Consider the following 72,089-nt stretch of genomic DNA (forward strand, 5'->3'; position numbering starts at 1 on the left):
GAAGATGTTCATGTCGGTTTCTTGCGTTAACAAAAACTAGGTGTAAAATACGTCCGCAAGCAAACATAAGACGAAACTTAAAAAAATACTAAAAGTTGCAGGACATCAAAACAGTTGTAGGAAAAGCTGTGTAAGAATCGCATGCAACATGAAAAATATATCACGCACTGCTGTGTCTGTCAAGCTGAAAATCGATTCTTTTTAAATTTTTGTTATTTATAAATATTCTTCGCATATTTTCTACTCCTGACTGCCTTCGTGTAATTAAGCGAAGTATTGTACTTAAATTTGCAAGGCTAATACATTGTTTATGTCCCTCAGAGAACAACAACTTTACAGGAAGGCTCTGAAATGCCATCGTAGTCAGATCCGGCGGCAAGGCCTTGTTTAGGGCACCCGTGTGCAATTTGTATCAAACACAACTCATCAGCAGCAAAAATGTGCTTGAAGTTTGTGTCAAGCACCTTTTTTGTAGTTGTGAAGTTTTTGTTAATGATTCAGGTCTTTCGGTACAAGTCTAGGACTGATACGATCTATAGCGAAAATATTAACCCATTTCTGTCAATTCGATTCATAAGAGATGCTGAGACCCTCCGCTATCTTGCTGTTATTTGGAAATCAACAAACAGTGTTTCTATTTCGAATTCATTGTCAATAACAATGGTGTAAGGACAGCTAGCATGAGGCAGACTTTTCATGACTTCACGAATTTCTCTGAATGCTTTGTAAAAACCATTTCGCTGGCGACATTAAAAGCATTTAATAGCCTTGACAGACGTCAGCGTTAATCCGGATTAACTGCGCACTTAATCAGATCCAAATTTGTAGGTGACAGACGGCAGCTATGCGAGTTTGAAACTCTCATAAACAGCTCATTGTCCTTTTTATAATATTTTCAATGAAAATTGATAGAAGATCAACATTACGGTTGTTAGCCGACCAATTTTTACCAAACCATTTTTTATTACAAAAGCATATCAACACATTATTTTTAAAACTGCATCATAACATAGAAGTTTTATTGATATTATATTGAGAATTTGATAAACAGCCGTCAGGGTTGCTTGTATTTCATTCACAATAGATGAAAATTGGCCATTTTTAACAATGTTGCCAACGAAAATCTCACAATCTTCCTAAAATTTTGAGAGTAATTTTTGGATTCAGCAACGGAGTTTTAACTCCTGAATTAAACGAAATATGCAATTAATCTGGTTTAACGCTGCCGTCTGTCAATGCTATAAGGTCGAGATGACAAGAAAATCCTTAGAAAGTTTTACTGCTCACGAGGTTTTCAATAAAATCAAGAAAATACCTTTGCTCCTTTAATTGTCCTCTCCAACTTTGTTTACATTATGAAGCATTAAATAATATATTCTTTAAGTATCAAAGTATTTAAAATGGTTATTAAGCATTTCACCCACATACACAACCCTCACATACCAACTCGTGTGCATAGCAGTTCCGCTCGTGAATTAAATGTAATTACATGATAAAAGTCAGCGTTAGCGCTTGCCTGAGAAACATAGTTCCACCGACTTCACTCGTCGCTACTGGTCATGTTCGTAGCATTCCGCTGGCATTCGCCAACACAATGGTGCATCCTAGTTGAATTCGATGTACTCCATGTCCGACTTGAACGCAGAAAAACACGCAAAGGCAATTAAAATTATTTAATTGACATGTGTGCACTAGCAACATCAACAACCACAAAGCGTGCAAAAATAATGGAAAAAAACAATTAAAATAAAAGAAATCGCATTTAGGAACATACAGACCGAGTGAAGCCGGATTTGCGCTGAGATTATATCGATGCATGCAAGTGGCTGTAAAGTGAAGAAGTGCAACCGCTATGCTGAGCGTACAGACTGTGGTGTAATGGGTTACAACGACGCGGCAACTGTCTAAGACCAACATCGTTGCCTTGGGCAGTGCGAGGGGAACTGATATGTGAGGGCGGATTGTATGCGAGTTTTGTATTATCCATTAATTTATATATGTCTGTAAGCAGCAAGTGCGTCTGGGTAGAATTGTTCATAGTTAACTTATAGGCGGATTTGTTCAAGGAAAAATGCTCTAGACCTATTTTTAATAAATCTTTTTTTTTTTTAATAAAGCTCTGTTCTTTTGTTAAGAAATTTTTATACATAAACTAATCTACATCTACATTAGAAAGTATAATAAGCGCTATTTATATGCTCTAACAACTTTTTTAACCTCAAAATTATTAATTTGATGAAAAACTCCGCTTTTCTTTTAATCGGAAAATTCTTTCTTTTTGCACATCGCGCAAACGCCCAGCATTCCACTCATACCACCGCATAGTTCAAAAGTATTTGATGTAAATATTTCAGTTTATTGACGCAAATTATCGACTTTATAGCCATTTAGGAAGCCATTAGTGCTATTGCATGTGCCCGCTTTTAATGGCTTTTCTTGCTTTAATCTTGCGAAATAATATGTTGTTTGTGTTCTTGCCCACCAGCGATGGGTTGTAGTGACTGCGACGCTAAGCTATAATTTAGTCAAATACTCGCACATATAGCCACAATTTCTAAATCTCTGGTGGAATCTGTAAATGCTAAAACTCCGTAAATATACATTCAAATATACTTTTTGTTTTTCTACCACTGGTAGTATACTTCCACCACACATCTATAAAATATTGCCATATTGTATTTGAAGAGACTTTAATTTGCGAACAAAAACACACATACATATGAACATACCGCTATACTAAATTTTTAACTTAAGGGGTTAAATACCAGTCTGTCAGCGATGAATAAAACTATAAAATTTGCGTAATATACGTCTGATTGCTTTTGCCTGGATGTCCATTACCTGAGTGAATGCTACGGAGTTGAATTGATCCATAAGAAATGTTTCACAATAATGTCCAAAATACAAGGTGAAGGATTATTGAGATTTGAATTACTAAATTAACCAATTTCTTCCGAAGTGACAGTTCTAAATTATCTATTCCTACTATATTTAAGAAACAAAGAGTAGAAGACCTTCCAAAATATATATTAATAACTGAAATTATTTCTTTGCTTTGTGTTTCAAATACAAACACATATTTAAGCAGGTGATTATTTATAAGAAAAATGCATCCAAGTTTTATTTTCGTACAGATTTTTACTAAATATAATTACTTAACGAAACTCTCACTTCCTCATTTCGCACTAAATATGCAACTCTGGACTATCAAATACATTGGCTTGCTGTAATGTACGGCAGTACTTTTTATCTTACAACATTGTTACGTGTCTCAACTACATTCACAGCTGCTGACCACCCATTTTCGCTTACCACCTGGCAGCCCGGACATGTTTATACAAACCTGAGACAAAACAAAAACTCATTTGGATATTAATGTCTATGCAAATGAACGCAAGCGCACTACTCGCAACCGAGATCACAGCAAAATATACGACAGTACAAGGACTTCAACAAACATAACAACAGTAGTGAAATTAACATTATGCAAGAGAGCAGAGAGAAACCAAGCGTCCATCAGAAATCACGAAAACTCTCGGTAGCCACGCCATCGCTGACGGAAATTTGTAATTGCAAGATATTTTACACTTAATATGTTTAATTTTTCGGCTGGCGATACGCCCAGAACATGGTAGAAGACGCGTAAAATCGATGGCGATCAGCAATGAATACCAGCTGGGCATGTATATATGTGCGCGTGTGTGAAGGTCGCTTATCAGCAAACAGAGCTTCATCATAAGCAAAATATGCAAATGCATTGTTGCTACGATCGTTTTCAGACTATGTTTCTTCGCGATAAGTGCACTTACACATATTCGCATAATTCGTTAGATCGAAATGCTTGGAGATTAGGCAGAATACATATCTGATGGTGGTTTGCACAATCATGGGAAACCATGGTAAATAATCATAAAATTCGTAGTAAGAGATAAATAACATTTAACTCGAAATTGTAACAGTATATTATGATAGATAATATTAATATTTAACAGTTGGTTGCAAATTATACAAAAGAAAAACGGATATTAATTCATAATCTTGAAAAATCATTTTTCAATTTCTTCTTAAATCGGTTTTCGACAATTTTATAATGGTTGCGAACACCTGAGACAACAAATAGGCAAATCAGCCAACAACAATTACTCCTGCAAAGTCACTGAAATATTAGCCACGCATTGCTACTAATATATGCATATATTACGCTGTACATTTGTATCTGTGTACAGTGAATCTTTGCTCACCAACTGCGCAGAACTGTAAAATGCACTTGAACAAAAAAGCAAGTCAAAGCTGACAGGTGTGGCTTACGACCACTTTTGCGGCGACCAACTGCAAGGTAGGAACCATTTGGCCGTTACTCGAACGACGCATTAACTGTTTTGAGCTACAAAAAGAACATTAAAGGCATGAGTGTTAAGCTATGCTTTCTAGTATTTAGTACTTGCAGTGGGTTGTAGTTTGTTCTTAAGCCTCTGCTGACTTAGCTTTAGTGTTGTTGTAAAGTTAAAAATATATGACCCAACTTTCCTATGAATCGCGGATGTCTCCAATGCTGCCTTAGGCGTTCTTCCTGCAGCCAAAGCTCGTTTTCAAGTTTATTCTTTAGAGTTTTATGCTTTTGATGACTATCTTTAGAGATTACTTAATTTTCAAAGTTGCGTTGTTTGTCATAGAACTAATTTAAAGTTGAAAAATGGTAGAAATGTCTTCCATAATTTTATAGTAGAGGTAAAGAAGAAAAATTTTAATTTATACTACTTTTTACTACTAAAGATTTTAATATAGAAATTTTCTTTTCATCTTAAAATTTTTTTTTAAAGCTATTAGTAATCTCAGCCGCTCTCTAAGAGCCGAATAATAAAGTGTTTATTATAAAGTGAAAGAAGAAATTAATAAATATTATATTTTTGGTTCTTAAGTAAATTTGTATTTACTATTTATTTTTTACTTTTTACAAGTTCATATTTTGTAGCACATAGCAACTCTCTAGTTCGATACCCTCGATTTTTTTAAAGTTCTTTCTACTACCTCTGTTGAAATTTCAAAACAACTTTTAAGTTACTTATAAAACTCAAACTTACAGCAAGTGACAACTCTACACAACTTTTTTATATGACACGTTGCTATTTATATAATGATGTAGTAAATACAGCATAGTGTTTTGGATAGTATTGACTTTCGTTCAAATACACCCCACCCAAAACCTGTTTGATCCCCGCATTACAGTAACAAACAAATCATTGACAGCGGTCTCGAATATTATTATTTATTGGGTTTACTTGCGACCAGAAAATTTTCAAAAGTGTATTTGTGGTACCGCCAAACAAAAGCTTAAACAAAGGACTTAAGCGACAAACTCGTTATCCCATATCTATTTTTAAACACCAGATATACAAAGCTCTCTTATACATTTGTATTTTACATTTTTACAAACAATTGTCAAGGCAGTGATTTCCAACCTTTTTTGTATTTACGACTATCGAATCTTCCTGATACTTTGCACACAATTCAAAAGCGTAAAAGGCGCACACCACATTGAGAAATAGACTAAGTGGGGAGGGAGCACAATGGACAGCCGACGGCCTGCTAAACGTCATATGCGTGCAATGCGTCACGCATAATAAAATCAAGTAAATGTGTGCGGATGTACGTGTGTGGTTTTTACTCTTTATAATTTTCTGCATAACTTTTTCCTCGCCATAAACTTGCTTCCAACTTGCATTGATCTGCGGCGTCGATAAACTTGATACGCTCTGTCGCTACGCGTGCAAACTGGCTTCCTGTTGTTATTCGCAGATATTTGGAAATCTGCATATGTGTATAAATACTTTGAGATAATTAGAAATCAAGTTTGAAATAGCTGTAATAATTATTGACAAAAATAATCACGAAGAGCTTAAAATACTCCACAAATTATTACAATTAAAAAATATTGGAAATAAATTTTTAACATAAAGCCTTTGGTTAAGAACGAGTCCAACTAGTACGACTATATATGAAGTAGTAAGCTCACATTTTATTAAGAATATTACAGTTTACTAGAAAGGTTTGGATTCACACTACTATACGTACCATTTGCATTAGGTGGTGATGCTGATACAAGGAAACACGGAATTTTATGATTTCCGGTGAAGAGATGTATCTGATAGTAGGTTTGTGAATTAACTGTGCTCAACCTTAATTACAGGTTTTTGGCATCGTGAGGTGTTTCTGGAGTAGAATAATTTATTTAGGTGAAATATGTGAATCAGATCAGAGTTTACCTTTCTTAAGACAGACATATTTAAATATTTTATGAAGTGTAATAACATCAACGGTGAGTGAAAAGAAATAATCGCGTCCATAATAATTGATGGGGTATTTAATCCGACGTACAGTTAATTAATAAAAATTAATTATTATTTTCAAAGGAAAATTATTTTTGTAAGAAAGATGTAATTTTAGGAACATGTGAGAGAAAGCGAGCTCGCTCAGCAAGTAAGAAATAAGCCGCAGGAAGAACATCGCGAATGATACTCTCCCATCCGAATTTCGGTAACAAGCCCTCCTAGCCACAGCCTCAAAAGGGGAGCAAGCGTTGAAGTCACAGAGGAACTAGACTGTCATTACTATAGCCATATCGTTTACCAGAAAGGTTTGTCGATCCTATAAGAACCGGTATAAGTGAGACCAGAGTTAATTGAGATGAATGCAAGGAAACAGATTTTATGTAAGTTTTTTTATTTCGATGAAATTTATTTTCATTAATTTTGCAATGTACCTTGAACGTTTTAAAACTAAAATAAGAAGAAAATTTAAGACGTTTTTTTATATTTCTAAACCTTCTTGTTCTTGTCTGCATTTAAATGAAATATCTAGAAGTGATCTATATTGTAAGATCTATATAGCTCACTTTTAGATATTCTATACGGACACGAACAGCCAAACATTTGCAAAGTCAGATGGCTTAACTGCTACCATTGATATTATTTATGTTCTTTGCCGCTAGTGTAATATTTTCAGCACATTAAGTCTACGAACCAAAATATCTGCATCTGACATACAATAAGATATCTAATACCACTTACATTTGTGGCTTAAACAGCAGTTACATATTGATTGCATGAGTTATGAATATTTGTGACCTGGTTCTTCGGTACCGTTATATTTTGAGCAACAATTTACCGCATGAGTAGTCACAGCAGCCGCTACGTGTCAGCGCAACAATAACTACAAAAATATATTGAATTGATAATTCAACTTGAACCGAAACGAGCGTACGTGCAACATATGCAGTTGATTGCGGCATTCATTCCTATGCAACCTACGCATTTTTGCACATATTTCACACTTCTAATGCATGTAAAGCAACAAAAATAAGCAAAGAAGCCAGGCTCAAGTACAAAAGCACAACAAAGTGGACAAAAAGAAAAAATGAAATGAAAGAGGACAAAAAACAAAGTTCTACTAATCCACACACGACATCCTTGTGAATGTGTATGTGTGTTACTGTGTGGTTAGGGATGGCATCATGTCGAGTATTTGGCGCTTATTGGAACCTGCCATTAACCGTTGCTTTAAACTTATAAGCTTACCGTATACATATGAATATTCATAAGCTTGTGCCTGCATGCACCTAGCTGTGCTTGTATGTGTGTGTTGTAATGGCGGCAACAAGTGTGAACATAAATCGTTTGGACATGAGCCGCTTACAGCCGTGCAGTTGAAGTTCACATAACGCGTACCCCGACCCCTTCTATCTATGCGCATATCTGTCTGCAAGCTGACTCGTAGTGTGTACCGTTGTTCATACGAAGACCTGTATGCAATGTTAATATTTTCATATTCAAAAGAGGTTTTTAAACGCTGGCAATAATTTAAACGCTATGAGTAATGTTTTGGGGATTCATATTAGTTGGCGAAAACGCATATTTAACAATGTTTAACCATAAATTTTACAGAAAACGACATTATTGATGAGATTGTTATTGTTAATATAGATAATACATAATACACGCTATGCCTAAAATTATTGTCTTGAAATTTCTAATACATTTTTGCGAATATTTTAAGTGCAAACGAAAAATTTAAACGTTTTGTATGAAACCTTAAGTTTAAATCAGGGACGGTAGCAGTTATGAGGAAATTAACCAACAAATCAAGCTTAATAATTATTTTCCAATTTCCATTTTTGTCCTCCTAAATTAATAGTTTAGTTCCGATTTTTATTATTCTGTGAGAAGTTATGAAATAACTTGTTTTTTTCTAAGCGAAAAATAAAAATCAAAATATACCATATAACGCATATACATATATTCTTTCTTGCGTACTTTAGTTTATATAATAATTTGTTTATTATGTAAGCTTTAATAAAATAAAATAAATATTCTTTATCGTTGCGTATACGCATCTTCTTCTTTTCAAAAATTGTATTTGCCCTGCCCAGTTTTACAGCTATTGTTCAGAAATTGAAGATGGAATTGCAGTTGCTAATGTCATGATCGAACTTTAACTTGCATATTAAACTAACCAAATTGAAAGTCAGGTTGTTGTCTACTAAAGATAAAATCATTCGCTGTTAACAATCATATGTTTTTATATTTGTTCTTATGGAAAAGTAGAGGTTGTAAGCATATAAATGACATGTGGTGAGAAAAGTTTAAGCCCACAAGGCTTTTGAAAATTATAAATAAACATTTATAGACCTGAATATCATAATTCAGCGCTTAAACTATTGATCCATAGCGCACCATAAATAATTTTACCTTAACACTTTTCCGACTACATCCATTGCTGAAGCAAGGCAATTACTTGTACCATTTGTGCGATAATTTGCCGCAATTTTATTGACCACATCGGTAGTGTCTTTCTTTGAAAGGCAATAATTTCTATGTAATAAACATCAATTGAATTGTCATTAAAGCATGCTTTCGGTGAGCATATCAAATTCGCCGAAGGAAAAATCTATCTGCCAAATTGTTAATGGAATTGCCAATGCGTTGCACCAGCTGCACACTAACAACAACAAGAAATATTCAGTGTGTACACACACCCACAACTATATTGTATATCCAACCACGCGCCCGATCGCTGAGCCGAATACCATAAAAGGATATTTACGTTGTGTCTGTTGTACTTTGTGGCTCACTTTAGCTATTTGCCACAGCTGATAGTCGCAGATGAATTGCTGCTCGATCGCCAAATTTGCCGACTGTATATTTTTACAACGTCATAATACAGGCGTGCAGGCTTCGTAGCCGCAAAGTGCTTTGTTGTCAATAAATTTATGTGACAAAATCATTTTCAACAAGTGTGATTGGTGGTCTTACAGTGCTTGCAGTTAGCATCCTCGCCATGAGCGGTAGTTTTTATATGTAAGTGTGTGTGTGCTTGTGTCGATGGACTTAGTTGTTCCTATTTGCTGCAAGGTGATTATATTATGAGCAATTAGATTTTATGTTTACCCACAAGTGCGTCTCCGTATGCTGGTGGACGATGACATCAATGGGGGACACCGCTTACGCGATTATAGCCGAGTTAACAACAGCGCGCCAGTCGTTTCTTCTTTTCGCTACATGGCGCCAATTGGCTATTCCAAGCGTAGCCAGGTCCTTCTCTACCTGGTCCTTCCAACGGAGTGGAGGTCTTCCCCTTCCTCTGCTTCCCCGGCGGATACAGCGTCGAATACTTTCAGAGCTGGAGTGTTTTCGTCCATTCGGACAACATGACCTAGCCAGCGTAGCCGCTGTCTTTTAATTCGCTGAACTATGTCAATGTCGTCGTATATCTCGTACAGCTCATCGTTCCATCGAATGCGATATTCGCCGTGGCCAACGCGCAAAAGACCATAAATCTTTCGCAGAACTTTTCTCTCGAAAACTCGCAACGTCGACTCATCAGTTGTTGACATCGTCCAAGCCTCTGCACCATATAGCAGGACGGGAATTATGAGTGACTTATAGAGTTTGGTTTTTGTTTGTCGAGAGAGGACTTTGCTTCTCAATTGCCTACTCAGTCCGAAGTAGCACCTGTTGGCAAGAGTTATCCTGCGTTGGATTTCCAGACTGACATTGTTGGTGGTGTTAATACTGTTTCCTAAATAGAAGAAATTATCTACAACTTCAAAGTTATGACTGTCAACAGTGGCGTGAGAGCCAAGTCGCGAGTGCGACGATTGTTTGTTTGATGACAGGAGATATTTCGTCTTCTTCAATCTTTAAGTGGTGTAAAAGAGAAGAGGAAAAGAGAGAGATAAAAACGCAGTAAGAATTAAGTTAGTTTGCTCCAGTTGAAGCCTGAGAGTTACAGTATCTAAACTTATTGTTAAAGCAAAGAACGACACATTTGATAAGATACACACTAAAAATAAATGTCAAAAGTTATGTGATAAATAAATAACCACACTTCCTTCTTAACCACTGAAGTACATAGCATTTATGTCTCTTTTATTATATGTACTTGTATATAACATTCGGACCGACAGCAGCGCTCGCATAACCTCAAGTTAGTATTCTTAATAGCTAGTATAACAACTTTGACACACATTTGGAAAAAGTCAAACAACAACGTGAGTAATTACATGAAAAATTACGGAAATATTTTTACGATAATGCACAGTAATTGCATAATCCAATATTTTAAATTAAAGGTTTGCTTCTTTTATTTATATATAATGAACTGTAATTGTTTTATGGGTTATTATTTATATATAATACTTTTTGTAAACTCCATAACTGATAAATTTATAAAAAAATTATAATTTATAATTATTTAATCTATTAATTATTATAACACACTCTCATCATGCCACAAAATCGAGTTTATTAGTCATTTTTTGTGTTTTGCGTTAAAGATAGAATTTTCGGTAAGAAAAAAATTTAACCTTACCGTAAAATCGCAGGTAACATTAAAAGACAACTCTGTTTGTTGAATGCTTCATCAGTTTGAGAAGTTACAAAAATTCAATTAGAACACATAGTAAATTCTTGTAAGCAAAAATTTTTTAACTCGGGGTTATTTATTTCCATTTATAAGAGTTTCATCATTTTGTTACGCATTTCGTTTGAAACTTATTGTATTGTATATTGGTGGTGCATATTTGGCTTACCAAGCCAATTTCCTCCGTAATCTGCCGGCCTTGTGATGTTCGTAGCAGAAGTTAGGCAATTCGATTATATAAAGCAAATAATAATTTATGATATTGAGACTTATAATTTAATTGTTTCGTCGTTTCTTTAATGAGAAGATCCCATATTGGTTCTGGTGCAAAAGTGAATTGATACGCGATCATCCAATGATATTTTCAGGAGCTCATTTGGAATTTCGGAACTCAAATCGCAGCTTTTTTGGCCTTGTAATATCGGTTGGGTGTAAAGTGGACCTCTTCGGTAATAAAAATATTTAAATGAGTTATTAAAACTATTTTCGGTAACACAATTTCCAAGAAAACCGCTTAACGAAATATTTGGCTTCTTTTCTGTTTCTTTATTTCATCAGAATGCTTGAAATAGTTCTGTTCGATTTTCTTACATCAAAAAATGTTGCCAGAAGGCACGTATATTTAAATTAGGTTGCCACAGCTACTTTTTATCTTTATTAAAGAAAAAAAATAAATTTTTTTACCTCCTTGTTTTTATCAAGTAAATGAACCACCCCAAAGCACATAACTGCTAAGTTTCCTCGTTGACAGCACAAGTTGACTGCAACTTGTGTTGCATGTTTTACGATCATTTATATTTTTCTCACTCAACATAAATTGTAGAAAATATTAGAAATTATGTGATTTAAGTTGTTGCTGCAGACAATGGGTGTGGCGTAAGAAAGATGGGGCAGAAGATAGCTTAGTAAATTGGTGCGAGTGTGAATATTTGTAACATATGTGAGTATGAGCTCGTGAACATGCCTACAGTTCTGAGAAGTGTGGGGAAATTTAAGTGTGTGAGGTCAGATAGTTTTTGTTGTAATATAAAATATTCTCTGTGGTAGGTCCGTAGTTGAAAATAAGTACGTAAAAAGATAAAAATAAATATATACAGAATGCCGGTACACTTATTTTTGGAAAAAAAGATAGTTTTATAAGTTCTATACAATTTTAGAACTTTTGGTTTCACAGATAACTAATTGACTTTGGAATACTTTGTCTTATTGTCAATTAACGTTCCTAGTTCGAACGACGCCTTATGTAGACTTTATATGGATTACACTTGCTCAACTTTCCAGCACAGATGGCCTTTTCTTGCCGAAGCCAGCCTTAACAACTTTGATCATAAACAATTCTGTTTCTTAAAGGGGAAGGACTGGTCTATGTCTATAATTTCTACAAATTGAAAGGTAAGATTAAATATAAAATTATAAAATTTCGATGTGGCCACCTCTGAATGCTTTTTATATATATCCTAAAAATACTGCAAAAATGCTAAAATCTACGAAAAGCCACAGATAATGCTACAATAAGGTGATATGAATTTAATCAGAAACAACAAGGATTCCAAACAATTTTCTTCAATTGCAGTATTCACATTTTCAGAAATTAAAGCGTTTTTATATTTTGTACTCGTGTGGTCATTTCTGAAAATATTTTTTTTCGTCATGAGAAACTTGAATATCAAGTGATGTCAGACCTCGCCGTAAAATTACAGATAAAATTAATATTAATGAGTTGGGTAGAAATAAAGAATCTATAAATATGTATACTAATTAAATAAGCACAACTAATAAATAAATATCAGCACACAAACAACTTTTGAAAATCGCACCAAATTCAATGCAAGCCATATTTAATTCTGCGAGTTAATAAATACAACCATTATACTAATGTTCTTTTATATTATCACATATTTATGTGATTAACAATAATCTTTTCCCCGACTCAGTAGCAAATCACAATAGCTTATTGCTTATATTTTATAACCGGGGATTTAGTTTTCAGCAAACCATTGCCTGCAACCTAAGCAACAAACCAAAGACTTGAGCCACAAACTCAATTTCATGTGATTAATTCATTAAAATGTATATACGACTGCGTTGCCTTACAATGCAGTACGCAAAAATATTATGAAAAAACAACAAAAGCAAGTATCAGTAACTTTCATATGTAATTCAAACCGGTTTCGTTGGCCACTCGGATGTAATAACTCGAGCCCAGGCACTATCACTGACTGGCGTCACATTGTCTTCGGTGCCATCATAATCTTGTAAGCGTCTCGAACTGTTGCAAAAAGCCGCACAGACTCATGCAACTATAGTGCTTGAACCCAGTTATGACCCAACCGCCACTATGCGTGCATGTGTATGTCGCTTTGTGTACGTATTTTAAGTTATTATCTTGAGTCTCGCTTGCAATCGCGTCAAACGCATTGGCTTCATTTAAGCAAAGCAAACAAACACGTTTCAAATAAAGAGGGATTAATTACTTGTCATATGGCAACATACGCACAGAGTTCCGTTGATATTACATAAGCAAACATATGGACATACGTGCTATTATATCACATATTTAATAACCACATTGCGTATATAAAAATTAAGGAAATATACTATTTGAGTTTTATGATGAGTTCAAATGAGTAGATATAATCACCTCTCATTTAACTTTAGTTTGTGGTAAAGAGATATTATTATTTTCACAAACACAAATGGTAGATGGGAATAAAGCTTCTATAGAAGTTTATATTCTTTAAGCTCAAAGTATTTTATTACATATATGTAAGAAATACAAAGAATTTTTTGTGTTCGCCGTGCTCAGAAAGATAAAAATAAAAAAATTGAATACTTCTAAGTATAGTTAAAAAAAAGTACAAAGATCTTTGAAGTAAGTTTTGGCGACTCAAGTTTACAGTATTTTCTCAGATGGAATGCCAAGTGGTTCGTAGCCTTAGTTGGCATATTTATCTGGAGCGACTTCAGTGTGCATTATTGTGAGGAATTAGAGTCGAATTGGCCCAATATTTCTACTAAACCGTAGGTATTTGAATATACACCTACCTTACTTACCTCATAAATCTTAGAGCGCTATAGCCGTGACCATTCCGGTTAGTAAAACAGTCTCTCCGCCGAGTTAACCGATTAAAATTTACTGTGTCGGTTGATACTTGTTTCTTGGTGTATATCACTGGATCCAGTCTTTGTGGACGAACACAAAGGTCCGCAGTAACTCAGATGCATCCAAGCACCATCAAATACTGCTGTAAAGTCTTATTGCGGCACCGCTGATAACGTTTTTCTTGTTAAAACATTCTTGAACTAAGCGGTCTTTTAATATGCCTTCAGTCTCTTGTACGATCAGTCGGTAGTATGTAAATAGCATAGTCGTTTTCGAGACACGTTAAATACATTTTTGACGAACGCCACAGAAGCAAAAGAGTTCCCTTATGCAAAGACACAATCTCGAGACAAAAACAAAATTAGACCGCTTCGACAAACATAGAGAGATTGGGCTGTACAGAGCTCCTATTTGCAGCCTTTCCTTTTGGATAGCGTGCTTTATTAGTTAGTATAATCGCCCTTCTGAATACAATTTTTTTTCAAATTGAAAAGTGAATTTTTAATTTATACTTCGCGCGTTTTTCGAATAGGTAAATTTTTTTTTCTGTGGTATTTAGTTAGTGTCATCTAAACGCAAAATTTCACGTCAAAATATTCACTAGTATTTCATATACGCGTCGTTTTGTGAGGCTCAAAAAGTGAATTCTTCGATTTTTACTATGTCTGAATTTTTTGAACACAGAAGTGCGATAATGCACCAACTCATACTGAGCATATAAAAGCTGGATCAGAGAAGGCTCTGATGCCCACCACGATGGAGGATTCTTCCAAATGCTATGATGACTGGAAAATTCGTTGGCATAAGTGTATTGCAGCGGGAGGAGATTGCTTTTAAGGAGATTAAATGGACAAAATTCACTTTTCAATTTGATCACAGTGGTATATTATTATTTTACATTAATCTCAATTTTGAGCTCAGTTTATACGCACATAATATTTTATCAATGCACAATAATCGAAATCGACTTGACATACCCTAAATTAAATTTAAAGAGAATTTTTAGTAACGATTTAAGTTTTAACATTTTTCTATCTTGTTTACTAGTTTTGTGCAAATTAGCGATAAACACGTAATCGACCTTTTACATTGTATCTAAAGTCTACCAGCTCATGTTTTGTCCATATTATTTCGGTTCACCTGTCAACTACCCACGCATTTGCATATTTGCACAAAAATGCGCCCAAATTGAAAACAAACCGAAAACTGGGCACCGTGTGCAGCGTATATGACAGTGCAATAAGTGTGCAACCTCAAATGTTGTCACCTTTTCATTTTCATTACGGCGCTTTGTCGAGCTGTTTTTGTAAGTTTTAAACTGTTTACATTAACAATTCCGACGTTGCAGCCCCTCTGCTGTCTCTGAATACCTAGTGGTGCTGAATATTCGACGAACCGTTGTTTTTAAGAAATTTTCCAATTAAGCCAACCTGCACCTGCAGAAAAGATACTAAAATTACTGAAATAAACGAACTGCTAATGCCCAGCTATTAAATGTCCACAAATAAGTACTCGGGTGTGTAAGTCTTTGCAAACGAGGGCGGTTAGATAAGTGCATAGCGTTCAAACGAAAGTTTTGGAAAAAGGGTAATATTGTTTTCCGACTGAAAAATATGTTTTCAGTTGATCTTCAAAGTAAACCACCGTCGCAGTGATAGCATTCGGCTCAAATTTCAGACCGGCGGCTAATTTTTTCAAAGTTTTCATTGAGAAAAACTATGAATGGGCATGGCAGTAGTTCTTATCTTAATTCCAACTATCTTATAGAACCTCTCCCGTGTGTAGATACGTGTTGCGAAAAGCGACTAGGGATCAATTTTACTTGTACTTTGTATACGTTCACAGTTATATGCTTCAACGGGCCACTGACAGATAAAATCGTGGTGTGTGTGTTCCTCGTACAATCATATCGAGTATTTGTTAACCTGTGCTGCCCATTTGTAGCCATAAGGCTCAGACTACCTGTCATGGTGGCGCGCACGCGTGCAACTTGAGCGCTCGCTGCCGATGTTGATTAGATAAACAACACTCTAGCAAGTGCGCCGATAAAAACAACAACAGCTCGTACAGCAGATCACAAAAAACTCATTCAGACACACACACACACATTCGTATGCGTGCATTCATTCACAAATTACACAAACGTTTAACTCTTTATGGTGATTAAAAACAGAGCTGTGAATTGGTCGAAACTTGCCGACGTTGCAGCCGCGCTACTGAACTATGCTGAGCGGTGAACGGGAACGAGGTGAACACTGTGTTTGGCCCGTGGGGCCCGTGGGGATAGGTGACATGTCGCGGTTTCGGATTCCGCTATACGCGAAAAATTAATATGCTGGTGTAATATTTCCTGATGCCGCGGAATTCGACTGCATGTTTGTCTGTCGGTCCGACTAAATGCAAGTGGTTAGCGTTATTTTGGTATTTCTGCAGGTTGAGTGCATTGTTGTTGTTTTTGTGCTCGCAACGCTATTATTTTTTATTGGCGCACGCGGAAATACATTTGTGTCAGCAAATTTTGTCGCATTCACGCCATTTTGCCGCGAGCGTTGCAGCGAAACTAGGGCACGCAGAATAAAGTTGTTGTCATGTTGCAAGTATCAGTTGCACATTTTCACATGCACTGATGTATTATATGTATGTTGAGTTTGAAGAAGTGGCATGAATGGCTTTCGCTTTCATTTGGATTTTGAGAGTGTATTTATTGGCGTATCAATTGCATTTAAGTGCTGAGAAATTTGCTTTTATGCATTGTTTTAGCAACAAAAATGTACAAGACGTTGCAAGCAATATATGTTAGTGTAAATTTCGCTTTGATATATATGGTGTGAAATTTGGAGTCAAATGCAAATTTTAATTTCAGTGCACGGCCACCTTCGGGGAGACGGCTATTTACTATCATAGTTCATTTGATATCAATGCCTACAATTGATTACTTAACAAAGGTACCAACCTTAAAAGAGGCCTCAGTGTCAACTTGTACTTTTTTATTATATCTAGATTTATTTTCCTACCTTTTTTTAAGCCCTGAAAACGGAGAAAGAGTTTATGAGGATCGGATTCCAGGAACTCATTGAATGTGAAAGGAAGTCAAAGCAGAACTCAAGCAATTTTACCATTTTTTCATAGATTTGTGAAACGGTAGGTCGGCCCAATTCTTTTCGCAAAGGTTTTGCATACCCTTATTTTTATATCGATTTGTTAAACACATGCTTTTGATTTGTGACAGCTGTATCGATCAACTTCATTGTATGGTTATCCAAATCATTTTATGGCTCTAATCTCTTATATATACACACTTTAAGTTTGCTTTTATGGAATGATTTTACAGATATAATTATTATTTATTCCTATATTTACCGCCACCAGTAGACATTTCGATTTTTCACATACTGTCAACTTTTTCAGGTGGTGCCCATATTTTGGCAAGTCCTTCTGGTCCGAGGTAAACATAAATAAGTCTAGAAAGCGCCCCGTCTTCATTCGCCCTATTGACTTATAACACCTTAGATACCTTGGAAAGTAGGCCAAACTATAATACTATAATACATACCAATCAATGATCCAAGTGAATATCTCTTTTCCACGAAATACAGACGTCAATTCATGAATTCGGAATGAAACATTCAACCACCTCTACTACTTTCACCAAAGCTATTGCTCTAATAAAAATAAAAAAACACATGTTCAATCGTATAATCTTCAATAATTATATGAATTTTGAGTTAATTTTACACTAAATTAAATAAGTTTACGTAAATCATTTAGTAAATAATATATTAGCCATTCAGCACACCTCCAACAACTGGCAAACTTTGCGGAATATGACCTACAGGCGTCAGAACACTTTGCGCCACGCCGCCGACAACAGGCAAGCCCCCGGCGGCACCTGTCAAAGTGCCGGTTGCAGCGCCAAGCGGTAGACCCCCTGGAAGGGGTAATTGTGGTCTACAGTCGCCATGAACGAAAAGCACTAAAAAGGATACATTTACGAGGATAGTAATCAATTAAAAAAGTTTATAATATTATGTTATTATTGTTCAAACTTACTTGTTAGAAACAATACTGCAAAAGCTATACTGCTGATTCGGAACATGTTTCGCTATTGATAACTGCAACAAGAATAAGTTAACTAAATGGTTTTCATCATATTTATAGCAAAATTTTGTTGAAAAAGTTAGCAAAAAGTAATAATATGGCTAACTGCTAAAAAGTCATAACTAGAAAATATTTGGTTAAACATTTAGGCAAGTAAGTCATGTATGGAAATTAAAAAAATACATTAACAAAGCTTTGAAGTTATTTTAGTCTTCCGGTAAAGCAAGCATGCATTGCTTTCAAATACGCATTTAGGCACGTATATGTGTACCTACATACTCTTGTACATATGCAATTTGGAGCGTGAGAAAATTACTTTTTTCATTCATGCGCAAAAGTATTTGCTAAATAGCAATAAACACGTTCCAGCAATTCTACATTAAATGAAACCCATGTGAGTCGTAAACAAATATAGAGTTCCACCAACACACGTTTAAAATACATATTCTCAATTCAGCGAACTTTGGTTTTTTCGGTTTTGATCATTTTTTGAGTGCCATTTGATTTGATTGTTGGACAGCTTCGACGTCATATTCATAAGCTCACGTTTTGTTACCTGTTGTCATGTGTTTAATGAACGCGAGAACTCAGCTACGTTGTCAAGAATCTTTTTTCCGACTTCCACTCGACGACGTTTTGCAAAAGCTACCGACACGAGTCAATCATTGATACGTCCCATACCCAGAACATTAACCAAAATGTGTTTGAAATGTTGATATCTCACCAACTTTCGATTGTCAACACGAAAATTTTTAATTATCGTCATTCGAAGAGATGAACGGTACAATAACAGAGCCAAGTTTTTGATAAATTCCATAAATATGCATCATTTATTACCGGCTAAGAATCTGCTCTATAATTATGAGAAATATGGCTTTAGAGAACTCAACTAAATCTCATAAGAGAAGTTGAAGGCTAGAGTGAAAATGCTGACTTTCGTTTTTATGTAACCATTAAGAAAATAAAGCAATTTTATACTATAAAATACGTTAAAAAAGTAAAGAATTATTTGTTTTAAAAAGATACTATGGTCATTGGTCTTGTAGGCGAATCCAACAGTCAATTGTAAATTGAATTATTAATCAGGATTCAGAATCGGAAAACAGCTCAAAAACCACACAAAAGGAAATGAAGCGCTTAAAACAGAAAAAAAACAATTATCAGTGAAAAATTGAGACTAGGATCTCAGTGACTGTTGAAATGATACACACGAGTGTATATATGTATGCATAGCTAATTAACGACGTTTAATTGCATTTGATTGCAAGTTGCAGATAATCGAAAAAAATATATGCTATGCTAGTTGACGGTCCAATACATAAACACAAACACAAACAACACACACACACATAGATCCACATACCAGTACATGCATTTATAAAAATAGCCAGCAATACGAAAGCGTAGCGTCAACGCAAGTACAGGTGACTCCATCGCCGACTTTGAATTGATTATTTTCCACAAAGTTGCTGCGTGTAGGTGGCGCTGTGGTACACCATCCATGGTTTGTAAGATATTTCTTGAATTTTTCTATTTTTATGTTTTCTCAAATATTTATTTTGCGCTTTTGCGTATCTATCGCTACAACAATTTCACTTTGCTTCTTAAAGTTCAGTTTTGCCCTTCTCACTCTCAGTTGGCTGTCTAATTAATGCACAACATGTTGCGGTTGTGCTAAAATAAGGACGGAAAGATACTTAGTACCAACTCTACTATCAAGCCATAGCGCAATTTAGAGACAAACCATGACGTGCCTGTGTCGACTGATGACCAGCTTGAAACCTTGTCAGCGTCACTTTATTTTGAGAAAGTCCAAACAGCTAACAAGTTGCTACAGTTTAATGATTATACTTTGTATATATGAGTCTGATTCTGTAGATTCTTTGGTTTTTAATTTTTAATGTCTCGAAACTGATTTTTCACTGTCATGACTTTCGCGACGGCACAGAAGCCAAACATCGATTTGATTAACATGTTAAACAACTTCATCTCGCTGATGCGGAAAGTGCTTCAAAGCTTACTTACGTGTATATCTTGTTCTTGTTATTGTATGCAAAGCGCTCAGTCCGGTCCAATGACAGCGCCTAAATTAAATGAATATTCTTGTCAGTGGTGGACCAGCCCCAATGGTCGATGGTTAACTAGTTGCTGTTGATAAGATCATGCAGTGTGGTTGCCGTAAGAAATAGCGTAATTGAGACTGAGAAGGAAGAAGTAGCAGCAAGAGTCGTTTGATTTGATTCGTTTATTTTCGCTACAAATTAAAGTTTGTGATTTCCTATTTTCATAAAAAATTAAAAATGTATTCAAACCTCGTTGATTTCGATTCTATTTTTATGCTCACTCAAAACCTTATCCTATTTGGATTCTATAAAATTGTTTTAATCTACTCATATTACAATAAATGTTTTCTTCATCACTCAAACCACTTTTTTAAAACACGTTTCATATATATAGGGTCCACTTGAGTCTTATGTTAGCATTGCTTTTTACTCACCTTTTCTTAATTTTTCAATTTCATCCACAAAAAATCAAATAACAACAAAATGTATTTTTAAGTAGTTCTAAATGTTTTTTATTAAATTTGATTGAAATGTAATATCGACAGATTGTAGTAAATAAAAATGCTAAGCCATAGCAGTGAAACTCCTAAAAGATACTTACCTCGGGATCTTTGAAATGACGCAATTGAGTGTACTACCACTGGTAGGAGCAATCGACAAGCTCGTTGGCTATAGAAGAATGCCTAATAACACCAATGTATAATAATCAAGAGACTCCGGGGCCGTTGATGATGCGTTGAATGGTTGAGTTATGTGAATAGTATGCTTTGGGGTAGCGCTGGCGCTGGTAGGACCATCTACTACAACCAGGTCATCCATTGCTGACCGGCATCAGCCTCATAAAAAGGCCATTTGCGTTGCTTAGGGTTTCCGCTGTAAATGCATAAATAAAAAAAATTAACTTGGAAATTTGCTCTTCAAATATTTCAAGAAATAAATGGAGTAGAAAAAGTTTTAAAATAAAATCAGCGCCTGTGCTTTCCCTAATATTCTGCCATTAGTAGAGTTTCAATCCTTTTCAGTTTCATTAAGTTAAATCCGAATGGTGCCAATAACACAATACTTGAGTAAACATTTAAATTTATGACTGAAGGTGTTATTTATTTTACAAAGAAAACTCACTTAGGCAAATAGTAATTTAGCTGTAAACAGAATTTCAAGAAAACAAAAATACATTTATGTGTAAAAAGTGAAAATTTACAAAAGGCAAACCATAGAACAAATTCTATGAAAAATCATTTCACACTTATAATAACAACATATGTATGTGTGTGTGTATTTCATCTGCGCGAGCATTTCACACAATTGAAAGCCAGCCAATACGCAGTTGTCAGCATTTCCTTAATGATGCTTCCACGCTCAATTGTGGCTGTCACTATATGTGGCTCTGAAGCTTAGACAGGCCGCTTCATTATAAAGGAGCTTGTGGGTAATAGACAGGTGGCAGATGTGACATTTATTGATTTATAGCTTTATATATTTGTATGTATGTTTATATAATTTTATTTATTTATATATACTCGAGTGCTGTTCTCATGTTTGCATTGTATTGTTTTAATTTTTGAAATTTTTTATCTCATTTAATGCCTTTTCTGTAAGACTATTTCTGCATGACATATGTTCGCTTGTGTATTGTTGCTTTCTTTGTTCACTGCCATACAAGTTTGTGTCTTAAGTCCTTAGAGTTTTGCGCTTGACTTGTTTAATGGACACGCGAAACGAGTAGTTTTGGTGTTATTATAATAAGAATTGTTTATTAAATATTTTTAATATAATTTTATAACGGTTTAAGAACTGATCAAGTTTTTCGATTTTTTCTATGTAGATCGCAACAATGGACTGAAGCTGGAGCATTAAACAAGTTAAGTAGATGGTTAAGTGTGGAACTTGTGTTGCCATTTCTGCAGTTTTGTTCGGTTCTAATATTAAGTAACATTTTGCATTAGTTGCATGAGTTTTTAATGAAAATGAGTATCAATTTATGCGTTTGCTGATTGCAACAAATTTCTCCAAATTTCTGACTCAAATTTTTTTATTATTTTGCCAAAAGACAAAAATACATAGCAGATTAACTGTACAAATTTTTTTAGGTTCCAATTATAACATAGATTTTTTAATATTTTAAAGAAAATTTGACCTATTAATTTTCGGTTCTTGAAAATGCCCTTGACAATCTTGGGCTCAAGTTGAAAATTTAAAATCGAAAAATGTTGCTTTACTGCTCTAAACTGCATAAAAATTATAGAATCATAATGAATAAAGATAAACATTATTTATTGATTTTCATAATAAAAAATCAGCAAAAAATCAGACAAAAAATATTTTGTTTTTTATATTTTAATATTCATATCAAAATTCAGTTCATCTATTATTGTTAAAAAATAAATGTGAATGAAAATTACAGTAATTTGACTGAAAATTTTAAATTTTTGTTAAATTGTAAAAATTTTATTAATAAAGTAATGTTTAAAACGTCACCTAAAATGCAAAACAACGTATCATCAAAAAAATCGGAACTGAGTTTTTTATTACTTACAATTCACTTTATCATATTATATTTGTAATATCGTAAAATTTCGAGCTTCCGCATTCAGATATAAACAATATATAACCATTTTATAACCAAAAGTCATATTTTAATACTCAAATATAACCATTGCATAACTAAAACTCAAATTATAATACCCAAATTGTTAACCATTTTATAACCAAAACTTAAAGTTATATATGAGTGGTTTCTACTATTTCACTTTTTCTTCGCCTTTAATCGTATGAAAAGCGATATTGCGTTATTTTGCACTTTAGGTGACGAAATACCCTTCTGTCAACATTCTGAATATAAGATTTAAGTTTTTACGATTATTTGTCAAAATGTTATATATAATGCTATAACATTTTTTTTTTAACATTTTAAATATAATATTGAAATGCTGTTAATATTTTTTAAATTTGACAAAATATTTTCAACAAACTTTTTAAAAACCAAAATTTTATATTTGTGTGCATAAAATTTCGGTTAATTTAATCATAATAAAAATTATATTTTATTACGTTTAAAATCTCCAATAATATGAAAATAAAACAAAGTACAGCATAATTTTTTTTTTTGTGCTGAATTATTTGTGAAAATTCTGTAACCTGAGATGATCGCAAAAACAAAAAAAAAATATTTAAAATATTTCGTACTAAATTTATTAAAAAAAAAATTACATTTACTTTGCTCTGAATTATTGTTCTGAGGGTAAAATAGCTTAAATATTTTTAAAACTAAAAAAGTCGAAATATTTTTTTTGCATATCCAATAATAATTACAAAACCATAAATTCCAAATAAAATTATTTTACTTAATATAATAAAATTAACTACTCCTTAGCATTGCAAAATATAAGTTATTAAAATAAAGCAAAATTAATTTAACAATTTGTTTTAATTGATGTCAATAAAAGCAGTAATTGCCTTTGTAAGCGATTTAAGAAACATACGTTAACGCCATAAATATATTTTAAGTGCAAAGTAATTGCTTTGAGTAGAAGTCAGCCAAATCGGTTCTTTAATTAACGCACCACAAATGCCACAAGTGTTAACTATGGACACCCACGACTTAGTTGTTGGCTGAATTGCAACATAAAAATAACAAAGAAAAACAGATTTTTTATATCCTTTGATTTTTCGTTTACCTACTTCATGCGCACGACGCGTTTGCGTTTCTAACTAACACGCAAAATCCGCCTACCCAAAAACAACAACGCGCACATGCCATCAACACGCCAACGCTCGCGTTACAGCAACAATAAATACACAGTTACGCGCGAAAAAATTTTTTACATCAGAAATAATAAGAAAAGTTGTGATTTCAATTTGGAGGGCAGGCAGGCGGCTGCTAAATATTTTTGCCAGATAAATTTGCATTTTTTCAACAGGTGTTGCGGAAAATTATTCATTTCGCATGCCACACGTGGTAAGCGCACGAAAATATTTACCGCCTATTCGCATGCCATTTAAGGCAGATTTCTTAATTTTGCGATGGAGATATGAGCACAATGTGCATAAATTACATACACATGTACATATATATGTTTATATTTTATTTTTTGTCTGTAAAATCTGGTCGTCCCACTATCTCGGAAGTGGGTGTGCATAAATAACGCCAGATGCTTTTGCCAATAGTCACGTTTTTGTAGTTGTTGTTTGTTGTTGCATTTTATCGCTGCCTGACAGCGATTGCATGCTGCGGCAACACTTGGTGGCGATTTCGCAATTAAAATTCTTTGTAAATATTTTTTTGTTGTTGTTGTAAATTTTCTGGTAAAACGGGTTAAATAATTGCGATTTTTTGTATTAATAAAAATATGTTTGTAAAATGTTTTTGTAATGCCATAAAAAGCAAAGCTAATGACTTCAGAAGCTGCAATTATCGCAGCGAGCAGTGAAATAGTTTGTTGCTGGAGCATGAATTAGGGTGCTTCAAAAAAAATTTTGATTTTTTTTCAACTCTTACCATCTCAAATGTTAGTGATTGACAAAACAAAAATCCTCCTTCAAGCCAGGCGCTGTGGCGTAACTGTAAGGGGTTGCTATTTTTTTAGGTTCCCATTCATTTAACATAGGAATTTTCGTTTTTTCATGCTAATTAAAATTTCACCAATTAGGTTTCTCAAAAATAACCATCACATATTCGGTAAGTTGACATTTCAAAGTTTAAAAACTTCTGAGACAAGAGTTGAAAAAAAATAATTTTTTTTTAAGCACCCTAGTATGCATATTGCCAAATGCTTAAAAAAATATGTAAATGTTGCACAGCAGTAGTATTTATAGGTATGCATGCTGGTTAGTACATATGTTTATAGGTACCTACTAATATTCTAAGCAAATTGAAAAATTATCCCATTAGATTAACGCTTCAATGACCACCATATTTAGGTTATGAGTATAATAAATTATACATGGCCCTTATTGTGCTGTAGATGTACATATACATATATTTGTGTGATGACGTTCTTAGAAGCCTTAATGTAAGCATTTTGTACAAAATACTCTTCAAAAAAGTATGTTTTAGCTTCTTAATGTTTAATTAGTTAATTTCGGCTTAGGTGCTAAATTGTGTAGTGTTTTATAACATTTTCTTAGGTTGCTGGTTTTTTACGAGTTCGGTAAATGATGTAATGATGACTATAAACAAATATTAAGACTATTCCGAAAATCTCACCGAAGTCTATTCTAAAGAAATAGAAATTAACGAAGCAAATATTTCAACTTCTTAAAATTAATGTGTTTCATACTGGGTGCAACGGGTGGTATGAGTAACTGTTCAATATACAATTTTAAAATAATATGCGTCAGAGAATGTTTGCTGTTTTTTAGTAAATTTTGTATGCAAAAATTTCCGACAAATACGTGTGCTCCGGAGCTGAGAATAATTTTACATTTTTGTTTCCTTGGAAGTCGATTTTGGGATAAAAATTTGTATTAGTATTAAAAAATGAACCGCTAATTGGATTTATAATTTAATGTGAATATTATGCAAGAACTTATTACATGTATTTTTGAATTATAATACAATATTTTTCTACCCATAATGTATTATTCCTCAATTTGATATTTTCATTTAGTATTTTACCCCCACAACACTTAATATTACTTCTCATACACCCATCATCATGCGTATTAGCCAAACTATCAGTAAAATTGAACTTTTACTTTAACGCAAAACATTCCCAATGGGGCTTAAGAGTTACGACACCGAAGGGAAGAGAGCTATTTAAAGCTGCTATGGCTACTGGATGCGACTTTATGTATACTGGCAAGCCAACTTACTGGCCTTCCGACACGAGAAAACTACCTGACCTGATCGACTTTTTCATCACTCGACAAATATCTAAGAAATTCATCACCGTAGAAAATGGATGGGACTTAAATTCGGACCACTCGCCACTAAACTTGAATGGTCATCTACAAGAAATCGACATACCACCTTATCTCTCTAATAGACATAGTATTCATAAGTTTGAAGTATTTCAAAGTTATGCTCGACAAAAATATTGATTCTAAAGTAAACATAACTACTAAAGATATCTTAGAAAATGAAGTTCATACATTTACGAAAACTATTCAAGAATCGGCTTGGAAAAGTACTCCTGTTCCTAAACAGAAAAACTTTTATACTAAATATCCTTCCGATATTTTGGAACTCATAAAGCAAAAGAGGAAACTACGTAAAAAATGGCAAATCACGCGATTTCCTCAGTATAAACAGAACTAAACAATTAAACTAAGATTCTCACACCTAAATAAAGTTATTTACAAATCAAAATATTTCTAATTATATTGAGAAATTAGCGCTAAACAAACATACGGATTATTCCCTTTTGAAAGCTATAAAAAATGCTAGGAAACCAATATTGTCGAATGCACCCCTCAGAAAGCCAAACGGATCCTGGGCCAGAAGCGACGAAGAAAAGGCGAAAGTTTTCGCAGAGAAACTAACTAAAACATTTAGTCCTTTTGCCTTCAATGGTACTCTACCACAGCTGGAAGATTCGCAATACGTGGGTGAAACCAACCAATAACAAATAAAGAAAATGAAAATATTTTTAAAAGTAGATTTAAACCAAAAAAGGCTCCCGGCTTCGACTTGGTGACTGCTGACGTACTAAAAAATCTAACGCGAAAAGCAATAGCAAAGCTTACGACTATAATAAAAGCTTGCTTAAATCACAGATACGTCCCACTGTCATGGAAGGTATCTGAAATCATTATGTTACAAAAACCTGGAAAAAGTGCACATGAATCCTCGTGATATCGTCCAATTCACTGCTGCCTATTTTGTCCAAACTACTTGAAGCTGTAATCATAAGAAGACTTCAGAACATAATTGATGAAAAGAAACTTATACCCATACATCAATTTGGATTTAGATCACAACATTCCACAATCGATCAAGTTCATCGAATAACGAGCATAATTGAAGATGCGATGGAAAAAAAAGCACAATTACACAGATGTTTTCCTTCACGTATCGCTGGCGTTCGATAGAGTATGGCACCATGGCTTACTTCATAAATTAAGACTTCACTTTCCACACTATCTAACCGATCTAGTTGACTCTTACCTGAGCAACCGCTACTTCAGAATCAAGCAGGGACAATCATATACTACGTTACAGCCGATAAAAACAGGTGTACCCCAAGGAAGTGTCCTGGGACCAATCTTATACATTTTGTTTACTAGCGAGATGCCTACGCCGCCAAACTGCGCAATCGCCACATTTGCAGATGATACCTGCAACATTACGACCTGCAAAAATGTAGTTGAGACATCGCACAGAATGCAATTTTCACTAAATAAAATCGTAGAATGGACACAGAAATGGTACATTACTTGCAGTCTATCCATATAAACTTCACTAACAAAAGCTACATTCCCTTACATATTGAAAATGAAGTAGTCCCGTATTCCACATCCGTATCTTGGTATAAAGTTGGATGCAAAGTTAAATTGGAAGGAGCATATACAAAAAACAGTTTCAGAATTAAAACAAAAATACCACAAAATTAACTAGTCGATCGGCAAGAAATCGCCCTTAACAAGATCAAAAAAACTAAAACAGAAAAGCTTGTTATTACAGCTTTTACTGTTTTACTTCATACATTGAGAAAAATATTGCTTGTTAGTATAAATTTATCACAAGTTGCAATTTCAATTAAATGTAAAATCATAATTTATTACGTTTCAATAAAAAAAAATTGAACTTTTATATAAAAGCTGATACGTTTTCAAGCATTACCAGCTATTGAGTAATAGTTGAAGCTTCGCGCTACAGCTATGTCCGATACAACTGCGATTACAATAAAATATATATTTTTTTGTACAAAGTTTTTAGTTTATTTCTACTACGAAAAGCTTAAAATTTGTTGAACCTTGAAATATCTCGAAATTCATTCTATACTTTAGCTAATATTAAAGCGAAAAAGACTAATAGTATTTTTTCATCGACGTTTCTTCAGTGCGTTGTGATCGAACATATAGAAAGCGCCACTGGTTGCACTATGAAATAAAACTAATATCAAATAAAGAGATGTTAGAAAAATTGGGAATGTATAAAATTTTCAAAACATATTTCACTAAATATAATCTAAGATCAGTCCCATAATACGCAGGAAAAAAATTAGAGAAAAGAAAAACAAAAATAAACACTACTACGCTACAAATAGGCGCGATGGTTGTGCACATTCTGTAATGATTAAGTTAAACAAAAAGTGTGACGTAATTTAAAAACAAATACTCAGCTTTACAATACTCTGTAAACGACACAAAATACCAAAATAAGTGAAACACGCGATTACCAAACACAATTGCAGAAATTTGAAAAGTTTCTTCAACTTCAATCTTAGGTCACAAAATGTGACAAAAATTGAAGTTTATTGAAACACTTCGCAAATGCCGTAACTTGTTTGGTTACATTTCGTACTGCGGCAATGTAAGGCAAACGATTTGAATACGAAAATCGCTAAATAATGGTTAAGATCCAATACAGCAAAAAAATTATGCATAAGACCAAAATTATTGCAGGAATAGCACCGTGGACGCTTGAAACATATAAAGACAACAGAAGAATCAAATGCAGCGAAATAACCTTACCAAAACTCAGCGAAGTATTCCCAAGCAACGGCAGCAATAATGACTGTAGCCTAAAATATATATTGGCAATACCGACAAAAAGAAAAATCTGATCAATAAATTTTCGAAAAAAATTAAAAATTGAAGAACATTGCAAAATTTGGCTCAGTTCGCCCGCAAAAGACACCCTACTACGGCTGACAGGCGGTCGAAGTGGCAAACGCAAATAATTATCTTTTTTTTGCTCATATTTTGTACGTGTGGCGCAAAACTATTCGCCGAGCCACATAAAATACGAGGACCTGCCACGATTACTTTTGGTATGTGTGTGTTTGTGGTGCACGTACACTGTCGGCGTGTTATGATTGCAACATGACCCACAGCGAAACCTGATGAGTACCGCAATTTGGCATATCAGGCGGTGGTATTGCACTGTTGCAAACGTCTGTGTATGTGTAAGCGAACGCTGGCTACCTGGTGCTTGGCGCTGTTGTGATGGTGATGGCGATGACGATGACGCTGCTGTTGATTAGCGCGAACTCCTCAAGTAGCCATGCAACCTAGCCGCACAGCAGCGCAGAAAGCAAGAGTGCCAGCTTGGCAATTGGTATTGCGCACCCGCTAGCTAAGCGTTGCGCGACGAAGCGTCAAAGTGGCAGCTATCGACTCGCTGTGCGTCTTGTTGTTGGCGTCGCGTCGTCCAGGTTGCTCGGGGGCGATTATATTGGATAGCTGTCGCGCTGACTGACAGGTTGGACGCTTTGTGGCGTAAATGCTGTTGACGTGTCTTTGGTCACTTGCAACTTGCAAATTGGCGTGTGGCAGGCAGTGAACTATTTCACTACTTATTCTTTGGTTTTTTTTATCTACTTTATGGTTTGCCGGCACTTGGCAGTTTTTACTTATTTAAGTTTAATGAAGTCGCAAAGCGTTTCGGAGCAGATCTTATCATCTTGCCACTTGCTACTGGCGCTTTTGCGAATTGTGAAATGTTTATGCAACAATTTCGCAGATTATTACGTAAGTGCTACCCATGTGCGGCGGCGATGCATGCAGCAAACGCATGTGTGGTCTATGAGCACATCAAAAAGGGATTCAAAAAAGTGGGCATGTAAAATAGTTCGCAGCAAAATAAAATAAAACTTAAAGCTTACAACGGTGGAAATTTGGCAAACAACCAACATACATACAATACTGCGAGGACTACCGCTAGGACTACCGCGCTCCACCAGCAACAACGCCAATAATTTCGTGCCACAAATTTATAAAAAAGAATGACTGTGAATTTTGTTTGTCCTTCGCAAATATTGTTGCACAACTAAGGTTGCTAAGCAATACTTGGCGGTAATCAGCAACAAGTAGTCTCAACAATCTGACTTCATGCCACAAAAATGCCATTGCATTTCAAGCATGTAAACAACAAAATATATATACAAATAAAACATTATGAAAGCGAGAAATCAATAAAATTGTTGCAGTTCAACACATGAATGCCTCTTTTGTTAGCCGTGCTTCGTTGCTTTAGTAACTTGGCACAAGGGAATATTTATTTACAGCTTCAAAATTGTAGCAACACAAAATTGTACTCAAAGCAACAGTTTCAGCGGCAGCCACAGGAGCAGCACGAGAATCAAATAAAAAATTGTTGAACATGAAAATTGTAGCCACAGGTCAGTGCGGACAAAATGGCTTGTACACCTGGTAAACATGACAAACGTATGAAGCGACGAGTAGTAAGAGTGTAGGAATGTAGAAAAATAAACCATAACAGTTCTGTATCTCAAATATTTTGTCAAGAAAAATGCTAGCATATAAATAGTGTGGTATTTTTTTGAGTTTTTCATACAAAAAAATTATCATGCATGCCCTCTAGACATCTATTACTTATCCTGCCTAAGACGATAGTTTTAATATCGTTTTAATTGTTGTTAGAAATTAGTTTTTAGTTAGGATACATAGCCATACCGAGAAAGGAGGATTATCAAACTTATGGTTCTGGTAGAAATTGAAAAGTAAAGAAATAATAGGGTAAATAAGCACAAAACCACTTTCCTAGGCCTATAAGGGTTCAAGCTTTATCGGGTGATCCAAGTGGAGGTACTTTTTTCAGTAGTCTTTGTATGACAGATCTCGTGTGAGTAGTGTCAAGCTGTCATGTAAACACCATCATCCATCTTGAGACCCAGCAATCATTATTGGATAATATTCGACAAAGTATAGATCTAGTATAAAGTCTATGCGGTCATCGAAAATTGGACTGGCTGATAGGTTATTTTGTGAAGACTTTCCATTTTATAAATACGAGGCTTTTAAAGAGCACTTGATTAGAGCGACAGCTAGTATGTAATTTTTAATGGAAAAGGGCGAATGTTTCAAATTTTAGTTCACAGCACAGCTACATAAATCTCAGGAAATATGTGAAAAACTAATGTTTTTTTTCGAATTTTAGATATAAAATTTCATTATTTTTTTTACCTAATTACAATATGAATATTAAAAAAATAAAAATCTTGCGAAAAATTTGACCACTCGGTTTATTGCAAACTTACAGACATTTTTCGCCATGATTATGAGAAAATATTACAAATATGCCAATAAAGCCACTGTGCAACGCGTTATATCATAAAATACTAGAGAGTACACAGTCCACCTAATCGATAATATTTATACGTGTATATACCGAGTATCGATTGGACATTAAATCAAACTCGTTTGGGAATTAGCAACACTTGTAAATTAAAACCACAATCTATCAAACAGGAAGATGTAAGATACAGTTAGCGCGAACAAAGCTGCCTATTACTCATCGCAGCGGCGCAAACTTACGAGCAACGGCAGAAACTTGTTTAATCAGCACAACTGTATAAATATAAACACATACATACGCATACATCGCTGTGCAGTCAATATTTATAGATAGAAAAACCAATAAGCCATACCAAAAATACAGTTATTGACAAATTGACAGTCTGAGATTGGCTTATCGGAAACTTGGCACGCTACATCCCACTTACCCCGAGCGCTGAAGTGTGATGCAAAACCTACACAAGAAATTTGACATTTTCCTATGTTTCATGCTGTACTTGTAGTGTATTTTACCGGCATTAAAGATAGAAAATATCTAGCTTTCTGTGCCCCTCCTACCCAAAATTTGACATTTACTTGTACACGCTGTAATGCACGCTAATGTTTGAGTTGATGACATGCCCACAACGTCACATTATCAGCATCAGCAGGAAAACAAAAAACAAAAAAAAAAAAATAGTGCCAACACAGTCATTAACGTCGACACTAAGCAGCCAACACGCCTGAGCATTGGCTGAGCTGTTCAATTTCTCAGGCCTTTCGATTTTGGCCCCTGCGATTTTGACGCTTGACGTTTGGCGCTCGATGCTTTGGTAAATAATGGCAAATAGTCTTCACATGGCTCTCAATTATGCCATCATTAAAACAAATAATGATAGTCACTAGGCAGTGCCAATTGAAATGTATAATGGGTTTGTGGGTGCAGGGTTGTCTATGTGTGTACATGTGTTTTGCATGCCGTTGAGCTTTTGTTTTTGTATTTTTGTTGGTTTGTCTGTGCGCGTATTTGGTAGTTCAATTACCTTTTATGCCTCTGGGCCAACACGTATTTGCACTAATAAAGCGTAATTTGTTCGCATTTTTCGGGGCGTAATTTGTTCGCATTTTTCGAGGCAACCAAATGTTGTCATCATACATAAATACATACATATGTATTGAAACGAGTTTAAATCAAATATTTGAACCTTCTATGAGATTGGAGTTCTTGGAGAAGAGTAAATTTGAGAATAAATTTTAAGTGTGTATAATTTTTTTGAGGGCTTGTAATCACTTTAAGTTATACTAAGATAATTATTAATTAACTAATCCCAAATGAATGCAGTTGAGCGATTAAATTATGCCCAATGAGATATGAGACTTAGAGACTTGAGTTTACTTATATAATATTTTCGGCAAAATGGCAAAAGGTAGTAAAATCAGGGAGTTTTATCTCGGCAAAAATAAAAACTCTTAAAATTAAGTTTTTTACTAAGAAAAACTTACTTCAGCTTCTAATATTATATTTATGACATGAGGAAAAACTTTAATGAACACAAGTCTTTATTACTGTCTTTCAAATGTATCTAATAATTCTATTTTGCCAGATACACATATTAGACTAGTTATGCATGCAAATTTTCGCAATTGGACATGCGCACATGTAGCTCCATATCAATTGAGCGATCGAGAAACTTGTTTAAATATATTCTTTTGGCATATTACACTAGCATTTGCACAAAATCTAGCTTAAACCTGACAAGTATTATTTGGTATTATTAGTATTTCTCAGTTGTTGCTTGCAAGTATTGTGCGGTTATCATACACCCACCGAGTGGAATTCACAGCGACCGGAACATGGCTAACAAGCTTTGTGCAAATATGCTAAGATAAAATTTAATAACTGCAAAGAATAAGCCTGAAGTCGCTGCTGATGTGTGATAAGTATATATTGTAAATATATATGTGTATCTGTGTATATGTATGCATATATGTTTGCTTCATTATAATTCTTTACCATTGTTGGCATACATTATTAACACTAATCTAATTGCCAAATTTTTTGCTTCATTTATAAACGGAATAAGTTTTCGACATTATTTTATTATGCCCATTGAGTCCAGCAATCCGCTTATCGGTCTCGTCGAAATTCTTGTGCGCGTGCGCATAACAGACATATATATCGTTGTAAATACTGACAGCAGAGCATTGGCTACTGTTAATGATATTAGAAATAAAATACGAAAATTTTAAGAGAAAAATTTAACAATGTTTCTACACATTAGATCTAGATTGTGATTAAGACCTTTCCGCTACATAAAGCAAAAAAAAAAAAATACGAAAGTTTCGCCAGCCAACCACACCAAGTACTCTTACTCATTTGATTGCCAAAAAATTGTCCTCAAATTAGCATATAAGTTTTTTTTTTACAAATCTGGCAACGCCACTACATACATTTTCTATCTTTGTGCTCTACATTTAATTCATATAATTTTTGTTAATTTTGTGTCTAAATCCAAAAATGCAAATTTTCCAATTATTCACACATGGAGCTGTCAAAAATATGGCAAGCAACCATATGAAAAATGTTTGCGCTGCCGCTTAAGCGAAATAAGATCGCGCACAGACAATAACATAATTTGTTGTAATTAATGTGAGTTTATACGCCCGAAAAGCGCAATTTATCGCTGCTCGAATTGCCGATTTTCAATGCAAAATTTCTGTTCTAGTTTTTTTTTTAAATAAAAGGACAAAAACAACAAACGTGTATAGCATTTTTCAACGAAGTATATACTTGTATTACGTGGCTAATATCTCATAGACAGCCAGAAGTTATGCAAATGCAGAAAAATAATATCATTGGAACTTTTTGGCGCGTATATTTGGTGGAATAGAATATGCAAGAAAAATTGGTAATTTATACCCAATGCCTGTGTTACAAGGTTTTAACATGTATAACATGATCAGAAAAGAGCTAGGCATTAGTCTATAAATAAATTTTTGGCAAAGTTAGATCGCATATTTTTAAAAATCTTGTTAAGCTTGTGGTGTCTAGACAACGGCGTGGATCGATTTTACACATTTTGACGCTTCACTAAAAAATTCATTGAAACATCGCTTATATTGATCGATATATATGGTATAAAGTAAAAAGAAATGCTCGAAAATTTTGATATTAGATATATAGTGGTTAAGGGGAGTTAAGAAACGATATTAACAATTTTTAATACCATAGGCCAAATCAGCAGAAAAATAGCCCTCTAATTACCACTGAGATATATTACATATTGGCCGATATTTTCGGCATAAAGTTAGCCATAGACACTGAGGTCCTTATGTTTGGTTTCTGGAGATTTCAAAACATTAAAGTCTAATTTGGACCACGTTTAGCAGAGAATTAGCACTAAGAATACTATTCAGAATGATTAATATTTTCAAGTTTTTCTCGAAACCCTTTTTTTTGTAATTCGGATGGCAAGATTCTCGAGAACTTGTCAACTGATCTTCTTGAAATTTTACACATGTTTTTGAGATACAATTTTTAAAGACATAGACAAAAGATTTTCTATTTCGATTACATATATTTGAAAAAAAATTTAGTGAAATTTTCATTTTTTTTTTTTGTAAAAATGTCTGCCAAAAATCTAGCTTTCATTTTTTTTCTGCCGTCCAAGTTTTAAGTTAGGTTTTAACTAAAACACGTATTTTTTCACTTCAGACGATCCTGTAAGGAGTTATCCTGCCAACGGTGCTTTTTTCCGAGGGGTCACTGGAAATGGCGTCGCAATGACCGAGTTTGAAACATTTTTTTCAAAAAATTTCAGAATTTCTTTGTTAATATCCGTAGTGTATGATTCTAATAATAAAATATCTCATTTTTCATATCAAAAAAAAGTTGTGGAAAAAATACTGTTTTTGCCCAGGGAAACTTATGTAACCTCTTATTCGAATTAAATCTGGTTTGGTTGCTATACGATCCTTTGTCTCGGTCAAATAGTGATTTAAAGATATCATACGTATACAAAATTTTGCAATTATCCAATTCAGCACTATAATCTCCGCATAAATTATTGCTGCAATGCTACTAACTTCCATATAAACTGATTGATCAAAATCCAGTTCTTGTTGGTAAACTTTCTAAGGGCTATGCCGCCTAAGTTCCTTAGCGGTTTATTCACCAGTAACGTTTTGTAGCCGAAGTTAACATTTTTCTAATTTTTATTGAACTATTCCCTTTGCTTCATTTAGGAAACTGCTAACTGTTATTGTTTTTATAGAAACTTGTCATGAAATATCAATTAAATGCATAAACAAGTCGGCATGCGGAAGCGTAATGCTTTATTCTAATTATTCAGCCATTCATATAATCACAGTCAGAACAATACACCTTCCGTGTGCCACCACAAATCACCGTTATGTGCACATAGTCATAATCTTACTACATGTGCAAGCAATGGGTATAATAAAATTTAAGAATTAAATAAAAATAATAATTAATAACAAGCCAATAAACTTGGCAAGCCGAGCGCTAGTTTGCTAACCATACAGTTATTCAGCTGTTATACCATATACTATAAAGTCAAACATATGTATATACTTGAGTGCATATAAAAGAGATAAATAACCCCCTCGTTCGCTAGTTGTCAGTCTGTTTGAGGAAGTGGCCTGTGACCGTCGGCCCACAATACAATTGTTTTTCACACAGATACATGATTATTCTAAACATACTTATAAATATGTGTAAATAGCATGAATTTACGTCATATATATTTTACATGGCTGCACCATTTGTCTAATCAACCGTCTATTCTTAACGGCTACTCGCACCATTTTAATTGGATCTTAGTAGACTCGCGCCTTTTCCACTGAACGTGCCGCGTAGCTCTGCCATTCGAAGCTCGCTGCACTTGCCTTTTGACCAGCTTCATTTCACAAATGACTTTCGTTGCCAGTAGCAGTTTTCATGAAACGACTGCCACATGACTCTTCATAACTCCTAGTGGAATGGAATTCCGCTCATCTACTCGTAATACCCTCTGCAGTCACTTGTACAAAATTAAAAAAATAATAAATTGAATTAAATTCCTTTCGTTGCTGTCATACAGATTAAAATGCGGCGTTGCCAACCGCCGTTAACGCCTTGCTGTCACATACTCCAACTTCCCTCTTAAGTTATATTATATAATACGGGCTATAGTATTATATAATAATTCATAAGGAGTCTTAGTTGCCGATATTGGCAGATTAGCGTTCCATTTTTGTCGATATTTGCCACTTAAGTGTTGATGTTATTAGACGGTTCTAATGACTACCGGATGCCTGCATGTCGGGCTTGTTTATATGCGGAGAATTTCAGGAGAATAACGTTTAGTGTAAGGCAGTTTTGTGCTTAATAAAATTATTAAACAACTAGTTGCAAGTGTTAAAGGAGTAAATTATTTAATTAAGGAGATGTATTAAATTTAGAAAAAGTTGCTCTTAATTCCAATGGAAAACTTCAGAATACAAGTATTTGGAATTTTGTATGATTTGCAGTGCTTCTTCTAATAAATTTATCATAGCTGCATGCTGAATATTCTGAATAAAACAAAGAAGCAGTTTGCATTCTACGCGATTATGTTTACAGCAAGACATTCTTACAGCAAACTCCAAAGGTATGAAAAAGGGCTGGTAAAATTACAAGTATCTGCGCAGAGAGACTTCTGCAATATTCAATGTATATTTGTGTGATATTGTGAAATGGAGTGTTGGGTTCACTGGCTCACCACAGACATGACAGTCTAAGCTTACGCTATCAAATTACAAAAGCCTCAACAGCGACATGGTGTCACATACAATGTGCTGCAAGGCGGTGCAGTGAAGCGCTAACATTCCAACAGCCAGCGATTTATGAATTTCTGCAGCAAGCGCTGTTGCGACGAAGAGAGGAAGAGTTAAAATACTTTAGAGTGCCAGCAAGGAGTGCAGGAAGTGAATGCTTGAGCTGAAAACTGGTGAAAGAATGGCGGAAAAAGAAAGTTGCGCGGTGACTTAGATGTTTAACAATGAAAACATATGTATATTTAAGAATGTGACAAGAAATTATGGCCACATAAGCATTTTCTTCTGAAGCTCTAAGCTTGTCAGTATTTTATGAATCGCACTTAACCTCACTTCTTAAAAGTTTGTATCAATATTTATGGAGGCATGTTTACTGGAAATTATTATGCGCGGTGATGATGCGCGTCAACTTACCGCTGCGACGATTGTTAGATAATAACGTTGCACCTTCTCGTAATCCAGCGTTTTGGCGACAGTAATCTGCGAATATAAATATTATATGTAAATATGTAAATGTCTATTTGTTATTTTTTCATTAAAAACGCATTATTTAGCTTCGATAAATGTTTATTGATGTGTATATTTAAGGCTGACGAATGAAATCAGTCTATGCGTTTGAGCTGTGTTCCATGGTGTGTAATATATTTACTCTGCCTTCAATAAATATTTGCGTTTATATACAAATTTCTAAGTGATTTTGGTATGCAATTTGATAGATTGCATCGATTACTGACGAAGAATGACAGTGGAGGACAACATGTATTATATATGTATGTGTATGCAAATTGGCGCAGACAGCAATGCCACATGCAGCGGCATAAGCAACAGCAACATGTGCATATTGTCTATCAGAGTTGTAGATAAATTTGCCAATGACTGAGGCCAGCGCAACATTACTCTTAAAAGGTACGTGCGATACATATACATGTGTATAGAATTATTTGTATATTTATTTTTACTATATACATATATATATGAGTATGTTGCTATTGTTATTTGTTGATGTTTGATTTTGCTTTTGGATCAAGAATTCCTCGATACAAATGTGACAAGATTTATTGTCTGCATTTACATGGTATTACCCTCCACAGTGTTGAAGTTGGTCTTATCTCAGATGGGTTTGGTATTAGTTGGAAATGATTTGCAATTAATATGCTTTTATTGATTGCAAATATTGGACACTTTATATTTGCTTCATATTATATTGGCACTTCATTGATGTGATTTGAATTTGGAAATGTCAATATTGATTCTAAGACAATATCTTTTAATATGAAAATGATTACGTTACAAATTGATTTATTGTATTTGGAAAAAACAAATAAATTGACATATAGATAAACGGCGGTTTTATTTGAATTTCCACCGAAACTTTTTAAAACTAAGCTAAAAAGTATGCCTTGCAGGAATATTTTTGACTCTAAGGAAGTTAATTTTAATCCACAAAATCTTGATTAGTGTTTTATGTTCACCCTAATAAAAATACAACATTTTTGTTATCATTTTGGACCAAATAAAGCGGATTTTGATTTTTTTTAATTTTGTAGATTAATGTCTCTCTTTTTTATGGCGACTAGGTAATCCGAAAAGATTAGTAATCTTTATCGAAATTTGTATCATGCTTGAAAACTTGCTAACCGCCACTTTGTATTTGTCTTTCATTATTGTAATATGTGTGTAGATCAATTTTTGGCAACTGGCATCAGTATGATAAAGTATACAGTGAGCTGTACAATAATCACAAAGTTAAGGAAAATTAAACAAAAGTATTGAGAAATGTTAGAAATAATGCCATAAAAACAAATATGTTTGTGTATGTGTCTTCTTTGGTGTTTGGTTGCAAGGGAAAAATGTTGCGGAAATATAAACGATTTCATTTTTCGCAGTGAATGCAATAAACGAGATGCTGACAGGAAAATGTCTTAAAATAGTAAAGTGACTGTTTTACACATGCACCAGCGGCACCAGCAACATTCACCAAGAACAATTACAACAATAGCAACATGTAGGCATTATAGCTACGGCTTATGGCGCAGTGGCGCGCAAGCTTAAGACATTACTATGCATTGCAGGTGGAGCAGTTGTAGGAAAATTACATGTTGCCATTGCAGCAATTAACATAAATTAACTCGGCTTGAATGGCAAGTGAAATGTGCGTGGCTGGCCATATTTGTAAATGAGAGCAGTGCAGCAACGTGTCGGCTATTCGAAGACACAAGCGAATGGATCCATTTGAGAAGTGCGGCGTGAAGGGCCGTAAGTACTTAAGTGCAGAGTATAAATATTGAGCTTTTGCAGTGAGAAGTGCCAAAGTGTTTGCACATGTTTGGACTTTCGAACTTTATGCGCATAAGTTATGCTAAAGTTATTGCGACGCAGTTTTTGAGTTGCTGGCAATGAAGTGAACGAATGTGTGCTGTTTGCGGAAGCTGGCTGCATATGTACATACATACGTACACACCTAAAGCCATTGCAACTGATGTAGACATATTTTGCGGTAAGTACAGTGGAAGTCTAATAAGTCAGGGTATTTTTATTATTAAAGGGTTATATCAACTTTTGAATGTAAAAAATCGTTTTTTTGCATATATTCTGTGTATATATGAAATAATTTTAAAAATATTTCAAATTTATCCGGCAAATATTTTCGGTCATTAACGTATTTCTAAGAATTTTTAACGGACAATTCAATTTTTTTTAAATAATATTACTGAATTATTTAAAATTCTCCAAATGCACATTTTTTTTTTATTTATTCATTGAATAAAGTTCCTCTTAAGACAAATCTACAAAATCATTTTCCTGACTTGGAAGTGCATATTTGTATATACCCTTAAACTATAAGAACTCTAATTGAGCGAATGTTCCTGTGAAAACAGGCTAACACTTAAAATAATTATGTTCTCAAACTGATTAGGTTCAAATTTTGGTTGTCTTCTTTGTAAGATTTTGGGTTTTAAAAATAAAAACGAAATTTTTACCTGAGTTGGCAACTCTAAAGAGTAAAATATTTTTTCGAAAAGATCTAAACTTTTTTAATGGTTTGAGCATTTATTGAAGAGCAATAATGCTTAAAACTTGTTTCCGCATTGTCAGAGCAAAAACGCGAACCAAAATTTTAAATTTTGTCTCTACAATATCACGAACCAACGATCCAAGGAATTGGGTACAAAATTACTCATTCGAGTAAAATATAAAAAAAAACAGCTTCAAAAACATTTGCACTACTTTTTCACCTTGTGTCTTACAAATGAGCTATCTACTATATGAACATTGTATTAAATGCGGCAGTTGTATTTGTAGGGAGAACAAAAAGTTTACAGAGACACGGACTTAGCAAACCACCCATGTATTTTGTTATACAGATCAGTTGATGGAGCCATTGCCGAAGTATTCTCTACCTTTCTTCACTGATCGCCTTGGTGTTGGACCACAACACTCGACGCACATTAAACAGCAAATCCGCTTGGAAGAATGCCGGCAAATGCCAATACGAGCAGCAAATGTGCCAAGGGCAAGTTGGATGGATGACAATTGCAGTAAGCTTTATTTGGCTGCACGCTGCAGTTTAGGTGAAATATTACTTAGCTGCTAAGAAAAGAACTCATATCTTTACTATTCCTTCGAACTAATCTGACAAACTTAAGCACTTGAAAAGGGCTAAATACTTACAATTTCTTTGATGCTTCGCAGGCTTCTAGGAATATTTGTATATGCAATAACGTCAAGTGTTTGAGCATACCTAGAAATGTATACATAGTATACACTCAGAGAAAGAAGATGCAAAAACTTACACACACAAAACCATGGACTCATATACCTAACCCATTTCTAGTTAAAATAAAAATGAAGAAAGTAAATATAAACAATAAAAGAATGAAAATATAATCAAAGCACAGCAAACAACAACGCCAACACAGTCAAACAAGTCGCTTTTGGTATTAGAAGCGGCAGGATTTAAATTGGCAACGAATCGTGGCACAATTTCCGAGAACACCGAGACCATAAAGCCACACAGAAATATTGGAGAAAAAGTAATGAACTTTCAAAAAACAAAAAAAAAAAATAACATTGCCAGAGGGGATATTTTGGAGCCAGTACTTGCCCAACTACGACACATACGCGCATGTGTATAGACTTGAGCCTGCATCCGTTTTGCGCTGCCAGCAGCTTTGTCGCCCATCTTTGATTTGGTGTTTTTGTCACTTTGCCATTTTGTTGTTATTGTGTGTTTGACAATGTGCGTGTTGTTACGGCGTTGTTGCTGTTGTTGTCTCCGCCGTCGACTTGGTGGCGCGACAAAATGCCAATTACAACAACAACATTGGTGGCAATAACATCATCAGTGACAACAACAACGTCAGTAGCAACAACAACAGCGCCAGACAGACAGGAATTCTTAACTTTAGCGCGACCGCATTTGGAGCGTTTTGTTTATTTATGTATTTATTAATTGGGATCTTGTGGCACAACACACATGCACTTCTACAGACGCACACGCATACTTAAATCTATGTGTCTGCAAATGTTTGATTATTTTGTTTTGATGGTTGCTCCCATTTTTGGTTGTTCGCTCTCTGCTTTTGTGCGTGCGTGTGCGTATGTGTGATGATTTAGTTTTTATTTCGCTCTGGCTATTAGTGACTTATTTCACACACAATTAGCCGAACGAGTTTGCTTTATTTCAATAGTATACCCACTCCGCTCTGCCATTTGCTGGATCCGTTATCTTTTGCTATATTTGAAGAATTATCAGTGCGTTGTTGGAACCTCTTATATGCCTTAAGTGGGCAGATTAGTCGATAAGTGCCTATTATTGATAATTTTTTGTGAAATGTTGCAAACTTGCAAGAAAAATAGTTAAATTTGTTATGAGAAGTAAACTAATTAGGTTATTTAGAAGTTATTTCTTATTTGTTTCGTTCTTAGAGGATATAATTGCTGGTTTTGATGGTACTTAGAAATACATATAAAGTATTAGAAGAGTTAAGGTGCTAATTTTCTACTTTTGAAGTTTTATTTTTACTTATTTATTATAACTCTTTTTTAAGGATTTTGGTTGGAAATGCTTTACTTACTAGTGTGTATAATGATTTACTTTGAGGCTTTAGGAAACTTCTTAGATTAAGTCTTTATAAGTAGGCATACTGATAAACTTTTGTTTAAACTTTCAGCGCCATCTCTAACATGAGGATTATTTTGTAGAATAGAAGAAAAGTAACAAATGTGTCTTGCTTGGTTTTCATCTTAATTTTAGGTACCATTTCTGCTTCTTAGGCTGCCTAACTTTTCTGAGCGGAGTACACTGATTATTAGAGGAAGAGAGAAAGTAAGTTTATCTGCTTCCAAAAAATGCTCAAAACCGTCAATGTAAACTTCAACCAGACATAATTATATGAATTCATACCATTTCTGCTTCTTAGACTGCCTAACTTTTCTGAGCGAAGTACACAAATTATTAGAGGAAGAGAGAAAGTAAGTTTATCTGCTTCCAAAAAATGCTCAAAACCGTCAATGTAAACTTCAACCAACATAATTGTATAAATTCAAATCTTGGTTACCAGCCAAATATTTAGTTGTATAGAATAATTCAAACAATCTTCTTTTTGGCAGGTTGAAGAAGTTCAAAAACAACGCGTTTGTAGTAAATTTATTAAAAAAAATTTATCTTCATTGTTAATGATATAGATTATCACCTGTAAAATCTTTTTTTTTCATAAGTGCTAAGTATGATATATATGATACTAAACCCAATTTGGTGAGTGGAGACGCTTATCCTGAGAAAAGTGGCATACCTTATTTCAAGACAAAAAGAACGGCTAAGGGAAGATATCGATCTCCATCACAGAGGGTTTGGACAACATCGATCAAACGGAATTTGAAATTAAGCGATTAAAATTAAAAAAAAAATACACAAATAGGTTGAAACTATAGATATAGAATATGCTCCGTTCAGAGTTAGTTATTTCTATTTACAAAAGAATAAGTTAAAAATTTGCACTTTTTGGTATCAAAATGTTTAAAAGATGTCAATATATTATTTTTTCAACTTTTTAAGATATTTATTATCAAATTTATATTTTTCCTAATATGCTATTTTCCGTTTTTAAATCATACTAACTTTTTTATTTGGCTGCTTGCATTCCTTATTCTTAAATGCCCACTAATTTGCATTTTGTTCGAAGTGTTATGTGTGGAATGCTACGCTTCGCGCATGACTGCACGTGCTGTCACAAAGTTACTATGATAATAAAGGCAGCAACTGGTATAACAAAATTTGTAGAGATATATCCCGTATTTATGTAAATTCTCATAAATGTTTACGCAAATCAATGCCTTTTTGTAAGCAAGTTTGTCGCTTAAGTCTTTTGTGCATGCAGCTTAAGCCATTGTGTTACTCCGCATGCAAACATAAATATATTTACATATGTATATAAGCAGATACTATGTACGTGTAATAACGTCCTAAATAACATATTTTCAATTCGCGCATAAACTATATACCTATATAAACCAGTTTGCAAGTATTAAATTTAAATACATAATTAAAAGAAAAATGTCATCTGGTAACTACTATACCATGTGAAACAAAAAAATCATAAACGTTTGAAAACGTATATGCTAAATAACATGAATTTCTACTGAAATTGCATACTGAATATTTTGTGTTTTGTTTTTTTTTAGTATAAACAGCGGCAACGCCAATCTTTCTTAATAGTTCTTGCCACCGTATCATTTACAAAATAATTGCCTTCAATTATGATTTATTCGAAAATACACGCTTAAACATCAGTGCAAAAATATTATGGCAAATAGATAAAAAAGAAATTAGAAAAAGTATAAAAAAATATTGAAACCAAATAAAAAATTCAAAGCGTTTTAAGACCCACAGTCTCAAAGTGCTTGCTACAGCATACACTTGTTGTTGCTTTATATGGTTTTTCGTATTTTAAGTCTCAGTTACAAGTTGTGGCGTTTTTCAACAAAAATCTTTGTCTGTGAAGAAAAATTAACAGTATGTGCATCTAAAGAACATGGTGCAATACCAAAACGGCAAATTTGCCAGCCAAAAAAAATAAAAATATATAGAAACATAATTTGAATTATTTATTAAAAATTCAAGTATTTGAAACTCACACGCATGCGGCGACAACCCTCCATAATTATTGCTGCTGACAGAAAATTATCTCAAAAAAACATAGAAATGTTAATCAATGAGTTATTATTTATATATTATTGATATCCTTTTGCAAGAGCGTGCCAGTGTACAGTGCAGTCAGACACGTTGCTGCGAGAAAGCTACGTATGCCACGCGTATGGTATGATCGCTTGCTGGTTTCGGATATGGAGGGCTTTTCAAATAACGCAAAAATACGGCAATTTGTCAATTAAGCAATTTACTTGAGATCCCAAGTATTTTGCGATTTCAGTTAGAACATTTCCTTCTGATTATATATAACTAGTACCACTTATTTTTCAAAGATTTTAAAATTTTGTACAAAATATTTGGAGCTTATTATATCATTAGATTCTTCAATTAGTGTGCAAAAATTTTCAAAATACTGTAGATAATAATCAAAAAAACATAAAAGTAATAAATTACATAGCATAATTGCCATATTGTTCCGAAAATGCTTGCAGAAGCAAATAGCTGCTGTGAGTAGTTTGACAACAAAAGACTTAAGACACGAAATTCCAGCGAACAAGCAGTTTTACAATGGCTCATACACATTGCCGCGTTCATTAAGAACTACGAGTGTGATAAAGTAGCTGCAGATGCATTAAAAAGGCAATTTCAGTTTAGATTATTTCTTATAAAGCACAAGATCTGGCGAATTGCAGCTGAGCAAAAATACAAAAGCAAACGCCAAAAGCCTTCTTAAGTACATAAACAAGACTAATTAGTTTTGTTTTTGGATAAAAACGAGAATGTTGTACACACTTGCGCAGTTAGTTATTTTTGGCTTGTCTGGTGTTTAATTTTTTAATTAATACTGAGTGCCGCCACTCGATAGTTAATAACACCTCATAAAAAATTAAAATAACTACCGCTTACAAGATTGCTAATTTGTATTTTTACCTACAAAAACTAATTGAAACAACAACGCACAATATGGGAAACTAATATTTCTAGACACAAGCGGAGCGCCTGAACTGCAGCCGTATGCAAAACCCGCATGCAGCCGCGTATAGTTAGAAACACTAAAATGCACAGTTACTCGCCGCAAACTGAAGTCAGAGCGAAAATATATATAATAGCATGTTTGTTGTACTAAACGAAAATGAGTTTTTTAGTTTTTTTTTACTTTTCTGCGACCACTTTGAACAATTTATTAGAGCGTTTGGGTTTACATGTCTGCTCTGGCTGCGCTAAAGTACCCAAAACGCATAAAAAATGGAATATTTAATATGTAAAAACCATAAACTGGGTAACTGTGTGAGTTGTTTACACAGGAAATGACTACGCAGGCAGGTTCGGTTCAAGGCATAAAAACTAACTAACTGTACTATTATAAGAAGCAAACGAACAAAAAGTCAGTGTTTGGGCACAACATATATATACATATTTGATATAGACATATATGTATGTTATGTATACAATCTCCTTCATACTTAAACGAGCCTTTACGATTGGATGTGTGTCACTTTTCGTGTGCTGCATGACATGCACAAATCAAAGCGAGTGCGAGTATTGGCCATGTGCACACAATGACTTTGAAAAATAAAAAAGGAAACTTTTCAAAGAGGCACCGCAGCGTTTTTAAAGGTTAAAATTGAAAGTGGTTTAGGCAGCTGTAATATTTTTATAAGAGGAAAAATAAAACAATTTACTTGTTCTACGATCGGCAGGAGTTCAAGTACATAAACAGGTTTATCTGTTTATTATTACTACAGTAAATTGGCATCATCTTAGTGCTTTGGTGACGATGAAGAAAACTGCAAGAATTAAAACTAAGAACATAAGTAGATTGATCATGCCGCCACTGGCAATAAAAAAGTAATGAGTCACAAGTTAGAACACCTAAAATTATGCTACAAAAACCTTTGTAGTTTTAATGTTTATATAAATACCGCCAGGTACCTTATTAGCAAAGGCCGTTGTATTACCCTTTCAGCTATTTCTGAGAATGCATATAAAGCTGTCCATCATAAGGGGTTTATTGAGAAAATACCTCAGCCTTCGCTAGGAGCCGCCTGCCTGCAATTTAATGACTCTGACAGGAGCCAGTATGAAATCATGACATTGTAAGAAGTGATACCCATGTTCCAGTTCACACCCGAGTGGAGGATACAGCTAAGAGGAAATTTTGCCGACTTTTTGATACACTGCCACAGAATTGGGCTCAACGTCCGAGGAGACTGCAGGAAATGTCTAGAGCAAGGCACTAGGGAAACAATGGATCATCTCTTGTGCACTTGCCTCCCATTGGTAAGACTGCGCTGTAAGCATCTTGGGTCTCTATGATATGATAAACTGGGAAATGTATCGTTAGTGAGGCCACAGAGTCAGTTAAAATTTACATAAAGCGCAAGCATCTTAAAGGATGACCACTCCTCTTGGACTTATTAGCGGAACTCCATCTTGTATCGCAAAGAACCAAAAATGGTCTAAGCGTGGGTTATTGGGCCTACCAATTTAACCTCACATATATGAAGACTAAACTACTTCAGAGAATTTATTTTAAATTGTACATATCTGGTACTAACTGCTTATAGTTAGTAGACAAAACAAAAAGGAAAAACTTAAAAAAAAATTTTATATAATGTTTAAAAGTTATTTTACCTTGATTTTTTTAGTTCAGCTTTTTGTGTTAAATGGTTGAAAAAATACTTAAAGTTTAAAATTTCTGAGTTGTCTTTACCATGCAATAAACTTTTGACTTGAATACAGCATTATTTTATGACAGCTATTGCCGCTAGCATTTACAATGCTGAATGCGAATATTTTTGGCTTTTGACTATAGCGGATGTCGGTCGTAAAAGCATTGCCTGCAAATTGCAGCAAAACGACAGGTTGTGCCTCAGCCAAAGTGACATTCTCAATTTAGTGGAGGTATTCATTAATTAAGAGGCAATTATGAGCTAAATTAGTTAACTGCAACATGGGTTATAAAACCATAAAAGAGTAGTTAATACAAATTGATCACATCGCTTTAGAGTTATCGAAGATTTATTATGAATAAATGATAAATGATGTACGGAATGTATGCTGGTCTTTGGAGAGATTATGAAATTAGTTAGATTTTTTTGAGAAATATTTGTTATTTCAAATTGTAATATTTATATTGTTTCTAAAATCTTGGAATTTGGGCAAGCTTTCTGTTAACTGCTTATTGAAAGCTACATTGCAGTTTATTTTGAACCCGCACAATATTAGATGTAACTAATATTTTAGAACTACTTTTTCTCATTTTACTAAAAATTGATCACTAAATATTATTGCACAGTACTTAGAACGGTGCTTTGCATAGTATTGTATAATTCCTTAATAAAACATAAGTGGTGTGCGTATGTATGTATATATTAAGACGTGCTTCAAAATTATCTCATCAAAATCAATTGCAGCTAATGGTAACATAAGAAATAATCTCAGCCAATTAGGCAAGCTTCAAGCAACGCTGTAGGCTTCAAGAACCTGTCTGCCTCTCTCTTCCTCGCTTGCCAAGTGAATGAAACTTGACACTAACAACTACCGTTATTATGCAAATATTTAAACCTCAAACGTCAGCCGCGCAATTTCTGAATTAAAGCAATGGCACACAGTAAATAACTTAGAATGGCAGCTGGTATTAGTGGCAGTAGCACCACACGATTGTCCGGTGTGGCTTGGATTGTCGTGTGTGTGTGCTCGTGGCGAATAGCGGTACATGTCATTGAAGAGCTAATAACTTAATTTGATTTCTCTAATGTATTTATGAATGGCGGAGATTCCTTACAAATGGCGCAATTAAGATGGCAGCCGCAAGACAAAAGAACAAAAATGATGAAAGGAGAAAAAAATGAATCCAAGAAGAGCAACAGAGATCTTTCAAACAACGCCCAACTTGTAATAATCAATTTCCGCATGCTTCAAAGCATGCAACACGGAGGTGAAGCGCGAGGGATGGCTAAGCGGTTAACAGGCGCTAGTCAAAAGATGTTTACGCTCGCTGAGTGATATTTTTGCGGTCAAGTCATTTTCGTTGAACTGGATTTGTGTTGACAGCAAACGAGCAACTTAAGAACATAAAGTGGCAGCGGAGAGCGGTTAGGAAGGAGGAAAGTGGTGTAAGCACATTTGATGGATAGTTCTTTGAAATGGTGTAAACAGGTGCTGCTGCCAACAGCCGATTGATGTATAGCAGAGCAGCGTGTTGCATGTTTTGTACAACAAATACACATACGCACTGCGAGTGAGTGTATATGTGTGTGTAGGCCAAGTATTTGTGCAAGAATGCAATATGCATTTTTGCGTCTGTGGGAAATCAGTTTGCAACTAGCGATTTTTATGCATCGAAAATTGGCTGGCAACAGAAGAAGTATGACGAAAAATAAATGAAAAATAAAAAAAAATAAAAAAAAAATATAAGTAATAAAGTAAACTCAGCCATCATTAGCTGTTGCGCTTTGCTGTTCGTGTAGACTTGCGTGTCGTATGATATGCTTCGCTAGCAACATGTGGCGCATTGGCTTAGTTAAAAGCAACATGTTACTAAGTATTTGCGCCGACTAACCGCCGCAGCAACTACTCAAATCAGCTTTAAAGTGCGCCAAATTGACAACTGTACAAGTGACTGAGCGACCCAAGCGGCGAAGCGTTCGGCCGACGGCCTCTTAATTAACGAAAATACGCACAAAATTGAGTTGATTATTTTTCGTTTAATTTTTGTGCATGAACTTTGTTTATGTCAAAGCGTGTTTTGTTTTGGTTTTTTTCGCTTTTGACTGCTGTCCGTCGAGCGATCAACTTGTCTACATAATTGATTGCTCTGGCTGCGTTGCTGAATTTCAGCGTTTGCTTGTTTTCAACGTGATTTACTTGTTGTTTAGGGTGGCAATTGACAGTTTCTTCGGACTACGCTAAAATGTGGCAAACAACTAGCAAGCGATTGAATTGTGGTTGGCAACATTAAAGTTGCAATTGCCGCCCAACAAGCGGGTACAAAATATGTACATACATACATATATATTTGTTTGTTAAGATAAAGCAATGTCTGTAGATGTAGACAAGATATATGTATGCTTGAAATATTGTCTTTAATGATGATGACAGAACTATAAATTATCTTCGACATGAATTATAAATTTAGTGGTTAGATCAACCAGTTTATTTATGTTTTGGTGTATATTTGAAAGTTTATAATTTACAATTCTTATGCATTTAATTGCTGATTAAAAATAATATTTGAAAATTTCGTAAAAATTGTGAAAACTGAAGTTTAATATAACTCAATTTTCAAAAAATATAATATTGCAAAATCAGCCAAATCTATTGATATAATGGAAAATCTATATATATAAATAAAATTGTTGTTAGTTACACCATTTATAACTAAGAACGGCTAACCGATTTGACTGAAAATTGGGAGAGGTAGCTTAGAACCAGGAAAGGACATAGGATATCTTTTATCTCTTTATGTCAAAATTTAATACAACTCATAAATAAAAAATTTATATTTCAAATAATAAGTGTTTGTTCAAAATTCATGTTTGTGGGAATCATTTGAATATATGCGTACAAATTTAAACAGATTCTTCGTAAAAAATAGTACAATTGCTAAGTATTTGAAATAGAAGAAAAGAACTGCAAACAAATACGCAGTGAAATAGATTACAACTGGCTCAGTAATCAGTCGTTGAGTTTGTATTATACCACGTGCATCCCAAAAGACTGATGTCATAATCTTTCCAGCCGACTTTTTCGTCTTTCCACGCCTGAGAACCGGTTCATAATGTGCAGTCCACTATAATGTCTATTTCTATTGTCACACACCGACGCAAAAAGTCGGATTTATTACAATTAAAGAGCACTCAAACACTTCTCACAATCAGTTATTCGTTGTTTTTATTGGATTATGAACTTGCGAGACATCCACTTTGCATACAGCTTTCGAATCTTTAGAGCATCCTTGTCCTCGGTGCTCAATTCGCCTGTTTCCAGCTAAGCAAATATCTTTTCAACGGTGGATTTCCCTGAGCCCAAATTCAACAGTATTTTTCCCCAAAAAGCAATGCTTTATTAACACACGAAAAGCTTTGTGATCCATTTTTTTGTAAACTAACACAAGTTGCTCCACAAAAATGCTATATCTCATTAACTAATAGTTATAATCCGAACTAATAGAAATCATATAGATAATAGTAGTATTATCTATGTATCAGCCACAGTGAAGCGTGGACAGGTCCCATAGTATTATATAAAGAGTGGTAGAAGTAAATGCTTTGGCATTATATCATGGAAAGACTTATGCCTGAACAGCGATTATCCATCTGGATAATATTATTGGATAATATTCTACCGAATAGACCACCTCCAGTACGCAGTGAAGAAAATATAGCAGCCGTAGCTGAGAGTGCAAACGAAGACCGTGGAAAGTCGATTCGGCGACGTTCACAGCAAGCCGGACTGACGTATGGAGAGACTTGGCGCATTGCATGTCGAGATTTTAATTTGAGAGCGTTCGGCCCTCCCAAGTTGTTTCGCTTCGCTCTAAGGGCGCTTAAAAAGCTTGAAGAAGATCCGACGATTTCGTGCCAAATTTTGTTCAGCGATAAGACCCATTTCTGGCTCAATGGGTATGTAAACAAGCAAAATTGCCGTATTTGGGACAAAAAGCAACCTGAAGAGATTCAACAGTGGTCATTCCATTTAGAAAAAAACACGGTTTGGAGCGCTTTGTGGGCCAGTGAAATCATCGGTCCATATTTCTTCAAAAATGATGCCGGTGAGAACGTGACGTTCAATGGCGATCGTTAAATGGCGACCATTATGGCATGATAACCGACTATTTGATGCCTGAAATTGATCTCGGCGACATTTGGTTTCAACAAGACGACGCTACTTCGCACTCATCGCATGAATCAATGGAGTTGTGGAGAGAACCCTACGGTGAGCAGATCATTTCACATTTTGGGCCGGTCGGTTGGCCCCCAAGATCTTGTAACTGTCAGATTTTTTCTTGTGAGGATATGTAAAGTTTAAATTCAATGCGATCAATTTCTCTTCGATTCAGACTTTGGAGCAAAACATCACTCATGCCATTCGACAGTTACCTGTCAAAATGATTGAACGAGTCATCGAAAATTGGACTCATCGGATCGACGATCTGAGAATAATTTTATCACTTACTTTATATAAAACCAAAGCCATATTATATTATAATACGAGGTTATAATTCGAATACTTTATCAAAACGAGTTTCCCGCTCTTTTTAATTCTTAATAAGCAACATTGCACACAAACACGTACAGTTAACGTCAATATTAGTAGAAATAACCTGAGAGCTGTTTGAAATCATTTTAGTTACAACAACAGTGCAGCACTCATAAACGTTTGCGCGCATTTGTGAGCTATTTTTGATGGCATTATTTGCAGTTTAGTAGAAATAAAAGTGTTTGTGGGCGCGAAAAACCAGTCGCGATCAATGAAAACCACCCACCAGGTTGGTGAACTTGCCTGGTGCGCGCAGCATAGACTGTCTAGCGAAGGGAAGTCGGTACGATAGGCAACCAAACGTCCAAGCGGGAGACACAGTGCCTTAGAATTAAGTGCATTTAATTGTTTTTGTTGCCACGGTGATTGTGGTTTAATTCTAGCGAGATCGTTTTTTGTTGCTGTTGTTGTTTTGTCTTTCTACATATTGTGAAGTAAAAAATAAAGAAATTAAATTTCGCTTCGCGATAATGCAGCAACATGCCGAGCCGGTGCGCCGCCGCAGGTCGCTTCCCGCTAAGCAGCTTATCAAGATTGCGGCGAAGAGGCTAGCTAACGACTGTTTAAGGTTGCAAATAAAGTTAAAACACAAACAAAAAATATGTTCTTTGTAGATTTACGAAAGTTTTAATTTTCTTCTGCGCTCTTTGCCAATATTTCCACACACACAAACACGTTTGTATGTATAAGCTGCTGTAAGCATGGTGTTGCTTGTTTTTGTAATTGCATAAAGATTGTTCATTGCTTACCGCCGGCACGGTGACCTCATAGGGTGTGTTCCTGAAGCGCGACGCATTGTCGTTGACATCAGATACGCGCACAATAATCGGAATGCTGCGTCGCTTGTTGGTTGCTTGCGAATCGAACAGGAAACCTGTGGTGCAGCGAAATGAGAAAAAAAATTAAAATAAAATTAACAAACCAAAAATACAAAAAAATAAGTGAAAGTAAATAAAATCGCTCAATAGTTTTAAATAAACAAACAGAGAAAACAATAATACACACACTCAGAAACAGCGAAGCACTCCGTTGGTGGTTTGCATAAGCAGAAGATCTGCTTAAGAAATTGTTGCGCTGCACGCCAAATGGCACAAGTGAAGCAACGATAGAGCGCTTGCATATTTCAGGTTATTAACTAAGCGCTCTACATGCTGTTTTTGGCCGGCCGGCATATTTTGTGGCGTGCAACTGTAAAATTTTGCAATAAAAAATTTGCATTTCACCAAATAAAATCTCACAGCGGCAAGCCACGGCGGGCTGTTTTCATCTGCACACACACATACATTTGCAAATGTGTATTTGTTGTTCTTGTTAGCGTTTTGCACATCCCACTTAGTTGTATAAAGTTCACCGCAAGCCAGCCGCCTTCAGCGCGCTGCATCGCATGCAATCACAAATCCACACATATGCACATTTAAAAACCCTCACATTCACACACGCTGCTTGACTTTAGTTTCAGCCTAGCTTTGTTTTTAGTGTTGCCAACTTGCGGTCGCTTTCGTGCACTCACCTGAAAGACAATGTGACTCAGATTCTCCTCATCGCGATCGAGCGGCTGCAGCAGCTGCAATTTTTTGCCGTCCAACAGGAATGTCGGATTCCCCTTTGTGAAGACTAGATTCAGTGCAATTTCCGTGTAGGGATCACCGTAAATTGGCAACTCCGGCGGCGTGGTATGTTGGCCAATAACTGTAAACACATAAATAAACGGTGCAGTAGCGGTTAGTGAATAAACAGCAAGCGATAATATAAAATAGAAAAACATTTAAAACAAAGGAAAACGTTAATTTTGGCTCCACCGACACTATAATGCCCTGAATAGGGTAATTTTTCAAATCAAAAAAGGGTTTAAATATATATTTAAATTTTTATTTTAATTTTTATCAGCAAGTTTTAATCGCCCCGGGCGCAAGTCTTTATGCTGTTGTTCTTTAATATTAGACTTCAACAAATTTTGCACAATTTGTTCGAAGATAAAGATTGTAAACTCACAATGTAATAATCTGAATAACAATGAAAAATATTAATTTTTATTCGAATACTCTTCAGTCTTTGAATTTGTCTTATATCTTTCTAAAAATAGTGATAGAAAATAAAGATGCACTTTTCTAGCTTTGATCGCTGCAACATCACATATCATATCATTGTAATTTAAAGTAGAAGCATAGGGCAAACTGTGTGAGCGACACATTGCGACGTAGGAGTGACAAAAAAAACAGTGTCTTTATTTTTACTCTGTCGTCGCGACGTGTCACTCTTACAGTTACCCTATGCTTTGAATGTAGCAAATACTTTTATTTCTCCAAGTTTTCAAAAATGGTATTTAAAAACTCCATTTCGGGCAAAAATTCCTGCAAATTGTGTCAAAATTGTACAAGATATAGGGCGAAAATGGTTTTTTTCTATAAAAACTTAATAAGATCTTGTAAATTTACATATCAACTCAAAAAACCGTATTGTAGAAGGAACGGATATGGCTAAATCAACTTAATAGAAGATTTTTTGTCAAAAACGGTTACTTGTTTAGCTATGAAATTTCAACCCGGTTACTACAGAACATACTAAATATATCCCACCCGAAGTTTTAGCTACGCCACTGGGCAAAATAAATCAAAAGATTAAAGCTAAAAACGCGGTGAAGAAATCTAAAAAAGTTGTGCAAAAAGAAGAAAAATGTAAAAAAACCTATTTTTGAAATCAAAAAAAAGTTCGTTAAAAAATCGTAAGATTAAATTGTATTTTTTTCGTGTTGTGTCTTCCAATAATACAAAATATATTTGTTATTTATTAAAATAACTATTAAAGAGTGTTCCATTTCCATATAAACTACAAATTAAATGGGGAATGTTTACTATCATTCGAAAGAATATCCTTTTCAAGATTATCTCTTTGAAATGTTGCCTGCGGCTACGTTTCGGATAGTCCATCTTTTAAGTCCAATTTTCGATGACTCGTTCGAGCATTTCAACTGATAACAGGCGAATGACACGTGTGATGTTTTGCCCACAGGGAAAAGTCTAACAATGTGATATCACACGATCTTGATGGTCAATCGCCCGGCCCAAAACGTGAAATTATCAGCTCACCGAAGTGTTCTCTCAATAAATCCATTGATTGATGTGATGTTCCCTCACCGGCGACATCTTGTTGAAACCAAATGAAGCCGAGATCACGATCATCAATTTAAGGTGTCAAATTTGTCGGTTATCATGGCGCGATAACAGTCGCCGTTGCCGGTTACGTTTTCACCGGCATCATTTTTGGATCAATGATCCTTACTGATTTTTTGACATGAACAAGTTCAAGTGGCATATAAAGTTTATAATATCTTTTCTAGACCTTTTATTTTAGCGAAAAAAATTGGGGAAATTTATTTAATTTAAAAATATTACCTCAACCTAAATACCACATCTGAGTTAACTGTGTATTCCTATAGGTTATAAAGATTTGACTACAGCATCACCTGTCGAATCGATGATTTTAAATTTAAATTCTGAACACACCATTTCACTTCATGTAAGCTTTAATGGTATAAAACCATCCAAAATCGTAATAAACCTGCTAACAAAATTAGCCGTTCTTTTGAAGATTCTTTTATGATTTCTACCTATTGGATTAGATATTAGTAGAATTGGGTATTTCACCTACATCCTACAGGCTATGATATTTAGCGTAGAGCTTAGCGGTTTTCTGCTAGAACACTACATGTTCTCGTTAGTAACAAAAGGTTACAATATATCCATTTAAAAACTCAGTTGTTCAATTTGTTTATCGCTAAATGTAATAATTTATGGACTTTTAACTTTCATTCAGAAAATTTATATTTAATTACTTGAAGAATTTCTAAGAAAATAATATATGTATGTATATATATTTATTTTATATATATACATACATACATATTTTTTTTTATTACAATATATTTAGAATCTGTTTAATTATAAAAAGCAATAAGTAAATTTCTAAAAAAAAATAATAATAATAAAAAAAAAAAAAAACATAATATTTTTTAAAATATTTTTCAATCCGTATATCGTTCATCTTTAATTTTTATTTGAAATTTTGCAAACATCTTTTTCTCTATAAAAATTAGTTCATTTCTCGGAACCACCAATAACGGACCACTATAGTATATAGCTGTAATACAAAATGACTGGTCAAAATCAAGCTAAAGATCTTTTTATACACTTTTATGCTATAAGAAATGCACCTGTGAAGGGTATTATAGCTTTTTTAGCCTTCAATCCAAAATGATTCTAAATAATTTGTAATTCCACATCCCTAAGGTGTGTTTCATACTCTCCGTGCATGTTAATGCCTACTGCTTTAATTTCCCATTACCTGCTAATATTGCGCTTTATTTAATTTATCAAATATCTAACGAATTCCTCCTTTCTTTCTGCATCCCATTCCAAGGCAACTTCCCATTTCCCATTTTCCATTCGTGCCACACACAATTATAATCATTATATCAGACACTTAAAATAAGGCTAAAATCACAAGTTGTAACAAGTAGCAAAAGAGGTAAAAAAGAATGTAGCAGAAAACAACAACTGCAAAAATAAAGTAAATGTAAAGCCAACGGCAATACACTCATACACATATACAAAGACACAAGTAAACAGATAGTCGAGCCTTAGAACGCAATTACACAATAATATTCGATTCTTAAGAGCAACAGAGCGTCTAAGGTAGCACCCTGACAGCAGAGAGAGCTAATGTTACAAAAACAACAGCAAAAACTACTAAAAAATGAAAGAAATGCGAGAGATGCAAAAGAGCAATGAAACAGCGACGACGAGCGCTGCTGCTGTGGCAGGAAGGTACTTGTTTTTGTTCCGCTGAAAAGCAAAAACAACAACAACGACAATTGTAACATGTGTCCACAAATGCATAAAATAAAAAATTATGCACTGAATACTAAAGAGCAAATGAAATATATTGACGCTAGATCTTTGGAGGGAGGGTTGTGTGTGAACACATGCAAGTAGTTTCGTGCAACAGAGCCATGGCCAGTAGAGTAGTAGCTGTGTCACTGTAGTTGCAAGCACATTTTGTGGCATGTAAAATGTGTTGCTAGCTTATTGTGGCGGCTGCTGTGCTTTTTGCGCTGACACAATTGTTTTTTCCTTTGATTCAACTTCTGCTCAGTTCTTCTTTTTTCTGCCTCACTTTCGTTGCCTTCTACTAAGTTCGTATTTTATGCTTTGCTGTAACTTACACGATGCAGATTTTGCACTTGGCTTGTGTAAAGGGCGCCTTTGCATCAAAAGCGGTGACGGCGGCAGTCTCTGGGGTGAGACACACACTGAAGCCGCAACAAGGCGTATCAACTGTAATTACCGGAGGAAAAAGGCAGTGAGTCAAATGCAACCTGCAGCGGATTGGCGGCGTTTAAATGGCGGTTAGCGTACAGTGCAAGGGCGGTCCCGATATTCGAACATTGGACAGTTTGATCGGAACGTTAGTAACCCCGGCTGTCTCAAGAAATGACTAGTTAGACTTATATATGTATGTGTATGTGTGTGCGCGCGTCGATGCCACAAAGATTATAATACTACAAGTTGTGTTTCCGTGGCTGCTTGGCTGCATGCACAATTGCCGCGTTCCTGCCGCAGTAGCCAGCGTAGAGAGTATATTTATGTCTGTGGCAAGCATAAAATCAACTTGGAATGATGAACGTCGAGACAGTTTTATGAAGCGCAAATCGCAACAAAAGGTAAACACACGCACACATACAGACATGATTATTGGAAGTTCTTAATATGCACCTTAATTGCATTGTGCTGTTGATTATTTGTGGTATGTTGCAGGAAATATGAATGCCGGTATGTTGGAATGCATGCAACATGTCATTATACACGACATACATAGGTGCATTTGTAAATGTGGTGTGTATGTTCATTTGACGTACATGCAACGCCAGCTCAATACACATTAGGGTGATTCAAAAAATTTTTTTTTTTTCAATTGGTATTCGCAAAAATAGGTTCCTAGACACCTCTAAGAAAGCCTCTCCAAATATGAGTTTTTAATTGTAACGGGAAGGTCCTCCGCCTAACGGTTTTCTATTTTTTCTTATTATCAGATAGAAAAATCTATATCTCGCTTCCAAGTAGTTGAAAAAATATTTTGTTAATTAGGTTTTGTAGGAAATTGAATGCTCTAAAATATGGTCTCTTATGATTTTTTTGTAAACCCAACCGTTTAAAAGATATTAACGGTTGAAATTTGACTATTTTTGGAAAAATTTTTTATTTCTTATGAATTTTATAACTCAATGAAAAAAAAATATTATGAATGATGAACACATAGTTTTGTAGGAAATTTACTGCTCTATAAAAAGATGTTCATCGTCAAACATCAATGCATATTAGGGTGATTCAAAAAAAGGATACCTCTCCAAAAATCTATTCATAATAATTTTTTTTCATTGAGTTATAAAATTAATAAGAAATAAAGAATTTTTCCAAAAAATAGTCAAATTTCAACCGTTAATATAACGGTTGGGTTTACGAAAAAATCATAAGAGACCATAGGAGCATTCATTTCCTACAAAACCTAATTAACAAAATATTTTTTCAAGTGTGAGATATAAATTTTTGTATCATAATAAGAAAAAAATAGAAAACCGTTAGGCGGAGGACCTTCCGTTACATTAAAAACTCATATTTGGAGAGGCTTTCTTAAAATAAAAAAAAGTTTTTTGAATCACCCTAATACACATACATGTTCATATATATATACATATATACAAACACATTACTTTACACTTGAACGCACATTTCACACGCCGAAGCGTTGCAGGACATTGCGAAAATCAAAAAATGTTTGCATAAATGTGGCAAGTGCAACATCCTTTGTTAGCAGCATCTGCGGGCAGCAACGGTGTCTATTAAATGCGACATAACTATTTTATCGCCAACGCTCCCGTTTCCTCATATTAAAAGTAAAAGGCAGTACACTTGCATATACCCACGCACACATACACACACACAAATACACTAACACATATATACATGAAGCTTGATTAAATTTATACTAAAACTGCATGCATCGCTTTGCAGCAGCATTCTCTTACGTGGCAAAGTAAATTACGCCACAGATCTTAAATTAACAATCTTAATGAAAGCTCGTCACTCGGCCGAAGGGAGGTGCCGCCATGGCAGCGAGTGTTGCAAATGCTATTTAGTTTAAATGCGAAAGTGATGGTTGGCGCTTGAAACAATGCTTGTAAAGCTTTTGGTGGCAGGCTAGATGTTCAAAAAGAGAGCAGCGGGTAGTTGCAGAAATTTGTATGTACATAGGCATGTGTCCATTTTCTTTTATATACTATATGTTATAAATCGGCTTATATGAACGATTTGCACCAAATTAATAATGAGTCATTTAAAACAGACACCCTGAAGAAAGTAAATGCTGATGCGTTAACAAGAAATGCAAACGTGACTTCAAAAATAATAAAAGCTCGTTAGAGGAACCTAATTCATATAAAACTTTCAGAAAAATATTAGTAAAGCAACTGACTTTTTTATATTTTCTGAAGCACCAAAAACCAAAACAAAAGCTCAATAAGCTACAAATATATTTTTTATGCTACACGGAAAGCTCAAAAAATTATATAAAACCTTAATAAGCTACAAGAGAGTTCTTTATACTATAAGGAAAGCTCAATACAATTTGGTGAAAGCTTAATTTCCACAACGAAAGCTCAATAAGCTGCTATGAGACTTCAAAAAACTATAATGTAAGCTCATGAGAAACACTAACATTGCTAACCTGGGTCAAAGTGTGAGTTTTTCAACTCTTACCTTAGCCATCCAGAGAGATTTAACAATGATATTTAATTGTATTTGCGCAAAATACTTTCAGTGAGCCTAAAAATGAATTAATGAATGACTGCGAGTAAAATCAGGAACACAATCTAATACCGCCTAAAAATAACGCTACAGATTAAGTGAGGTGTAAAAAAGAATATGACTTAACGCGGGATTAAAATATTTTCTAAAATTTCCTTCAAGAAAGAAAATATCTGATAACTGAATGTTCGAGAATGCTGAGGAAACATTTCTTTAACTAAAGAATGGTAATAAGTTTATAACCGATCATTCTAATATTGTAGCGAGAAGACGAAGCTATTTATTATGAAAACTATAAAGAGAGATGGTTCCTGTTTCAATTGGCTGCATTTGTATAGATAGGCATTGATCAATTAAAAAAAATTACAAAACTACGTTAATAACTTACATTATTTATACAAAAAAATCTCCAAATTTAATGGCACACAAAATCCTGTGGAGAGAAATAAAAATAATTCATTCAAATTTTGGAACACTAACGCTGTTCATGCAGTTTTGATGATATACAACTTTTTATCAACTTAAGTTAATTTCCATTACCACGATGCAGGTGCAACTTGCAATGCCAACCGACGCCGGAGCAGTTAAGCCCGACAATTATAAAAAGTCAGCGAAAATGGACGATGAAGACAATAACAGGACAGCCAACAGAGAGCATGAGTCCAACACTGATTCACAGCATAGCAAAGCACAGCATAGCATGGCGCAGCACAGCATAACACGACATGGCATGTACATCGTGCGCGAAAGTGTTTAATGACAATGACGTTAGTGAAGAACAAACGGTTGCGTCACCCCACCGATGGCGGTCGTCGCAGTCAGGAGCTGTCAACGCGGTAGTCATTAACTGACACTCCCGCAGTTTGCATTTTTAATAAAAAGATACCAAAAATAATTTTTCTGCTGTGCATTTATATTATGAATGTGTAGTTTTTCTCTCGCCTTCGATGAGCACATGTAGGGCTGTGTGGTATGAAGCACTGCAGTGGCTGCCGTGAAAAATATATATTCCACTATCTTCACTCCTTTCTAGTCATTATAGTTCAAAAATATATATATTTTTGAAAAATATACTCTCCTACACTTAAAATTATGTACATTTTCTTCCCGTACGTAAAAAAAATTGTGTGGTGTGAGTCCTCGATAAATATGAACATGCAACAGATAAACGCTGCCTGCATTTAAGATGAAATTCTCAATTCAAGAATTTTATTTCCTTCCTCAATACTCGTAGAACGACCACGAGAAGAATCCTAGATTTCAAAAATTGTGGAAAAATGGCTTAAACATTTTCTGCAGGTCTGAGAAGGAAGAGAAAAATAGGAAAGATATCTGTGTATACGTGGAGTTTGTTGTGTCTGACTGTAATGCGAGGCACTCCACTGTGTCGTATAGCAATAATTTCTGTGTTGGCAAAACCGTTCGACTCGTTGGCGCACAACGTGAAATTTAATGCGCCACATTCGCTGTACACTGCAACGCACTGAAATTGCTTTCATGTTCAGTAGTCCGCCACGTGTCTGCGACCAGGACACTCTTGCCGTCGACGAGCAACCCATATTTATTGGCCCACCAAATGACAATGTCAGCGCATAAACGAGCAGCGGAACGAAGAAATGTGTTCGACGTATGTATTACATGAACATTTGTGGTAAGTTATTAAATACTTTTATTATATTCTCGTAAAAGTGTAGTAATAGGATTGTTGATGTCCAAAAAGGAATAAAAAAAAACTGGAATGTATGCATGGCTTGTATTTGTGAACATGTGAAACACAAAACTGTTTACTGGGTTTCATGATTTACTACCTACATTTAAAATTTTTGAACGCTGAGCGAAATAGGTAATAAAGACATCAAATAGTAATATTTAATATAAATAAAATAATCACAAAAGAAAAAAAATAAATTTATCCAAGAATAAAGAGAAATAGTCTTAACAAATTTTTGTATTTCAGAAACCAAGGAAAGTTAAAAAAGTTGACTTTTAGTAATGATAAATATCAAGAATTTTGAATATTGCTTTGGAGCATTTGGTGCATAGTTCTAGTAGAAATATGAGACTCTTAGTACTTTAACTGGATAGTCATAATAAAATTTAAACCAGTGAAGTAGAGGGCTCGATGTATTAAAGGAAAGAACTTTTTCAAAATTAAAATGTGTGTATTTTCGTTTTCCTTTTTAGTTTCCAATTTGCGGTTGAAGAGCGCTTACCAAAGTCTTGTTTTGAAAATCTTTTAACATACATATGTATTTACTTCTGCAATGCGAAGTTCTACTTCTACTTCTACTGAAAATTTACTGCAAACACCGATAATACAACTATATGCAGAGTACCAACATGTGCGTATATACAGGTTTATATAAGCATGAACATGATTATATTTGTCTTTGTGTATGTTTGCAAACCCTATAAAAGCAATTGTTAATTTAACTGCAAATTACGCCAATATTTTTCATTTCATCGCCGACGGCTTATTCAATTGTCCATTGTAATTGTTAAAAGGAAGGCAACAGTATAGAAATAATATCACTGATGCAAAACGCTTTATATGTGTACGCGTTTGTGTGCACACAACTAATACTTGTAATAAATTTGAAGATCTCCGCGTTGATGCGTTGGTTTGGCAGAAGATTGGTGCCTGCTAGGACTTTGCGTACTAGCTAGCAGCTTTCGTTGTTGTTGTAGTTGGTTTCACTTTTTGCCGATATCTACTTGTAGCACTCAACAATGGCATAACAATCAAAGTATTGTTTAAAAACGATTTCTCTTTGTTAATATAGGCGGCAAACTGCAATAGTTGGTGTGCTTGACAAGTAAAAAACCAACAAAATGCAAGGAAAAGGAGACGAACCAGGCGAAGCAGAGCCTGCGCACTGTGGTTTAATCAGGTGAATCGAAAGTAAATTGCAATTGAGGGGCGTTAGTAGGAAAGAGTGAGTTTTTTTTAGCGCAGGATGAAATATTAAGGATCACCAACAATTTTGATGTTCATGATACAAACTTTAATACATTGAAATATTATACCTTATTATCTATTGAAATAAATAAAGTTAAAAAGTAAATAAAATGTATGGTGTTTTAAAAGGCCTACTTTTAGGAGATCATAGCTTTTAAATCTTCAGAAATTTAGTATTATACATTATAATTCGCTTGCGCACCCATATTAGTTTCTACCTTCTAGGGTTTGCAATCTCCATAATTATGTAACAGGTTGGTAACTTTGCAAAATAATATAGTATTTATTAGGTAATGTTGAACCATACTCCAACATGTAGGCAACAAATATTTCGTTTATTTTTTATGGTAACTAGAAAGAGCGAAGCAGCAATAATAGAATTAAAAATCGTCGAAAGTAATATCCTCAGGGCCAGCGTAATAGTAAAATTTGTATTGAATTATATTGTTGCGAAAAACTGAATTTTTATCTTTGCTTATGTTTTCATTTGAGATTTTACTTCACGATAGTTTTTGTTCTCCCTTTAGATTAAGGAATAAACCTTTCCACTTTATTTGAGATGCGTCTTCGCTAAAACGGCTTACACTTCAAAAAACTTCTGAGCTATATTTTGAGATTTCGAATGAGATTTTGTGATAATTTCTTAATTAAAATATCTGTGACATTTTTCAACCCGAACATACTTGTTTCTTCTGAAAAAAAATGTTTAAGGCCAAAAAAATTTTAAGGACAAAAATCGATATATAATGATGAGCGTAACACACAGTGTCACAGTGCTACAAAGGCAACAACCTTCAATGCTGAAATTGCTGCAGGATATGAAAGCATTAGCGAGAATAGCTAAGAAAAATAACACCTCGCCTAGATGCATTAAATGAGTTTTATTTTTATTCGCCTTCAACTACAACAGTGAAGGGCAGGCGCCTAAAAGGAAATTGATCTGCTTTTGCTATCGCAACACAATCGCTGCAGCGAAACAACAAACAATAACAGCAACACCAACAACGAACAACCAGAGCAATTTAATAATAGTGGCGGCAGTGGCACGCACGTAATCTACAACATACGAGTCATAGCTACAACACTTGGCAGCTGGCAACACAATATGCAAACGACAAGCAACACAAGAAGGGTGCCACGCAGATAGGTTTAAGTGTATATGAGTGTATGTGTGTGCTTGGTGTTCGCAAAAGCAATTGCGGCGAATTGGTAGACGTCTTTAAATGGCGTCACGTGCAACTTAATGTGCACAACACTCCAGCGCTGATATCACTTTTTGTTGTAGCATAGCCAACCACTGGCAACGCATCATCATCATCAGCGTATATAAACATTTATGTTGCTATATTCTGTTTGTACTTTTTGTTGTTTTACTTGTTGAAATAGCAATGAAACTGATTCATTTATTGGACCTAATATAGTGGCAAGGCGGTTGGCGCAGCTCACCAACTCATTCAACCAAGCAACTTATGAAATGGACTGACTAGTAGCTGTTGCTATAGTTTTTGTTGCTATGGCTGCAGCTGGTTGCAAATTACAAATGTGCGATAAGTTCATTTGCTGCATGAAATTGCTCAAATTGAAATGGCTGCGTTGATTTTGTGCGATAATTTTTGAGACTGGCCCTTTTGCAGTGCGTCGGCCAGGGCGTATACCCAACTTATTTTCCAATTACAAAAGTGATAAACTCAAATAGATACAACACGCGTTGCTGTAACGTTATACACCTTTTACGATTATGTATTTGATTATGACTATTATGAAAAGTGTTGTTTAACCACAACTTGCCACTAAGTAAATTCGAAGCTTCTGCAACATAGAAGCAAGTTGTTCTGGCTGCCGACCACTTGTGGTGTTATCGACCCACACATGTGCGCTGCTATATTTCTATGCCATTTTGATTAATGATGCTTGTTAGCTCTACTAAACATGTGGCGTGCATTTGCAAATAACTATAAGAGCCTTAGCGATAAAAGCAAATATTTTAAAAAATGAAAAAAATCGACATATAACAAGCAAACGATTTATAAATATTTGTGCGCTGCCAAGCAACAACAATGTGCTATGAAATGCAAGCGCTGACTGCTGTGTCTACCGTGGAAAATGATGAAGAAAAATGGCACTCATTTAATCATATTACTTTGGGAGTTGGTTCATCAGTACGGTCACAGCAGGCTGTGGCTTGCGAAAGTTGTGTTCTGCAGCTGGTGGGTAGAATTCGCTTTTAAATTTAATTTACTCTCAAATCGAAAGAAATAAATAAGTGATGCAGTTATATATGCAGGAAACCAGAATTAGACCATATTTATATTTATAGCAAAATATTCAAATAATTACGGCAAAGTTGTGCAAAATGAAGAAGCAAAGAATTTTCTTAAGTTTTTACTTGACTAGAAATGCAGAGAATAGTGGCACAGTGATGGAATAAAAAAGGGAAGGATAAGTTATTGAGTGCTTTCGAGCAATCTAAGAGGACCGGTAAAGAGAATAACAATTATTGGCGTAAGAAATTATTGTGGAAAATCGCCAAATTAGCATTATAAAACTGGCAAGTTAAGTTATCTGAAACCCAAATATCAGATGCCGGAAAAGTAAAGACTTAAGGGGTTGCATGGGTTAACGGGTTTCAAAAAATCGAACTTTTTTATTTTCTTATTAAATTCTACAACATCTCTGGAATATTGTCCTAAATTTTCAAGTTAATCCGATTTTGGAGATACAGCCTTGAGAACTTGTTCGCTCGAGGCTAAGTGTGCCTTCTTATAACGCGGTTTTCTTGAAACTGTGTTCTACAAGTCGGTTGGCATGATTTCTGGAGAACTACTTAACCGATTTTCATGAAATTTTACACAGGTGGTTGAGATATAATTTTTAAAGACTTGGACGAAGGTTTTTTTCGATTACAACTATTTGAAAAAAAGTCGTTTTTTATGTAAAAATGTCTAGCAATAATCCAATTTTCAGTTTTTTTCCCTTCGTCCAAGTTCTAAGTTAAGGCTTCAACGAAAACACGAACGGAGCGCATCTTTTTTCCGAGGGTCTACTAGCCATATATATATGTATTAGAAAAGACTTAAGCAGCGAACTCGGGTTATATGTGTTGCCGAACGTAAAAACCGTTTTATGCAGGATCAGGATAAAAAACATCATCAGATTCCAAAGTAAGATCCGATAAAAAATCGTTGGACCAGTAAAAGCTAATCACGAGAGACGTATAATGTGACACCATGTTCTTGATCAACTTATAGAAAGTGAAAATATATTCTTAGCTTAATCGTGGCCTACGCCCGATATCTGCCGAGGGAAAACTCGTCAGCCAATCAGCGGCAGGCATGTCGTCATCGTCGTCTTAAAGGGAGTTATAAATTTTCCTAATACGAGTATGTAGTTGAGTTGATCATGTGATCTAGTGATGTTCTTATGTAAATAATGTTTAATACTTTGTTGCAAGTATTAGATAACAAGTGACTATGAATATAAATAATACACTTAGAGAAATTTTCGTGTACATAAATAGGAAATACGCTCAGAAAAATTTAATATGAAACTTAAAGTCAAGAGAGATGGATATACATACGTGGCCGGAACATAATTATTTATGACCGAGTAATACAATATACTTATATAAAACAGACCCACCGGTCGATTTTGATGCTCTCGTTCATGATTTGGAATATGCACTAGCTACTTCTAAAGAAGATACAAGGGCAGCGGATAGAGAAGCTATACACAATTTTGTGGAAGATTATAAAAAGAATGGTAGTCTTGCTGAAATTTCTGGAATAGTTGGAATATCTGTGAAATATGGATTTGAATCAATTTTTGGAGTACAATATCCAAGAATGTCATATCAAGCAAAAACCTTTTCACAAATAATATATGCTGCAAGAGAACGTAATTTTTCACAACCGTGGGCTGATGTAAAAGATACTCCAGATAAAGGTGGATATAGAGATTTTCAAGATTTAAAAAAAAAACGCAGATTTTTCCAAACAAATATATAAAGAGTATAAGGAAGGAGGATATTATTTTATTGCCAATAACGGAGCTTCCAATAAACGACCCAGACCAGATAGGGAAAGCGATACAAGTAGTAGCGGAAATACTATATGATATGAACATGTTATGTTGCCAACAACGGCTGAAGTTGTTAAAGTTACTTGTCAAGTAACCCCACTTGGAACTAGAACAGCGTTTGATGTTGAAGCAAGCATAAGTGGTACAGCAACATCGGAATATGTTCCAATAGGTTCGGTTGCTGAAGCGTTAAACAAAGAATTTTATGGCCGAAATTCTCCATATCATTCAGAAGCAACATATCCTATGAAAGTGACAGATCTAAGACATTAAGAAGTTAAAGAAATGTACGATAAATAATATAAACTTATTCCTTCAAATGCATTTTGTCTTCCGACGCCAATAATTGAACATTTTGTTCATGAATGGAATAGTGAGAAATCACCTGATAATGTAGAGGATTACATTTTATATAATAAAGGCAGTGTAAGAATTGACGAAAAAGTTCATCAAATTTTAATAAATCAAGCAATTGGTAAACCTATTGCAATTATGAATATAAACCGAAAAGTGGTTTTATAAAAAAAGGAAAAGAACATTTTGTTCCACATACTAAAAAAAAATATAAAGTTCATTCCACAAACGTAAGACCACATAGCAGTCCATAGCAATTTTTCAAAGCAAATGAAACTCCAATTTCTGGTGATATTGGTGTAAGTTACAGTTTTACCTCTCTAATTGTGAAAAATAATATTAACGATATTTAAGTATGCTAGAACTATTGAGTCCTATGGAACATATCATCCTATTAATGGCGGTTTTGGATATGAAGCTCAACCGCAATTACATGTTGGTATAGCTGCAATACCACAATTAAAACCTATAGCTTCCGCCGTTACTTACTTAAATAGTGCATGTTATTGGAAAGTAGAATGTTCTATTGAAATTAAGTTTAATATAACATCTGCATTTGGAAAAGGAACGAGGGCCTGTAGAAGTTTCATTATTTTGTGCAAACTATGATAGAGCTGTAGATTGTCAGGCTCTGTTTGGTGTAACTGATCACGAAAACGGAAGAATTGCTATACAAGACGAAGAAGAACAAGAGGAAACTGATGAAGACTTTTTAGTTTCAAATAGAACAAAAGATTTACAAATTTTGTCATTTTATTTTATTATGTTATATTTTTTTAATAAAAAAATATGAAGATACTAGATGTGTTTTTTTTAGTTTTTCAAATGAATACATGATCGCCATTTATGTACAAATATTCTAGATCTAAAAGCAGTATCATGTGGAAGAACATAATAATTTGATAAAACAATAACCGGTGTTCTCAGCCTCAATACAATATTTTACTTTAGCTCAAACTGTATTACCACTAAATAGAATATTTAATGTTTCTGTGGCAGATGCCTCTAATATTAGTTCATACCATAATATTATTATTTTATCCACACATTCCATTAAAGGAAAATCACAATAACTATTAAAATTTCCTACTTGTCCAAAATTTACACAATAATGAATAAAAGTACCGAAAACAAATTTTTGCCAGCATTCGGCGTTTTTATTTTTTATTTTTGAACCTAATTTATCAATAACATTATATAGATTTTGTAAAAATTCTTTAATTTTTTCATGATCATTATAAAATTGATATTGTAATAAATTTTCTAAAACATCAATAGATTCATTAATTGAATAATAGCAATTAAAAATATTACATATTGATGCATTAAATATTAAATTTTGTGGTTCAATGTATTTTAAATGAAGTCATAAATCATTAAAACTTAAATTATTGATGTAATTATTAACAATTTTTTATTAAAATACAATTTATATGCCAAAACCAAAACTTAGACTCTAACCAAAGTGATGTATTCAAAATATGATCACCAACGCATCATATTTTGAATATATCAAAGATTGAAGGATGTAATTTCAATAATTTCATTATTTGGTCTCCACTTTCCTCTCTTTTAACGCCTGTAATCTTGTTGATTTGATTTGATGCTTGAAGTAATAATTTCATTACTAACTGATAGTTGTCGAGCGGTAACTCGCTTTCTTGCACCAATCCGTTTTCAGTTTCTTGCGAATCTTTGCGAAATCGAAGACATCTAGCTTCACTACTTGTCAGCCACGTTCTTACGGCGATATTGATGTATAGGTACATTCTTGTATCTTTCTGCAAATAGATTGCGAGATTGATCCAGTGGTCGAGCGTAAACTTCTATGTACGAAAAAAATATTTTATTATTTTCTACATACAATTACCACGACTCTCTTCAATATCCAATATAATATTCGTTTGTCCCGTTTCAACTTCGCAAAGCTGTGTTTTGCCCGGAATACCCGCAATACGTTGACAACTACTCCACAACAAGAACAATAATGCACGCGCTGAGCTTGCTGCTGCACTTCGACTCAAAGTGTATGGCGCTGACATTGTGTGGCTAAAATGCAAAACAAAAATAAAAACAAATAAATTATAAAACAATAATTAATTATTACAAAAAGATGTTAAATTAAATAATATATTATTAAATTAAAATTATACATTACGAGAGCAAAAAAAGATATATATGAAGCGAAAAAATGTAAAAGAAATATGCAACTACACGAAAAAATCCATGAATCCAATTCGGTCAATTTAAAGGCGTGCGGGAAAAAATATGCATACGGATCAGCTGAACAAAGTCGATGTTGTAAGAAAATACTGTCCCAAATTTTGGTTCTTAAGTAGGATATTCGATTTCTTCGAAATACGATAGCTATAATTATCATTATTGAGACTACAAGTGTATCCTTGGCAAAAGTATAATATTTTTGTTCATTTACACATATCTTGAATTTAAATTCAGATAGTTGAATCATTTTTAGTATTTGATATTCTAAACTGGTAGGTCTTAAAGGTCATATTATAGTACAGATACAGATACGAACCCTTTTTAATTTGAAACTGCCTTGCATAAACCTAATTTTCATCGAAAAATTGAAAAAATGAGATATAGATCAAGTTTTTATAGCTATTAACATAATATTTTCGAAACCATCTGAATTTGTTTTTATTCTTGGAGAAGTGTTTAACCACTCAGAGTTAAGTCTTGGCATTCAAGCCGAAAAAATTTCAAATATTTCTTGAATTGCAGTGTGGTTTATAAAAACTCAATTTTATTACCCCAATTTAATTACTTTCCCACAATTTAATTACTTTTTTATCATATGAAGTAATATTAAATTTCACTTGTATATCGACCTGTTTATTTTGTTAGCGGGTTAACGCCTTGAAAATTCTTGCCCTAGAAAATATACGAAGAATATTTCAAAAATATTTTTTATCGTTTTCGTGAGTGTTTTATGGAACATTTTCATGCACTTTCAAGGGCAATTCATTCTATTCCGAACTGGCATTGCGGATTGGGTGCATTTTCAAGCACAAAACGATAAAGTAAGTTGCCATATGTCGTAATTCTAGCTGGTATGTAGACGGCAGTACTGTTAGTGGTTGACAACTTGTTTTACTCATGCATAAACATATCCATAGTTCCCTGTCTAAGCTATTACCGTAAACTGTTTTGAAAACAATAAAGAACATATTGCACGAATTATTCACGACAATTACGTAAATTATAGACTCTGTCACCGGCGATAAACGGTCTGAAATAAACCATAAGAAACACTCTGCACTGCCAGCAACAACTAACTTTTAGATTATGTTAACCGGCTGGATATCTAAGTAACGTTATATAGTATATATAGTATACATTTGTATGTGCGTAGCCATATACAAAATAAAATAGGTTGGTTGTCGACAGGCGTTATTATGATTCTCATTAACGTTCAGTGACTTCTTCATTCACTTCCAATTGCTTTCCAACGCAAAATAAGTTACCGTGTTGTTTTTGTTTTATTTTTTTTCAAAGGAAATAATTTTTGAACACCCTGTATTTAAGCACTTTTCATTTAAAATTTTGCAAGTTGTTTATTTAAGTTTTTTTATTTTTGTTATTTTATTTTATTTCGTTTTTAATTATTTTTTTCTTATATTCTCCCTACTACTACCCTTCAGCGTATTTTCGAGCGATTATGCAGCAAATGGTTATTGCTAGCTACTTTGCATTCGCATTTATGCAACTTCACCCATGAAACGGTGAATTCAAAGGCATTTTTTTGCGCTGTTCAAGCCGTTCATAGCGGCAGCAATGTTGCATCGCTAATCGTTAATGCCACTCAGCGTGTGCATTGTAATGTCAAGGCTGCTTCTTTGTTGTTGTTTGCTATGTGTTACTGTTGTTTCTGTTGCATGCCTCTACCTACTGCTTAAAGTTATTTGTATTCAAAGATATGCCACACCGAATATGGTCAAGAGTGGCAACCCATTTTGGGTGCATAAATGCGACTGTGGTGCATAAGCGGCGATTTCTATAATGTTCTGACAAAAACAATAGCAACAAAACAATAAAAATGATAGCGGTATACATTTAATAATCTATAAAAATCATATGGGAGCAGCCACGAGTGTGGGGAAAGCAACGCGGAGTTTAAGAAAGTTAAAAAATTCTGACAATTAAGCGTTTGTCTTACTATTTCTTTCCATCTACACACAACTTAAATTAATTTCGTAGTTTTTTACAACATTAATTTTTTTTTTAATGTTTGAAATGTATTTCAGTAGTAGAGCTATATATGTATCAATGACTCTAGAAAATTATAATAAACCAGCCTAGATGTAGGCAACGATTTTACATTTTTCAAAATACTTATAAAGTGAATCCGTGTGCGATAAATAAAACCTAAAAGTCACATGTTGAGCGAAAAGCGACTGTTTTTGCAGTCCAAATTAAGAAATAGTTACTTTCGAACTAGTTACAAACTAGTCATATACGAAAGTTTCGGTAATTTATTTTTGTTAAAAATTTAAGATATAAGTAATTTTGAGACTATTATATGCACGATTAATTTTGGTACTAGTCAATTTAAGATCAGTTAAGAACCACTTATATAAAATATAACCAAACCTATTTTAAGTTTATTTCACTGAAATATCGCTTCATATTTTATTATGCGTACACACATGCATAGGTATAAATTAAGACCCCGTGCTTCATGAGTTCCTTTCTTAACGAGTGTGTCAACATAAATCAAAAAGAAAAAGCATTACATTGGCAACCAACTGCAGTTACTCAGGAAAGAAAGCAAGCAGCCTACCGAAGTTTCTGCTAATACATTGTTGCTTTCGCGCATTTACTATGGCAATTACGGTATCTGCTTCGAAAGCGCAAACAGCTGAAATTATCGAGAAGAATCAGGGAGGAGAGCGAGGAGATTGAGGAGTATAAAAGTATCAAGAACAACACAAACAATATTAGCAACATAACAACAATTTAAGGCAACGAAGATAAAAAAAGCGAGAGGTTGATGCTGTATAAACTTTGGCAGTGCGCGGCAGCAAATGTTGCCACATAAAAAAAAAAAAAATCAACAAAAAGCTAACAAGCATGTGCAGCCAAAGTGGCACAAAAATGAAGGGCGCGAGACACAACAAATGCGGCATCCTGTTTTGGCTGACAGCAGAGCCGCTAAGCGCTAAAGACCAGCCTGCAAACGGCAGTCATTGCCACTGTTTCACTAACTGTTACTTCTTTTTATCGT

At 34.4% G+C, this 72,089-nt stretch overlaps 1 protein-coding gene across 1 annotated transcript; it reads right to left on the minus strand.

Moving 5' to 3' along the window:
- Positions 1–20,694: 20,694 nt before the first annotated feature.
- Positions 20,695–54,519, minus strand: LOC126763962 (cadherin-99C-like). Its single transcript, XM_050481754.1, has 5 exons — positions 54,504–54,519; positions 53,103–53,281; positions 52,342–52,466; positions 37,594–37,659; positions 20,695–21,054 (listed from the first exon to the last, which is right to left on the minus strand). The coding sequence occupies exons 1-4, from the start codon at positions 54,517–54,519 to the stop codon at positions 37,608–37,610; spliced, it is 372 nt and encodes a 123-aa protein (XP_050337711.1). The 3' UTR covers positions 20,695–21,054; positions 37,594–37,607.
- Between the last annotated feature and the right edge of the window lie 17,570 nt (positions 54,520–72,089).

The sequence above is a fragment of the Bactrocera neohumeralis genome, chromosome 2, assembly GCF_024586455.1.
Source record: "Bactrocera neohumeralis isolate Rockhampton chromosome 2, APGP_CSIRO_Bneo_wtdbg2-racon-allhic-juicebox.fasta_v2, whole genome shotgun sequence".
In the NCBI taxonomy this organism is placed as follows: domain Eukaryota; kingdom Metazoa; phylum Arthropoda; class Insecta; order Diptera; family Tephritidae; genus Bactrocera; species Bactrocera neohumeralis.

Coding starts and splice junctions, on each gene's coding strand:
- LOC126763962 (XM_050481754.1), bottom strand. Junction 52,467..53,102: donor TGAGTCACATTGTCTTTCAG/GTGAGTGCACGA, acceptor GCTGCACCACAG/GTTTCCTGTTCGATTCGCAA. Junction 37,660..52,341: donor ATGAGGTCACCGTGCCGGCG/GTAAGCAATGAA, acceptor TTATATTCGCAG/ATTACTGTCGCCAAAACGCT.